We start from the raw sequence: 61,705 nt of genomic DNA, 5'->3' as shown, positions 1-61,705 counted from the left end.
TGAAATTCACCTATGATAGAATCGTTCAAGGGTTTACCCCTTCTTCTCCCTTCTCCCCACAGCTACACTCTATTCCAGATGTGATTAGGACATTGTAATGATGACGATGGAGGTTGAATGGAGCTCATCAAGATGGAGGAGATTCAATGTGCCAACGATCGCAAAGATACACCTTGAGGATGCACATATGAGCAGCTCCACATGACTCGCACAAGGATCGAAGGAACCACAGATGTGATCCTTGCCTAGGTTATTCGTTTTATGTTTCGCTGATGCCTTTGCAATTCTATTTTAAGTCAAAAATATAATTACCCATATATACGACGAGTTTGGTGTCTCAAGTATAAGAACTACCAATATAACTATGATGGGAATCAACCTGATTGACATTTTGGAATAATAACATTCAGGGATTCATACAATAAATTATTGTACTCCTTCTCTATAGAGCACCTACTATATATCCTTAGTATCTCTACATTAATGGCTACAGGATGAATGGTACTCATATTTTTAGTGAGACTAGATTGTGATAGCTATCCAGATCTTTCAATGTCTCTCTCCACTACCCTTTGAATAGGATGATTTGGAACATATTTTTAAAGACTAGATATCTACATTTTATTATCCCATCATAATTCACTTTTTGTGGATTATTTAATTAAATTTAATTGCATAACTACTTACTAAATCGTATAACTTGTAATAAGAAATGTGGAATAAATTTTCATCAATATGAATACTAAAATTAAAAATAAATTATTAAAATAATAATGATGTGTCCAAATTAAAGAGTGCAGTGTTGATAAACCTTTATATGTGGAGCCCAAAAACCTGATTCTCATTGGTTGTTTAAATTTATAAGTGGTTAAAATTTTTAAACTACAATTTATGCCAGAAACAATACAATCAAAGGTGAAACTATTGATTTTAGGTTACTTTGGTTTACTCCGAGATGGAGATTGAAATCAGGTGACATTCTCTTTTTTACAAATGTAGCAAGTGTGTTCTGATTTTTACAAAGATTTGTGCTTCAATTTACTAATAAAATGTCATGGATAGAAAGAGATAATTAAGAAAAAGGTACCATCAAGCTTTCTTCGCAATAAAGGTTATATAATTAAGGGTAGTTAAAAGTCATTAAAGGTATGTTAAATTAATATTTAACGTGCGGAATGGCAACATATCTCTACACACCACATCGTAATTTTTTTTATTTTTGCTAAATGGCACGCTGATGCATGTCATTAACTTGAAAATAAAATAAAGCTTTCAATAACTACATGGCAGTGACACAATTTTTTTTCCAAACTCATGATTAGTCAACATTAGATCAAATGAAATGGCGACATAGGTGGTGTGGACTTAAGACCAGAAAACATTAAATAAAGTGTAAGTCATGAATTTATATAAAATGTAGATTCTTACTTAGAGAAATTAATATCTTGATAGAATTTCAAAAAAATGCATAAAGATATTCCTACTCAGAAAACGTGAGCTTTTAAGATCATGGCGTCAAAAAATCATTAAAATATCAATAAATCCAAACAACTAGAATATACCTTAAAATATGTTTGTCATTTTATGCCGGATTGTACACATAATATAATTATTTTCATGCAGAAGAATATAATTTCATGTTATCAACCTAATGATTCGAAGGTTATCATGTAGATTCACATGTCATGAGGTGTGGATGATGGTCTTAAAGCACTTTGCGCATAGAGTGTCACTTTACCATAGAACTTAACATTTAAGATCCTGGACAATGTTGTGGTAACTGGAACCAGCACCTTCATCAACAATTTACCATGGAATATGTACAATTTACCATCAGCATGGATGAGGTCACCCCTGACATTGTTCTATTATGGTACATCACTTCAGGGAGATATAGTTCCACTTGAAATTTGTTACCCTTATCATAGGAATGGGAGAGCAAGCTCACATGTATATTGGAAAAAAACTTATCGTACCGTGAACTAAGTACTAGTGAGAAATACTAATGTTCCATGTAAATTAAATTGCCATTGATTAGCAGCTGGGCACAAAGATAGACAAACTGTGAAACCAGCTAGGCTGGTTTCATTGGCTTGATGATTATCCTAAAAGCATGATAAAATTCAGATTCCAGTACATAATAATACGAGCGTAATCAATGAAGCCCAATGTATCCTTATGTCAGTTCCTAATATTAATGAGCAAGAAGTCGACAATTTCACAAATTTATTGATTACCTTAATACTCATTGAGCATGAGATGACCAGCTTCATGCAATAATGTAGTGCATTCATCTGTGTTTTCATTAGGGTCTCTACATCTGAAACCATAATCTTTCCATAACATTATTGACTTGTCTTTCATTGGATCTAATGCTTGAGTTTTCTGAATACCAGATTTTTTGTTTTTAGATGTTTCAAATATTATAGAGTCTGGTAATAACAAAGGCCTAGAAACTAATCCATTATTTATAAAAACTATTAATCGAGTTAGAAATATCAAAATAATAATATGATAAGTACATGAGTTTTAAATAAAATATCATATTAAATATAAATCGAGTTAGAAATTTCAAAATAATAATATGATATGTGCACGAGTTTTAAATAAAATCTCACAAAGACAGACAACATATGACTCAACCTTTATTATAAATATTACAGAATTGGTGCTTAATAAGTCATGATCTAATATTTTTAAAGTTTACAGATTACCTCATGCTATCATAGGTTGACATTTAAATTAATGGAATGAGTGTATGATTGGAACATATTATGCAACAAATGATACCTAAGAATATAATTTTCCACTCAGGTGTTCTTTAAAATATGAAAAAATTAGTAATTAATTGTACATGACTTAGTATCTTAAACTTAACAGCATTACCCAGGCATTCATAGATTGGAAATTAAGTAAAATAGAATGAGTGCATGTTATGACTATGTTTCGTAGCGAATTGACTCCTATGGATATAATTCATAACTCAACTTATATTTAGATTTTAAAAAATACATTTAAAAATACATGGCCTATAATCTTGAAATCTTACGGCACTATCTCATGTATCGATTGGTTGATATTTAAATTAGAAGAGTGAGAGCATTATCTCATATATCCCTTGGTTGATATTTCAACTAGAAGAATGAGTCAACGTTCGAAAAATATTATGCAACAAACAATTCATAAGGATATGACTTTTGGCTCAACCATTCTTTAAATTATTTCAAATTTGGTAATTTATAATACATGACTTAATACTTTGAAAAATTGCTGCAGCCTCAATCCGTAGGTTGCTACTTAAATTAATTCAGCGAGAGGAACATATCATGAAGCACGATTCATATCAATATAATCTTATTAGAGAATAGTACATGAATTACTATTTCCAAGTTTTACAGAGTTGAATAAAGCATCCATCACTTGATTTTTAAAATAAGGGTAAGATAAGAGTTTACTATGTAACAATGGCTCTTAAGGATATAATTAATGACTCTACCATTGTTTAAAAGTTTTCTCATTAGCTTATACTGATGATTATTGACTCCTAATTGTTGAATATAATAGAGCCAGTTCATGATAGGAACATATTATGAAAGACTGATTCTTATCAATATAAATTTATTAGAAAGTCGCTATAAAATAATACATAAATTGCTATTTCCAAATTTTACAGCACTGACTCGTTCATCCATTGGTTGGTTTTTAAAATAAGGGTAAGATAAAAGTATACTATGTAACAATGACTCCTATGGATATAATGTATGACTCTACCACTCTTTCAAAGTTTTCTCTTTAGCTCATACTGATGATTCTTGACCCCTAATTGTTGAAAACAATTACAACTATTTAATCACATTTCCTGATTCGCATTGGAGTGTATGACAATGGACTTCACGTAGACCAATTCAGTTTGTAAAAAATCAAATAAAGCTGTTATATTCAAAATAAGTAATAAAATGTATTATCTATACTACTAAATCTAAAATATCCTGTAGCAAATATGATTATCTTAAGTACTCCAATTTATCACATTCTATTCAAGTTTAAATTCACCACATTTTTATGTAAGATTCTAGGTTTTTGGTATTTGCACAAAATTATTAATACGTAAAAAAGAGGCAGCCCATAAAAAGAAATCAAATTTGAAACTCACTGAAATCTAACATTTGTAATGTCCAAACAACAGAAAAAGAGTGATCCGAAATCAAGAAAAAGTATATATCATATAACTTTATGAAGTGATCAAAGCGTCGTCAACTCACCAGACCAAAAGACAACTAAAAACGGAGATCAAATACAGTTAAAAAGATGAAAAAATAATCGTCTTCAGGACCCATTTTCATCGACGTGCGTCAGAATAATTATGAGTGAAAATAAATAACACGAAAAATCTTTGATCTGCACCAAGAAATTAGAACTAAACAAAGAAATGCTTATCAGAACAGGGGTTTCATACCTGTTTCTTCTGCTGGATGGCAACCTTCCTCTGCTTCTTTTTCCATTCAGGCATTCGGCCCGGGAACGCGTATCTCAAGAGGCCCTCCCAAGCATAGCAGCCCAAGAACATGAGCCCCGCCCACAGAAGCAGTTTATCTCTCATCCCCTCCGGCAAAGGCACGAGCTTCAACCAATCATTGAGACCCCTTACGACGTCCGACGTTATGACGGTGAAGAAGACGACCGCCGAAAGCAAGGCAATCTTGAACGGCCTGTTCTCAGATATACTCTGGTTGAAAGGATGCCCCATGTAATTCACAGCGAAAGTCGCCACTTGGATCATCATGTTGACCATGTACGACACGGTGTTGACCAGGTTCGGGTGGAACTCGGAGTCCGGTTCTATGCACTCCTCGGGCATGAACTTGGCCGCTTCGTTGACTGCCGAGACGAGGAAGAGCAAGTGCATGGCGAACTGACCGAGGAGGGAGAGGAAGACGTACGAGCAGAAGATGTGTGGGTGGGGCCGCTCGGCCGAGAGGGCAGTCAAAGGGCGGGCGTGGGAGATGAAGAGGAAGAAAGCGGCGGTGAAGACGCCGCTGATCGTGGCCTGGACGTCGCCGAGCTTGACGCCGTCGAGGTACATGACACTAAGGACGTAAGCGGTGGCGAGGCAGTTGAGACCGAGGATTTTGAACATCTGGAGGGTGGTGACCAGGGTGCTCCTGCCTTGCCGGATGATGTCTACGGTGGGTTTGACCGAGGCATGCTTCGCCGTGAATGGCGATGCCATCGAGGCGTCGCCAAGCTTGACGATTGGCGGGGCCCGGCTGTCGTCCTCGTTGTTCATTTCCTCTAACATTTTCTTCAGCTTTTGACGCTGTTTCTCAGCCGGTGTGAGATGGTGGGAGGCTGCTGGAGTTGGGTTATTGTTTGAAGTTGAAACCTCAGATGTGGATCTCTGCTTCTTTGGCTTCACGGCCTTCTGATCGGGCTTTGATGGCGAGGATTTGTCTGTTTGATCAGGCGGGATGGCATTCAAGAGCGCAACTCCGACGTGGGCCTATACAGTAATAACCGATAAGTTTGAACTTATTAACCTAGTGTGCTCATAGAATACTTGTATTTTGTGTCCATCTTTTGAGGAGATTATTTAACTTGATGAATGAACAAATTCAAAATGAGAAAAGAAAGATGGCGCCAACACGTTTCCAAAATGATCTCAACGAATAATAAATGTTTCAAACCAGGACATTCAAAATAAATTACATAATCAGAGATGACCAAGTTTTAGACTGCCGCCAAAATTGTTTTCGGTATGTAAAGAAAATTTAGAAATCTCGCAAATTCTGTCAATATATTGCAAAAGAAATATCAAATTTAATTTCCTAATTGAATTCTTGATCACACTTCTGACTCTCTAATTTCAGAAGCCTAAGACTTTAACATGTTTTCCTAATCAAATGAACTTCAGACCCTTTTAATATTTGTTTAAACAAACTTTGTATGACACTAAATATGTCCATGGACTTTCAGCCAAAAGATCTTTCTCTACAATTATCAATTAATCTTTTAATCAGAGGGTTGAGTTCACTAATTTGGTAACGAATCTCCATTGATCCACAAAACTTTCTTCAGAAAAAAATCCAAACAACACAGTTAAAAGAATCATAGTTTATTATCCTAGTGCACCTAATTAGACGAGCCATTGTTTATCTTCCAAATCAGAGGTAAGAATACAGTTTCTTATATTTACGTTTATTGATTAAAGTTGACGAAAGAAGAAACCAAAATTTTAAAATGAAAGATGATGGGGAACGCAGAGAGAGAATTACCTGTTTTAAAGCCCCAACGTCATTAGTTCCATCACCACACATTAGAGTCATTCTTCCCACCGTTTTCAAGGTAGTCAGAATAAGCTCCTTTTGGTCAGGGGTGACCCGGGCAAATACCTGATGCCAAATAATCTTATACATATCTTCGAGAAATAGAAGATTTAATAAAAGATTATCAACGTAAACCTACCTTAACATAAGGTATGACTTGGAGAACAGCACCTGTCCTAAGCAACATTTCAAAGCAATCCCCCCCTATGCAAAGGTCATGGGACTCGGAAAGAAAGTCTACTTGCTCATCACTGCCCAAAAAATAAGACAAATCGATTGCAAAATAATTCTAACTTTCTGTTTAATTAAATGGAAGTAAGTTTCTTGACTATTTTTGCCCTCCTTGAAATGTCATTATGGAACGGACCTGTAAGGAATCCTTTCAGTTTCATCAGGAGAATTCCACTCAAAAGAACCCGTACTTTTCACCGGAACAAGGATCAACGCCGGCTTCGAGATTATATGAACTTGACTAGCAACATGGCATGCTGTCAGGGCTTGATCTCCAGTGATCATCACCTGAGGTGAGATTCCATCAAAAATCCACAGCTTATGAATACATTCCGTATAAAAACACGAGCAAGAATATACAGACTTTCAGAGGGTAAACTCAGATACAGGTAAAAATTAAAAAAATTAAAGAAACGTACATTCCTCTCAAACGAAACAATACTAAATATAGTATTCGGCAACCAAGATAACAATAAGTCATCATAGACTTCATCATTTGTCTGCACTAGGATGACAAGTATAATTCAAAGAATATTTTTCTCGAAATGCGACTCTCTTTCACCTCTCTCTCAGCATCCAGCAACAGTGATAATGGTTTGACATCGCCACATGTTATCTCTAGGGTGATGATGACTTGTCATTGTCTGCAGCTATGGATGACAATCATGCGTCGTCATCATCATTGCCATTTGCCTTCCCCAGGGTGACGATGGTGACTCTCATCGTCATTGGTGGCTATGGATGACAATGACGACTTATCATCATCATCATCACTGCGGAGAAATGATGATAACTATGAAAGATAGCCATCTGATACGAACCTGTCCAGTTCGTATCGGGGAGAAGATAAGAGGGGAGGGTGAAGTCGCCGGAATGGACGTCGGCGTGCCGGGATGGACTATGGCAGGAGGAGGGAGGCGGAATGGGCGTCGCCTACGAGAGGGGTCCGGCGGAATGGACATCGCCGGAGGGAGCCAAACACAACTTTGTGATACTTCTTGGCTACCCTCCTCAAGGGAGGGTTGCTCTATTTAGAGGGATTACAAAAGGTCCAAATGACCTAAATGCCCCTATTGGACTAAATGGCGAAAGAGGCCTAGATACGACGGGGTCGTAGCACCATCATCAAGAGAATCTATGAAAAAAGTAACTGTACCATATTTGCAATTTTATTTGATAAAAAGTGCTCTATTTACTTTCCACATGAACCCTGAGTTCCTTATTTCTAAGAAAACAACACAATGCTTGGAAAATATTAGAAAAAGCCAAATAAGACAAATTAATCTAGAGAAAACAAGTCAAAGCTACCTACCAAATCATGTGACGATCCTTTCAGCTCAGACAAAACAGAAGCGGAATCTAACCTTATGGGGCAGTTAAAAACCTGAAAAAGCACCCCCAAATTAAAGACTCAAGGTTAACCTCATGATGAATACATGCATGAAAAATAGAAATTATGGGGAATAGAATCTTTATTCCCGCCCATGACTAAAGAACTCAATTTACAGAAAAAATCACAGGAGATTTCGGTAGACAGGTGAAGGCAGCTTACTGCAAATCCAGCAAAAGTTAAACCACTTTCCACGACATCTCTATCCAAATTTCTTGCTTCATTCACCTGTTTACATAAAAAAACAGGTTATCCAACATGTAAATGATGATAAAAATATGTATTAGTGGCAGGGAAATATTTTCTATTTTTTTATGATGCACCCGTGAACAGCCATTAATTTTATGTAGGACGATCATCCAGAGAACCTTTATCAAATGAGATTTTTCAAGATAGAACGCAAGAAACAGGTTTAAAGGGTTACATATCATTAAGATAGAAATAATGGAATCCAGGGTGCAGAGAAAGGGTAGAAAAATCGGCCCTACATAAAAGGATATTAGAAAACCTGTTACTGTAAATGATCTTCCATGAAACCCTTCTCATTGTTGAAGACAAGATCAAATATACGTTTGGAACACATGCAAATTTTCAAGCGCAAGAACAGGAGATGAAGACTGCTGACCATGAGATTCGCCAGTCATCTAGGCCCTCTGTTCTCTTACAGATCGGCAAGTAAAATGAATCAAGGCACTCAAAAAGATTTCACTGATTAAAAGAAAGTGGGGGAGGCCCACTTGTACAAAAGGATGCCGGATCTATAGATAATGGGCCCATTTAGTAAAAAGAATTAATATCTCCCTACATGGCCTTATATACGACTTATGGGATGTGAGGGTTCGGGCTGACAAATACAATGTCACACATGGTTAATAAATTACAAATAAACCCTTCTTCTATGTTTTTATCTTTGTAGAATAATTTAAACGAGCATTAAACTAAAAAATATAAAAGCTGAAAAGTAATAAAAGAGCAAGCTTATTCATGGAGTCAAGGCATGGTGGCCCTCTTACAGCCATTTCGGGGAGAGCCTTGTAAGCAAGGGACAACACTCGGGACCCCTGACGAGTATATTTCTTGTACGTTTCCACATAGGACGGAGGCAAGTCATTAAGTCTTTCTTGAATAGTTTCAGGAGCTCCCTGCATAGAAGGAAGAAAGGAGATCAGCGATCAACATTTGTCAAATTGCAATTTCTTGAAAGCACTCAAATTTGAATACAAAAAACTTCCTCAAAATCGAAATTAGCAAAGACGAGAGAAAATACGGAAGAACAGGCTACCAATCTTAAGGCCACGGCTTCAGGACTAGATTTCAGCATTCAGCGTTTAGAGTTAAGGTTTAGTAATCCAGAGTGGTACTACAAGCTTTACAATGTTCAGAGGATGAAAGTAGAACCATAAGAAAGAAGCAGAAAGATACTGAAACGCCAATAACAAGAATATCCGGTTATTTCAAATATTTCATGGCTTAATCTTGATTCTAACATCATTTGATGATAGTTTCAGGGGCATGATAATACCTTGACAAAGGCAAAGAAGTCATCCTGAATACGCACAACAACAGCCATTCTCTTCAGGTGTGAAGCAAAGTGGTGCCTCTGGACAATCTGCACTGAATTACTGCCAGACCTGGTGCAGTAAATGAAAATCAGCTTTTGATACTCTATTTTCAAACATTAATGTCATCATTGTCAACATGAATAAAAATTTATGTACTAGAGAGATTTACCGTCCTGCGTGTCACAATCCAGGATGTATTCAAAGGAAATCATTTTTTAAGGATTCAACGGAAATCATAAGAGGACACGCTATATAAAATTTGAAAGATCCGACTCACAGTGTCAAACAAAGAGACCACCACAATAATCACCCCGGTAGTTATCCACTAAATATCAAATGATTGTAATAAACCTGATCTACCATGGTAACCAAAAACTAAGAACAAACTGAAAAAAGAGTAGAGCAGCAAAGCTCTAATCCTACCTTCTGGGCGTGGCCTTCTCATCAGACGTGTAAAGCCAGTCGACTCCTTTCAGTGCTGCCTTTTCAAGAGGATCCCCGACCTTAAACCAATGGATATAGAATGCAAAATCAAAGGAAAGGCATTATAATTCTCGAATTGAAAAAGGTAAAATAATAACTCAGTTACCAACCAGTTTGTTTTCTACAAAGACCAGAGCATGGCAGGAAGCAAGAATCTCTACGGCTCGAGATGGAACAGTTTTCATGTCAGTCTCTAAACTATCACTGCCGTTCAAACCTGAAACTCCTCTAAATTCCTGACAGAGGTGTGAAAATTTAGAGAACGAAAAGAAACACACTCTATAAAAGGAAAATATTTAACTAGTTGTTGGTTTTTTTAAAAAAATAATAATTAATTCCTGTTCATTTTACCATATCATCAGATGTAAGGGTTCCTGTCTTGTCAAAGCAACAGATGTCAACCTGGAAAAGAAAAGCCAACAAACGAAGTCAGACAGAATAGCGTGACAAAATATCTTTTTCATTATAGTTTGACCGACCTTCCCAGCAAATGGAATTCGAAAAGGTTCAGTACAGAATATTCCACGGCGAGCTAGGGCAATTAAAGATGTGTTAACAGCAATGGACAGCTCCATTGGCAGCTCAGGGGGGATCACAGATGTAATAATCAGCGAACAACTCAGGAAAAGTTTGTATCTGCTCCTTGTCGGATCCTCCAGGCCCTGAACAGAGACCAACAAAATATCATTAGTTTGAAAAAAGGAAAAACTATGGTTAACGCCAATAAAATCCGACTTTACCTTTTTAAGCACATAACCGGCTGCAATCAACGCAAAGACAACTAAAAAAAGAATAAACAGCCCACTTTCCCAGCTATTTGCAGTAACCTGAGATCGTAAATGAGATTCAATGGACATTCCCAGCCAATTAAACAAGCAAAGAGTTTAACTTAGACAAACACGACCGCACCCTTTCAGTAGAAAACAAGATGGTACGCATTAATTTTCCTTGGCTAGTTTCAAATCCAGTGCGTAGAACCACGGCCAAACAACCTCCATCAGGTGTCTTAATATGTCCAGACTGAAAGAGAAAAAAAAGTTCCTCAAAAAGATTACATGAAAGAGCCAAATTATCGTCACCAATGGATATACCTTGTCCGCAGTATGCTGTAGGATTTTGGTCCCTCCAAAAAGAACGTGGGTTTTATCCCTTCTGGCAGAAAATTTCTCTCCCAGAGTCCTCCCCATTATTGAAACCTGATGCCAAGGTACGTTTTGAATCAGCTTATCAATTATATTTGCAGTTCAGCGTGAGCTTATATTTAAGTTCTTTGAGAACTTCTTTTGTTTTCATGCTTTGCTTTTTATGTTGGAATTTATAAATGCCGAGTATAACAAAAAACATTTGAATCCCTATCTTATACCCTTTTTAAGGGTTCCCCACAGTCTTATGCAGTGCAAGGCTGTAAATAAGGGTGTCAAGAGAAATAAAGACCTGACTTAGAGATAAGAGTGCTTCCTCAATAAATCGTAAGAATGAAATATCTGGATGTTATATTCCCGTCGACTTGAGAGATGTGGAAGATAGCAGACAAAAAAACCTTACTAGAGTCTCCGAAGCATTTGATAGAAAGATGTGTCAGGAGTTTTTTTGACTTCTCATGCGAAATATAACCGTCAAAATTTTCAATTTAATCCAGGAACATTCGGAGAAGGCGTGTTCATTTGACAAACACAACAGAAGGTTTCAACATTATCACAGAGTGTTAGAAACTTCGGATATCTCTTGTCAACCAGACACTCAAAATTCATCTATTTTATCCATTTACAGAAGCAAACTAATCCGTTACAATAGAACATAGGTGCAAGATTTTGTTGTTCATCATTCAAAATATTGATGTGTTCAGGTTAATATTTAAATGATATTAGTATGCATTCATATTTCTGGGAACTAATGATAAAAGAAGAAAAGGGTTTCCTTCAGAATTCTCTCAAATATTTAAGTCTACATTACAGCATTGGCTTTGTCCACAATGATGATTGAGAAACAACATATTAGCGAGACCTCATGGAACATGCAGTCTATAGTAGATCTTTCAAATAGAAAAGGTTCTGAAATAACACTGATTAAGTTTCAAAGCTCTGGACCACCTTCCATTGAGGAGTAGACTCCCCGGTGAGAATCGCTTCATTGACAATAGCGCTGCCAGCTAAAATAAGCATATCTGCAGGAACAGTCTTCTCGTCTCCGCCCTGACCTGAGCCCCGGCCAATCGAAACGACATCTCCAGGAAGGAGATCCGTTCCAGGAACCCTTACCCATCTTCAATAAATAGACAATATAAAATGATGAACCACTAAGATAAATTTAGAAAATGTAAACTATAATGGTATCAAACGAAATTGAATACTGACTTCCCACAACGGTAGACCATTAGTGTTTGAGAATCCATGTTCACACGTCTCAGCTCTGTAAGGGTCTTTAACCTACTCTTCGCCATTGTTGATTCAAACATGAACAACATGAACAGAGTGAACAGACTATAATACCAGTACTCATCCATGCACCACAAACCCACACAGAAGACCTGCGGATCCAGATTGGTGTTAAACCAAATAAATACAGAATTAAGAGAACCAGGTTAATAGAAAATTCAAATTTTGCCTAACCTGGAAGACGAAGAATGGCTCCATGCATTGCTCTTTCATCAGTTTTTGAAATGTGGGTCGTGGATATTCAAACCTATGTGGTATAGAATGATAATATGAGCTCTTACGGTTATTCCTTTCAGAAATTTGTCCAACTACAAATAACTAAAAACAATATAATAGTGCTAGAGATAACTGCCAGTCAAAATACAACCTAAGAATAGTAAAAGCAGAAGACTGGTGCTCATCAATTTATATGCGTTATTTTCAAGAACGTATTGCAGAAGACTCAAAAGATGAGCCTGACAGCTGGAAGCACGTGAAGAGAACCTCACACGTGTGGACGTCCTTCAAATATAGGGAACGCAGGGAAAAGGGGATCATTGAAATTTAATTTCAAGAAGTGTCCGATTGGAGCGGTTACAGGAGCACCAGCATCCAGAGACGGGAAAATTCTGTAAGAATTCTCCCTTTCATTTCAGTATCTTGTGGTGACATTCTTTGTACGAATCTCACAGGATCTTGAATTGGGTTTGGATTTATATGTTCGATAAGTGGATTTTCTCTACTTAGATGTTAGCAACATATTGTTTTTCCTTTTCGTTTGCATTTAAACCCAGAAAGATGTAATATTAGATTATAATAAGGCTCGAGGACTGCTGACAGCAGCAGCTATGGGACAAACAGGAAGAGACTGTAGAGACATTTGTTCTGTCATCTGTCTAGGACCAGAACCAAACTGTCTCAAATGGCTCCCGTCTCTTTTCGGATCCGATCCTAAAAGATCTCATTGGTTATGGTTATCGACTGGGGACTGGTTCCGGTTTCCACCATCCACCGTCCACGGTCATGGACGAAATCAGATGCAGGTTTGGAGCCGATGGACTACAGTCTGATTAACTGGGCAATGCGTTAAGTGGAAAACCATATTAATTCAAGATGTGGTCAGGGACCGATTCTTAATGGACGGGAAAGCACTGAAATCAGTCCCTGATTGGTTCCGCCACCGAATTGGTTCTGTCCCATCAGGGACCGTTTGTAATCCGGACTGGCTACTGACCATGACCATATACGGAGAAAAAAAAATATAGTCCGCCATCCATCCACGAACCCTAGGCTTTAGTTCCAGAGGGACCAACTTCTGCTAACAGTCAAAGGGGCCATCAAGGTCCATGGGAAATAGAGCAATTTATCCTTTTTTCCTCTCATTTCTATCTACTGAACCATAGACATTCTCTTCCTTCTCTGATAGACTTTATTCCAAGAAATACCAGAGGACAAGACACAGATCTGGTCAACAGACTGTTGACCAGACAAGTTAACTAAGGCGGGAAAGGTGGCAACTAATCCCTATAAATAAGGGCGACTCATTCAGGTATGTCAGATCATTTTCTTGAAATCAAGGCTTGACGGTGAGAGGTCAAGGAGGCTGGAGCAGTAGGAGGGGAATTCGCCTGGAGGAAGAACCGCCCCGAGGTCGAGAAGGAGCTTCTCCTGAAGGAGGAGCCGTCTAGATCTACTTCTGATTCCCATCTTATCTTCACATGACACTGTATTCCCAGATTTCTTCTGGATTTCTATATTCAAATATCCCGAATTTACCATTGATACCCTGGGAGTGTATCATTCTCTCTGAGATCTAGGTAAATTAAGCCACCACATTGCCAAATGCACATAAATTATCATTCAATCAAAAGACGATAAGACAAGTATCATCAATCAAACAATTAAGGATAGTAAGAAACAATATAACTGACATAATGAGGTATATCTTATTTCATAGTTTTCTTTAATTGTGAAAATATTACACAGATAAGATGCAAGAAAAATTAATGACCATTGCTCAACTAAATTATTAAAATCATTCATTTTGCGAAAAAGATGGTTCCGGAAAAAAACACGAGAATGATCTGCCAATAACGAGTGACCTGCATCAATTTTTACTCAATCGATACAATTCGAGCTCAAATACATCAACGGAAGAAAAAAGCTCAACTTTGAGCTCCAATCTCTGTAATTATCTGCTAATTTTGGAATAAACATAATACATCCATAGCATGCCTCAATCAAACGAAGGAAAATAAGCCCACATGTTTCATCTTAAATAAGTACGAATTAACCCTGATACATGAACTGACACAGCCGGGAATAAAAGAAATATCCAAGTGCTTACACGTTTCTACCCCATTTCTCAGTCGAAGTTTTGACTTTTGCTTCAGTTCCATGACCTGTGCTCTTCAGGTAATATCCAAATGTTTCTTTCGTGGGGTAAGGAAGCTTAGAGAAGGCCCCGTCCTCCGAAAAAATAAATATCTGCTTTCTGAAATCAAAAAAGACTTCTTCCACATTTCCTGTCGATGAACCTGCTAGCTAGACAAGAAAATACCCCAACCGAGGTTAATTACCGTTTACAAGGAAACATAACAGAAAAGCACACGTCTTAATTAGCAGACGATCATCTTCATTAAAAACATAAGTAGTTTTTTACCGCAGAACAGTAGAAGTTGATGTAACTACATTGTTTATTCAGTGGCTATTCTCTCACATTTTAATTAGATGACAGAAAAAGACGTAATAAAAACGCCTAGTAGCTATCACTTCAACATATCTTATAAGATCAAAATATGTCCTTCCTACCTAAGTGAACATCTGAAAAACAATGTAGTTTTTCGGCATCCAATATTTCCTTCCCCCTATCACTTTTACATATATTATGCTTAATCTCTGAGTTCTGAAATCAAAGGAGATTTATTAGGCATCTAGTAACAATCCCCATGTAGATCCAACATTAGTCAAGGAAAAGATGATGAAGCAAGAAGGAAAATAAATGAAGATGATGAAAAGTTAGAAAGTCCTAGGCCTCAAGAACTTCTGAATCAGATGTTCTTGCGCTCGTGACAGCCGGATACAGCTACTCGTGCCAAGAAACCAAAAGATTTTTTTTCTGAAAAGTGATTTAAGGCAGTCAACCGACAAAGCGGTAACCACCCAAAGTTACATGTGAAGATAGCTAAACTCTTCTTTTATACGGCCAACCCCTCCTTTATCTGAATACCCCTCGAGGGAACCATGATGCCATGAGGCCCTCGATCTCATGAGCAAGCCCATCCTTGGTCACCTTACGTCCCCTAAATATTTCCTCATTGCAGTGTAGCCATATTTCCCAGAGCTCTGTCATCGCTCTGCCCCCCTCCTCCCTCCTCCTAGGGCTTCCTCGCCTTAAAAACTCCCAAAATACCTCCTCCGACGTCGTTTCCAGCTGCGCTTGAGTGGCCCAGATCGAGCAGACAAAGGGGCACTCAAAACCAAAAGATGACCACTCATCATTTCTGATTCATCCACCCCCACTCCAGCGCAGGCGACCCCCCCCACCCCCCCCCCCCCCGGGCAGACTCCCTGCTGCAGGCGCCTGATCAACCCCCCCACCCCCGCAGACCCCCTTGCCGCGGGCGCCTGATCACCCAACCCGGCAGACTCCCTGCCATGGGCGACGTGCATGCTTGCCAGCAGACCTCCCTGACACTCTGGCGAAGACCCCCCTGTGACTTGTAAAAGAAATGAATAGAGCCTTAAATGGCGACCACTGGAGTCGCCATCACATAGGGGGAAGCACTCTGTCGTCAGTCCATAAAGTTCACCAAAGTGGGGAGACTCAATTCCCATGGACTGGCGGGAGGAGAGGAACAGCAAGTACCCAACATGAATATACTACAGAGCCAACTTCTCTCCTTCACCCATGGCCAAACCAAGATCACCAAGCCCTCAGGGAATTTCCACCTTAGGGCATCCCATCACAACAAGCAGACACACAAGGGGCCTCCCAAGTAAAAGTCGGTCAGAGTAGAGAAAGACAAGTCACGGAGATGAATTACTATGCAAGACTCACCAACCGAGAGTCTGAGAGGCAGCTGCTGAATTGAGGCTATGTTGGAAACAGTAGCTCCAGTACTTGACAATTTGAGAAGTTTCCTTTCGGCCCTTCCCAGGTCGACCCAAGGGGAAAAGCACTAATGACAAACCGAGCGACTCGAGAAGGCAAAAACAAAGAGTGAGAATTATGGCGGGCCAAATTGCTTCAATGAGGGAGATTCCAAGAGTCAAAGCGCAAGGGAGAGACTTACGGACCCCACTGGAAGGGACTGAGCCGAAGGCGAGGGCGAATGCCCACAAACAGTCTTTCCAAGAATGTCTTCTCGGAAAAGTGGTGAAAGGACCCAAGGATTATGAAGAGGTCAAAAGCGAGCTCTGGAGATTGGACACAGGAGATCTCTTCTTACGGAGGTGTCTATGGCAGCTCACGTGTTGGTGTGCGGTTGGACACAACCAGCCTCAGTGAATGGATTGATAAGATGGCATCAACTGCTTCCCCGTGATGAGACTCTCTACAATGAAACTCAGAGGATCATTTTTGAGCTTCGTGGGACACCAATGGGGTATCGTGTTCATACTGTACTAATGGCCCTAGTCAGACCCTTTGGTCGACTACGTCATATTATATCAACAGGTTTGGACTATGGTGACCCAAATGCTGCAACACTAGAAGTTGATGTGGACGGCAGTCTCTCATTTCCACCTCGGCTTATGCTACGACTGCCAGAAGGTACATGTAGGGTGAGCGTGTCAATGTGCCATCCCCCATCAGCACCACCACTCTAGCTACGAGGGACGGAGACAAGGAGCTGCCCAAGAAAGGCAATCTTATTGATGGAGACACAACATGAGCATCCCACAACTGTTGGAGGGTCTGCTGATGGCAGTAAATCAAGAATCCAACAGGACAACAACCATGAACAGAGAGGACCTCGAGGAGACCATGGCATCTCAGGCCTCTTCGACATCACAAACCCCACTAGCAGATACCACACAACTGAAGGATAGCATGCCAAACACCCAGTAGAAGACTAGACGAAAGCATATAGATTTACAAGATGAGAGGGTCATCCCGGAGGGCAAGCATCCTGCTGGCGTGACCGAACGAGAGAGAGTAAAAATGGTGGGAGGAACCAAGCTCAGAGCAACAAGATTATTGCACATAGGCTGGTCAATCATGAAGCGGGATATATTTGGCAAACTCATCGACAATAGAAGAAAACGATGGTTTGTATGGGATGAGACATGCGCGAAGGTGTGTGTTGAGACCCACTGATACTCGTAATGAAAACTCCAAAATGTTGTCCTCAACCAAGTTCGAACACAGAACAAATGGGAAAAGATGGAAAAAGATAGAGGGAAACGGAAAGGAATGGACGGAGCAAGCTTGCTCCCCTTGTCGCCAGGAGGCTTGGTGGCAGGGTTGAAGGTCGCTGTAGGAACAGGAAAGGAGAGGAGTTAGGGTCGGGGGAAAAGGGTGAGAGAGAGAGAAGGGAGAGGACTCACGATAGGATTTTCTTCATGCCTCCCAGCTCCCTGGTCTCCTCTCTTAAATAGAGGGTTGGTCGGGAGCCGAAACGTCCCCCGGGGAAGTCGAAGCGTCCCCCGGGGAAGTTGAAACGCCAGGGGGCCTTTTCGACTTCCGTCTCTGGTAAACCCTTAGCAGGGAAGTCGAAGCGTCCCCCGGGGAAGTTGAAACGTCAGGGGGCCTTTTCAACTTCCGTCTCTGGTAAACCCTTAGCGGGGTCTTAATAATGTGGCTGGTTTCTGGGAAAGGAGTTTGCCTTCATTTTGCGGAAGCAGGCAAGGCAGGTCAATTATTGGAGCAGTGGGGAACCTGAGAGGAGCAGCCCACTGTTGAGAAAAAATAAAGGAACAGAATGAGAGGAGTATGAACAGAGCAGAGGTCGAAAAGGCAAGAAGCCCATACATGGAAAGTATGATCGAAAAAGCAAGAAGCCCATGTACGAGACGAACATTGAGACAGATGACCATATAGCTGTGGATGAGCTGCTAGTCGGATGCCAGGGGAAAGAAGACATGGAGTCCAGCTCTTGGATCCAAACAGTATCAGATTGATCAGGATAGCGGCGGAGAAAAGCAAGGAAGGGGCTGGTCTAATATGCCCATGAAATGCATATCATGGAATGTGCGAGGACTCCGTGATGAGCGGAGAAGAGGTATAGTGGGGAGATACCTACGCAAACGGGGAGCCAATGTGGTGTGCTTGCAGGACACCATTTTGGAAAAGTGTGAGGTGCCGGATTGGAGAATTGCGGGTGGGAAATTCCTCATTGGGTATTTGCTTGTGAACTCTCTAGAGGATTGATGGTGGCATGTAATGAGACAATGTTTTCCAAAGAAGACCGTAGGAGGGGACTTTTAATGTAACGGTACAATTGAAGAGAAGGGACGACTTTCAGCTGGTGGTCATCTCAGTCAATTGGCCAATGAACCCAGTTCTTAGGGCATCCCTCTGGGGAAAGATGGCGGAGTTGGTCTCAAAATACCAAGGTTTACCACTAATGTTCAGGGGTGAGTTTTATGTGAAGCTTGAGGCAGAAGACAGACATAATGGAGCGGGAGGACAGGACTCAGGATTTGAAGAATTACGGGCACTCATCGCAGAGGCGTCTCTCAAGAAAATGGGGCTGGGGGATTGCACATACAAATGGGGGAGCTTGGCAGGCCCTACAACTCTTTCGCAGCTGGATCGATTTCTATGCTCGGTGGAGCTCCTCGAACAATTCCCGCTAGCAGACGTGCGGTCGCTTCCTTGACCTTTGTCAAACCACACTACAATAATTTGGCATTCACAAGAGAGAACCTCATGTTCTACATATTCTAAAATCGACAGATCTTGGCTTCAAGAGGCGGGCTTCAAGGAAGAGATCGCAAGATGGTGGACAAAAGGTCTATAACAGCAGTCAGCCACTGTAAGCCTGTCCAACAAAATTGGAGGCCTACACAACCACCTCTTGGAATTGAGAAAACATATAAGGGAGAAGCATAATAGAAGGAGATTCGAAGCTCTAGCCAAAATCATGGTCTTGAATGACCTAGAAGATAATAGACGTTTAGAACTGGAGGAAGCAAAAGAGCATTGTAAACATAGAGAGACAATAGCAGAGGATAAGGAAGTGGCGATGGATTGGTGGCAGAGGTTGAGACAATGGTGGTTAAAGGAGGGAGATGCCAATACAAGATTCTTCCATCTCATGGCAAATGGGAGGAAGCGAACAAATCAGATATTGAGGGTACACGCAGGAAACCAAGAGTACGTGGGTACCAAGCTGTTGGCAGAGCATTGACAAATCACTTTAGGAGCTTCTCACGACGAGAGGATAGACACCAATGAAGGTGGAGCGTTGGAGGAGCAAATAGACTGAATGAGGTACAACAGGGAGAGCTGGTGAGTCCTGTCTCAGAGACAGAAGTCCTAGCCGCAATCAAGGGACTAAACGGTGGGAGGAGCTCCCAAGCCTGATGGCCTCCCAGTCTTTTTCTACAATGTCTTTTGGGAGACAATAAAGGTAATGGCTACCATGGAGGAATTTTGACAAGGAATTTCGGGCTGGAAAAATCACCCGTGCTTATTTGGTACGTCTTCCAAAATGTTGAGAAGCCACAAGAGTGGGAGATTTTCTGCCTATCGCACTATCCAACTCCATATATCTTATCATAATTAAGGTTTTCGCTAACCGAATCAGGGAGGTGATTTGAGACTTGATAGGTCCTTCCCAATCCACCTTTATTCCAGGATAGCAAGTGACTGATGGTGCAATTGGCACATCAGAAATCTTGACTGCGTGAAAAAGATTGAAAGTAAGAGGGTTCATGAACAAAGAGTATTTAGCAAAGGTATGCGACTGCCTTGACTAGGATTTCTTATGGGCCTTTTCACGGCGCCAAGGTTATCCAGCAAAATGGATGGGGTTGCCAAAAAGATGTATTACATCCCACTCTTTCGCAACGCTGATGAACAGACGCCCTGAAGGAGGCTGGATTCAACTAGAACGAGGGGTTAGACAAGGATGCCCTTTAGCCCTGCTACTCTTTGTCTTGGCCGTGGATGCCCTTGCTATCAGCCCAACAGCCGCTTGTTCAAACAGGCTACTGAAAGGTTTTCAGACATCCAGTTTTCCAGCAGGTATTCCTCTTCTAAAATATGCGGAAAATACCACTTTTATTCATAGAAGGGGCTGAGGAAGAGGCTAAGAACTTATCAAACCTGCTAGACCTTTTTGGGGACCGTTCGGGACTAAAGATTAACCGCACCAAATCAGCCTCTGTTGGTTTCAAATTATGGCAAGCGGAGGAAGCCCTCTGTTTTAGAGCCTTGGGGACACCTAGTGGTTCACTTCCCATGAAATATCTGGGTCCCCATTGGAGGGATGGCAAACCAGAGTGTTGTTGAGACGGGGACGATCGGTGCCATGCGTTGTCAGTGATTCCCATTTTCTACCTCTTAGTGTTGAAACTGTCAGTGGTGACCAAGAATTGTTTTGAAGGTATGATCAGAAGATTTTTATGGAAAAGTTCAGGATCAGAGGAAAGGGAGGGGGATGGGCCTCGTATCGTGGGATATAGTGAGCAGACCGGCTGGAGTACTGAATTACAAGACCTCAACCTAGCATTACTGGCCAAGAGGGTGTAAAGACTTATGGGACAGGATACTGCAATGGCTACGCGAGTTTTGAAAGACATATGGCTCGAGCTTGGACTGGGACATTTATGGATATCCAGTCCAAGCAGCCTCTGCATTCTAGCAAGGCTGAGGCATGTGTTTCCCCAAGTGCGTGATTTCTTCGATGCCAAGCTAGGAGATGGCACAGCATTCCAGTTTTGGCTAGACGCATGGTCCCCCCTGGGCACATTGAAGACAGAATTCTTATGCAAAGCTCAGCTGCAGACAGACACAGGAGGAACCGATGATCCTCAATGAGTGTCGCATCACATGGCAACAACAGTTCCCCCTTAAGTTGAAAATTTTCTGTTGGCTGCTCCTTCGACGAAGATTAGTAAGTTCCCCCTTAAGTCTAATAACCTTACAAGGAGGTATTTGCAGATTTTAAAGAATCGATTATTTTCTCAGTTAAAGCTCAGTCATTAACTGAGCCTTGTTGACCAGGACTCTAACACATCTCTTCCCAAAAAAAGCAGCCAACTAGACAAGAAAATACACCAAAAAAAGGCCATTCCACAAAAAAGGCAAAAAGGACAAAATGTTGGAACAAGAACAAAAAGGACAGAAAATCTTCTGCGACAATCATCAACAGAAAAGAAACGTGTAAATTTGAATAAGAGAGTCACTACAAAACACAGTCATTATTTCTTCAAAAACAATGGCATTAGAAAAAAGCATTTCTAGAAAACAGAGTCACTATTTCTCACTTCAGACTTGTAAAAGTAGGTCTATGTAACGCCATTTTATGCCGTTACATAGACAGTTTTTAATAAGAGGTTAAAACAATGCATTCCAAAAATGACAAATAACTTATCACTTAGTCAATTCTACCTGTTTCCCCCACTTGCTATGTCTCACATTTCATGCTTTCTATATTTAACTGATACCTTTGAATAATTGTAATGGTTTCCTTATGAGATCCGATCAATTTATATGCAGACTTTTATAAGGGGCAAGGCCCAGTGTGGCATTATGGTGCAACCGCATGAAAAGAAGATCCCTTTTCAGTGAGAGCCTCCTATAGCGCGACATACGGCTCTGACACTTTAATCTTATGAGACGATGATTTCTTACCAACATTTGTACAAGTGCATGTCAACAGAGGTATGACATTTATTTAATATTGGCATGTTGATGTACAGATCCTCAAAAAGAAAAATGTACCCTCAAAATTAAACCTCAGCCCATGTGTGTAACTGCTGGGAGGGAGCGTGGAACCCGATCATACATGGGGCCTTATCTGACCAGCATGTGTCCGAGCTCATCGATATGCAGCAATCCCTATTACAGTTAAGACCAGAGGATGGAGAAAAGGACAGGTGGGAGTGGACAAATGGCCCCTTTTCGGTTCGAAAGGCTTATACGATGATCTGACAGGGGCAAGAGGATGACAGGGTACTAGTCAGTGCATGCAGGTTCATAAGGCGACAAAGAGTCCCATTGAAGACAAGATTTTTTGGATGGCTGCTAGCAAGGAAAAAATTAATGACCAGAGTCTTTCGCAAAAGAATATACCCAGATACTTCGCCACAATGCGTGCTATGTATGAACCGGGAGGAAGATTGCAACCATCTCTTCTTTGAATGCTCCTTTGCTCGCACGGTTTGGGCCAGCCAGCCACTTCTAAGGTTGAAGGTGACATCTGAAGTGGCTTTTTGGGACTCGGCACAGAATTGCGCCGGTAGAGGAAACAAGGACGAGAGCCGAGCTCTAGCGGTGTTGTGGGCCATTTGGTTACATAGAAACGAGGTGGTGTTCCGAGGAAGAAGGGCTTCTACAGATGGAGCAATACATGAAGCAGAAGGAATTATGGCCGCATGGTCATCCCATGCGACGGGAGGTGTAGGGAGATATTGAAGATGACTGAAAGGAGTGTATAGGGCCTCTATGGTCCAAATGGGAGGTTCACCGATTCATCGGGTGTTCATCCCTAGTTATAGTTCAAAAAAAAAAAAAATTTAAACCTCAGCCACACTAATTACAGTCATGTCTGACCTTTGCACTCCCATTCAGGTGACAATTTTGAATATTTAAAACTGACATAGGTTAGAAAAGGTGAGCATAGTAAAGGAAACAATCCCTAAGTTCAGATCTTCGAAAGAAGTTGATAAAATCCATCCCTGCCTAAATTTCATTATCCATAACGAACATCAATTATTAATAAACTAAAAAATGGAAGCAAAGAACATTTGAACAACAAAGTGAGAGATACAATCTTACATGCTTGCGGAAGTGCAGGGGAACAATTTCTTTAGATCCAGAAAATTTTGCAGGTGTTACTTTGCATGTATCTGCAAGATGTACAGCTTCAACCTAACAATGCAACGGTAGTCAATGAGAAGACTAGCATCCCTAATCTCGTAGAATAATTTTTTACAAAAAGCAGGTTGACAGACTTTTGCACATTACATATTTAACCAAGATGAAAAAGTCATTCATGGGGACCAAATCGTGTAACTCTTTTTTTATAAAGAAAATGATTTAAGGCGGTCACCCAGACAAAGTGGTAACCACCTAAAGGTACAGGTGAAGAGAGCTAAAGCTCTCCTCTTACATGGTCTACCCCTCCCTTATCTGTTTACACCTCGAGGGAACCAAGATGCCATGAGGCCCTCAACTTGTTACTCTTTGATTGAGAAAACTGTCGATCAGTAGAATCATCAAAAGCAAGAAATATATTAACGTATCAAACCAGCAACAGTTTCAAAGAATTTTACACCAGTCACCTGTTTGACTTCTTAGAAGCTTTATCAATATTCAATGCCAATAGAAAGACTAGTTTGGAGGCATTGAAGTACACTTGATTTTCTCAGAGGAAGAAAATTTGGTCAAAAATAAATTTCCAATAATTTTTATCAGCCAAACTAAACAATAGTATGTGATATTTAATGTCATAAAATACATCAGATACAACGGTGAATGATAAATAAGCAAACTGGAATTTCCTATAATTGTACCTTATTGAATTGGACAAGGCACTTAAAATCCACGGACCAAGCAGTAAAAAGCAGCACCAGAATATGAGAAAGCACAAGTCCCCCCAGCACGATAAGAGAATCAGTTGAATCGATGCTCGGAACCACTATGAACAGCCAGGCAATGTATATAAGAGCAAATGGCCACACGTCCAGCCGCCATGCCCAATGTCTTCTCTTCAGCAAGTCAATTCCTTCGACAGTTTTCCCACCAAAATGAAACTTCGGCATTTAATCCAGGAACGAGTTCACAACTGTTATCACTTAGAAAAGGAACACTCTCAAGAATCAAATGCTAGCATTGCCCTGCAAAATCAACATCATTTTACTCATCTTTAAAAATATTGCAGCTAAAAGAGGGGCATATTTAAGACACCAAATAAAGAAATGAATAAATAAATTTAGTCAGAGGCTACCACAAATGCAATTTGAATAAAATAGGAGGCCCAGAATGCAGAAAATAACAGAATGCAATAGATTTTCTGTTGATTCAAGGTGTTTATCTTTTTTATTATTTTCATTTCAATCAATTTCCATAAATGGGCCATGTACTATAAGTGGTCCATGATCCTTTTATTATATTAGCGTTAAACTGATGTATGTGGCCCACGCTTTTAGTGGCACACGTTTAAGTGCGTCATGTGACTTAGTCTCAGAATAAGTGACGTAAGCGAGAGGGGCCCACTTGCCGTTTTTATTCGCTCGTATTTTGATAAGCATCTTCCAAGGACGTACCAGAGAAGACGAAGAGGCACCCGTTGACAAGCGCCCCGAAGAAGATGAAGCATCACACGTATGGATCGCCATAAATACGTGGAACATTTTTGAATAACTGGCGGGAGGGGAGGCTACAAATAAAGAAACGAAAATAAAGAGGAAGGGCATTGAGCTATCTTCTTGGTCGCCTGAACGCGGTCTGGTGGGAGATCCTCTGCACCAGAAGGGGCGAGGCCGATTCGGCCACAACCCTCCACATATCCCTTTTGAGTGTACTCTTCCCATCCTCACTTCTTCCTTCACGATACTTCTTCCTAGTATTGTCCCGTTCCCCTTTTGCAAGACTTCACTTTGGGTTTACCAGGCATTCTACCTCCCTTCTTGAGATATTATCGTCCTTCAGAGGAGTCTACTGGAGATTCTTAAGGGTCGACCAGGGGAGTCTTAACATATTTAACCAGCCCAGTGAATGAGAAAATGTGCCCTTTTTGGATCTGTTCAACCCTAGGTGCCAGCCCTTCCCAGAAGAGGGCCGGAGAGAAAAGCATTCTTAGGAGATCAAAGGAGCATCCAATGAATTTCAACATTATCTCATGACCACCACCCATAATACAAATGTATCCAGGGAGACACATGGATCAGCCAACACCAAATCATTAAATTTTAATTGTTAATGTTTAAAAAAGGCTTCGTAACTATAAGCCCTTTTCATTTTTTTTATCATCATTAACAGAAAAACAGTCTAAGCCAAGCATCATCATTGGCTAGGACCTGACTCAACAATTTTATTTCCTTTATTTGAAATAGATTTAAGTAAAAGAGAGTTGTTTTATATTGTCCAGCCATCTTCTTCAAGCTGTCCCAAATACTCAGGCTTCTGCAGTGTACAATACATACCATCGCCAAAACATTTCCAGTGTCTTATGTACAGGGCATTTCATTATTGCTGAATCTTTTGCCAGCATGAAACCATCAGAAATCCTGCTTTTTGAATGCTGTTTGTTTTTTCTCAAGGGAAAGAGCAAACGGAGTGGGAGAAAACAAATATTTCTCGAAAAGATTCTGACGCAAGAAATAGAAACTGAGATTTGCATAAAAAGGACATTGAGAGAAATCGCAAAATCCAGTCTGAAACTCCAAAAAGCTCCGAGCAGTCCAATAGCAGCTCATAACCTATGATGACTGGAAATCAATGGGTAAAATTTTAAAACAGGTGGAGACCAGGCATAACTTTACTCAGGAAACTTAATTTGGTTGACAAGATAAGTTCAGAGAAATCAGCTTATGAAAACAACCCCTCAATTTGCCATGAGTTCTCCGGATCCAGATCAGCGTCCTTCCTATATTAATGAATAAGAGATAGTTCTCAACTGTACATGACAGATTTGACAGTTACTGTGGTGGTTGATCGCCAAGCAACTTTTTTAATAGAAAAGGAAGAATGGCTAAATCCATAAGAACAATTCAAATATGGGCACTGATACCGATGAGTAGGGATCATCAAACGTCATCCGTCACGTCACACGTCACCGTGACGGACGTGTGACGGATGACGTGACGGTGACAGTGATGAATTGGATGAGGCGTGACGGTGACGGTGACGCGTGACGGGTTGTCCGTGATGGTGACGTGATGGTGACGGGGTAGTCCGGACACGTGACGTGACGAAATGTCCGTCACGGACGACGACCGTGACGTAATTTTAATACACCTTTATTTTTGTATTAAAGAGATGTTAATAATTAATTTGTTCCCGAGATATGTGTAAAAAATGAACGATTTTTTGACGTATGGTTTAATATGTAATGATAATCAAATTATTGACTTAAAATTTGGAATGTAGATAATTTATTAAGTAAGTTCGTGATTGAAAAATTGAAGAATATAATAATTAATTTGTTGGAAGAAAAGTGAACAAAATTATCATTAAAAGTACATTTATCCGACGATATTAACTTCGCAAATAATATTATATTCCTAAGCATCTGCAGCATAAAACAGATTTATAATAAGGGGAATCGGTAGAACGGGAAAAAGGGTTCCCTTCCGAGGATCTCGAGAAGGAGAGGGAGCGGCGATGGCGGTTCTCGGCGAAGATTGAGAGCTGGACAAGGAGATATCGCAAACTAGAGATGTCGGAAAGAGAATGTCGCTTGTCGATTCGGCAATTTCGTGAGGAACAGGATACAGATCTACGGAGAAGAGAGTAGAGTCTCAATTGAGGGAGAAGGAATTCAGATCGCAGAGGAAGGCGTGGAGGAGGATCGGTGCAGAGACAACCTACGGCTGATGAAAACTGTGTCGAGAAGCTGCGTATTGGCCACCAGGACGACACCATCCCAGATGCTTTCCGGCTGAAGTATCCAAATCCGTAGGCATTAACATTATTTCCATCACCGGTGACGGGGATGGCGTCACGGTGACGGTGACGGTGACGGGGATGGCGTCACAGTGACGGTGACGTGACAGAAGGAGGAACATGTGATGCGTGACGGGAACGTGACGAAATTTTAAACATCCTCGGACGCGTGACGAGACGGTGACGTGACGAATAGTTCGCCATGTCACCGTTCGTCACGTGTCATCATCCATCCCGTCACGTCACGGGCGTCACGTCCCGGACGTGCTGTTCCCTACCGATGAGGTACGGATTGGAATTCCGAGAAAAAGTTACTCGAAAAATATTTCCCAAAATAGAAATTTAGCAATAACTGAGAGAAAGGAATAGTCAGAATTATAGAATTTCAAATCCAGTAGCAGATCCGAGGAGGTAAAGTCTCTGATACTGATGAGAGAAGAAGAAGATAGGAGAAAGACATTGAGAAAGGACGGACAGTCCCTCTCCTTTGCAGCAGCAGGTGCCTCTGCTTTCCAGCCTTCAGCCATGGCCGACTAATAGAGAAATCCCTTCATGAAAAATTTCCCCCAGTCTCCTCTCTCTCTCTTGCTTATATATAGATCCCCCTCGCAGGGAGAGGGGTTCCCACGCCCAACTTGGCATAATCGATTTACCGGCCTCCTTTGAGGGCAAGTAGACGGTATGTTCTTGAAAAGCTCAAATCAAGTAGTAGCTAAAAATCGTTGATTTAGTCAAATAAGGGAAGGCAACCACATTTGCTCAAGGAACAGTGTCAATGCAGGATTTTCTTTTTGAAAGAAAAATGTCTTTGCAAGATTAATGGAAATTAACAGGAATATTGACAGTTGTTTACTACCTTGTCTGACTGATGTGGCCCAAGGGAAAAATTTATAGGGTAAAATTATAACAGTGGTGGTCAGGCATGTACTAAAGTCTGGTGAGACTGCCAGCAGAATAATCATCAGCGCGGCTCAGTTCATTTTAACCTGCGTCGTAAGGAAAATACCCAAATCGAAACCCTAATTGACATGCTCTTTTGAAAAAAAGAGGACACGCCAAAGAAAATTTCCGACATTACACGGTGAGTCTAAGTTGCATCATGTAGGGAAAAGACAAAATAGTGAGTTTAAGAAGAAACGTATGAACAGAAATGCATCATCTACGGCAGACACCCTAGAAAGAACGAATCACCGGGGGAAGACATCTTAGATAATTATAGTATCTAACACATTGTTTAGGGTTTCTCTAAGTTACATCACCTAGGGAAGACAAAATAGCAAGATTAAAGAGAAACATGTGAACAGAATTGCACACCCAGATAGAACTACACCACGAGATTCAAATCTCGAGAACAATAAGCAGCAACCGCAACCCTCATTGAATAAATCGCCTCGGGCAATTAAAACAACACTAATTCAACACTCCCCCCGAATTTTTTTTCAATCAGCGACCACGATAATAACTGAATTGATCTCCTCGGCCAATTTGAACACCAGTAAGTCATCAGACAGTAAAAAAAAGATTTTTTTTAAAACCAAGGCGCCTAGAATCCAAAATAAGTGGAGAACAAGAGATCTTCCTTGAATGATTTCTTCGTATTACTCGTGTATAGGTAAAAGAGATTACAGAGACGAACAGAAAAATTATACCTCTCTACTACGCGGGCGACGGGCGGCGGCGATTGGAAGAAGAATCGTAGAATGAAAGTATTAATACAAAAACTACACAGAAAGTCAATAAAAGAAGCATTTTAGAGAGAGAATAAAGTGGGGCCCACTTCCATAATCAACATATGAAGAAATTTAAATGATGAATAAAAATGTCTACTATGTCTTTCTTTGGACATTATACTCATCTAGCACATTATTTGTGGTTACAGCTCAAATGACGAGTTAGATGATGATTGCGGGTGTTTGCATGCAAATGTATCGATTTAGTGGTAAGTTGGGGTTTTTTTAATGTTATTATTTTATTTTTTTGGCAAAAACACGGTGTCGGGTGCGACCAACCCAAAGATTGTGCTCTAAGACCGATCCAGCCGTGCTCTGGACGTCAGCCGGAGGGTTTTATATATTTAAGGTGGAGTGTTTATAAGAGTATATAGGCATTGAGTGAGTGTAAATGTCCACATAAGTTGGGCTTGGGGATTGTGTAAATTACAGTCTTGATTAAATATTTGGTTGATTGAATTACTCATAAGCACGGTAAATGAATTGATTATTTTGAAAGAATTGGAATAAACAAAGAGAATGATATTCCTTGATCCCATCCTGCACAATGCAAGAACATCAAATCTCAAAACATCGGACTGCCTATACAAGGAGGACAAACAGCCTTTTCCAAATATTTGATTGGTATTTGTGCTGCATAGATCAAAACTTGTCATTATTACTGTTAGTGAGTTTTTAAAACTGAATGCAATAAAACTAGATCATAGAGTGCCTTATCGGATTTTGGGGAAAAAGTAGGACAGCTCGTCCTTGGCCATGAGATAATTTAGTGGATATTTTAGTTTGTCCAAGGAAATGTATATACTGTTGATAACATGTGATAAATGAGTCATAAATTTATATAAGTGTGTCTGAAAAATCATTATCATATAGTATAATATCTCATGTTGTATACGTTAATCCGAGAGAATGAAGCTTGATTGTTGGTTATGGACCAATCATATGAAAAGTTTGAATTAATTAATTGATTATTTACTCTCCAAATTCGTTTTTAAAAAATTCATTGATAGCCTACTTAAGGACATTCCTGGTATAGCCAAAATGTTTCAGAATGTACTATTAAAGCCTGGTTTTAATTCCCAAATGGAATTAATGATGCCTAAATCCTTTCCGCCTTGTTAGTAACTCCTTAATTTTCAAACTATGTAGCACACTCCGAGTCTGCCCCACCATTTTATATTTAGGAAGGAAGTAAATGGGGTGGTCTTGCATAGTTATTATCATAATTTATTTTACAGTAATATTTGAAATACCTTTCGGTTGTGGGTTTTTCCACCAAGTTATGGTGTCCTTAAATTGGGTTATGTGTGCTTAATTGACCATCTAAAATCATATTCTATACAATGTAATGAGAAAATCAATTCAGAATTGAGTAATATATCACGGGATGGTGATATTGCTTTCTATAGAACTACTTATCAAAGTACCTTCAAGCCAGTCACATGTTTAGCCTCTAGAAGTATTCAGGTGGTAACTGGAATGATTGATTTTCACATGAACTTTTTCAATCCTCTTGGATCTAGTTTATCTTCTCACTCCATCCCTTCATACTTGAGATGTTTTGAGAGTGGAAGAAGACAACGGCTGTTGTGGATACCTATAATGGGTGCTCCCTATTTATTCCTATTCTGTTTATTTTCGTAAAAAAATATTTACGACTTAACTATATCTACCAACATCCATAGACCTTATGTGTGTGACCGTCTATGTCCATGTATCAAATAGTTTCTAACTTTAATATATGAGTAATATTTATTGAACAACCTATTTAATTAATTTTATCAGGACACATGAATTAAAAAATGGCTGACTTAACTTAATTGACAGTTTTACTTTTGCAACTTGTAGGTGTACCAAGCTAATCATCCTTCTTTATAAGATGTATATCATTATATTAATCTCTCGTGGAATATTTAGAACCATCAATTATGATATACATATAATACTTCATTCATCTTATACTCCTAAGTGAGCGGGGAACTGCCATTCCAGTATCTATGATTAAAGAGACCATTGGAGAACCTCTTCTCATATATCTCCTTTTTTTTCTGGGGACTTTAATATATTTTCTTCCTTGAGTTAATCTCCTACGCCTCTTATATTCGGTTCTTGTTGCATAAATTATCCCCTGTAGAGTAAATTCCAATGAGAAGACCCAATATCTTTATTGAAAGTCCACACATTAAAAAACCATGTACATTGAACATGTTTAAGAATGCAAAGCATGGGAATCAGGAAGCAGACATAGTTACTAGAGTACCATTGTAAAATATATTCAAAACGGAAATCAAAGGAACAAGGAAACACAATAAATATAGATTTAGAGTAAATAGATAAAGAATATCTAAGGGAAATACTATGTGTATTTAAGGGGATATATATATAGAGAGAGAGAAAGCCCACGAGGGAGATGAAGAGGGAGATAGATAGAGTATATTCAAATGAAAATATACCTGCCATATTTTTTCCATATTTGCATGGTGGATTTCCATGCTGGAGACTAGACCTGGCTATAAATGACAAATGAAGAGATACCAGTGATACACAATGAAAACCTAAAACATATACAAAAGAGAAACTTTTTAGTTTTATTTTCATAATAATATATGCAAGATACAGTAACTGCTTGAAATTTATGTCTAAACCAATGCATGAATTTTGGCACGTCCTGTTGTTTTTAAAATCATGTCATTTGATTAATGTAGCCCCCGCAATGATCCAAGTTCAAGGATGTGATTACATGACTAAGAAATAGAGAATCACACACTAAATTACCAAAATTGGTAAACCTCAACATGATTTAACAGCCTCTTCCATCACATTTGATGGTTTCAATATTTGATTATCTTTTTACTTATGGTTATTAAAGTTTTTAGATATTTGTATACCTTTTAATTTTATTTTACCATTTAATCATTTTCATACAGCGGATTTATTCTTGCATTTTTAATTTATTTCTTCGGGGTTAATATAAAATAGGGAACGCCACGTCTGGGACGTGACTCCTCGGACGTGACGGAACGGATGACGAAACGTGACGGACGATGATGTGATGAAACTTTTGTCACGTCACCGTCCCGTCACGCATCCCAGCATATGCAAAAAACCATCATGTTCCCGACACCGTCCCTCCATAGGGCGTCCCGTCACGTCCTCTTCACCGTGATGATGTCACCATCACCGGTGACGTGAATAAAACCCTACTTGAACGGAGGGGTATATCTCTATTTTTTATAGGCGGCGTCAGTTTGTGTGCACAAAATAAAACAGGAACTTCTATGCGAAATGCCAGGATATCAAAATGGCCACGTCACGTGGCGAAATCTCAGCCGTCGGAAAGATTAAAAATAATGATTTTGATATGTATTTTCTGTCCATTTTAAATTTTCAAAAATTCCATCATGGCCATCATCCGTGACAGTCGTTTCGTCACATCACGCGTCCAGGGCACGCCGTCACCGTCGCGTTCCTGTCACGACCACTTCGTCATCCATCATCGTCACCATCACGGACCCCTATAACTGTCAACGTCACCATCACATCATCCGTCACGTGTCCCTCACGATGACATGTGACATGACAGATGACACATGCTGATCCCTAATATAAATGACCAATGCATGATTAGAGTGAGAAAAAGGTAATATGATCTAGAATGGAGCTCATGGTACGAAGATAAGACAAATGAAACACATTCATTGATATAGATTGAGACACTCGAGAATAAATATAACATACATCTGGTGGTGGATACCCAAATATCTGCAATGATTGTTTAAATCAGAGATGAAGATGTCAAATTGTCGCTTGTACCCCATGTTGCTTGTTAGTGAGATTTGCGAACTTCATTAAAGTATATCTGGATTTGAATGAAATAGGGTGAGAGAGAAAGAGAGATATTTAGAGAGAGATAGAGAGATACACAGAGAGAGAGAGGGAGAGAGAGAAAGAGAGAGAGGGAGAGAGAGGAAGAGAGGAGAGAGAGAGGAGAGAGATAGAGAGAGAGGGAGAGAGAGATACATAGAGAGATACACAGAGGGAGAGAGATAGAGAGAGAGGGAGGAGAGAGAGGAGAGAGAGGAGAGAGAGATACAGAGAGAGATACACAGAGGGAGAGAGATAGAGAGAGAGGGAGGAGAGAGAGGAGAGAGAGGAGAGAGATAGAGAGAGAGGGAGAGAGAGAAATAGAGAGATAGAGAGAGAGATAGAGAGAGAGAGATAGAGAGGGAGAGAGAGAGAGGGGGAGAGAGAGAGAGGGGGAGAGAGAGACAGAGAGGTGACGAGTGAGACAGATGCGACGGATCTTCTCAAAACCCAAATACCCAATGATGTGTGATGGGAGGTGAGATACACGAAGAACTATACACATCACAGTTTAGTCGGTTTCCGACTTGGAGTTGGAGCAGTACTCTGTCAAGGCGCTGAATTATACTGTCCATTACTGCAGTCTGCTACGTTCGAAGCCTAATCCTTGATCTGAGAAGCAGAGAACAGGAGAAAGAATCAATCTTTTCTGCCCATTCCTTCGATTCCACTTTGAATCGGACCGTCGGTAGAACAACATGATAGTCTGGTCCGGATCTGCCACGGCGGCGAGCCCATTTATCAATCTACGCCGCTCGTTCAATGCCGAGAGCTTGTCTTCCTCGCCGAAGAAGAACTTCGTCTTCGTCGTCAATCCAATGGGTACCCATCTCCTTCCCCTACCCTGTTTTTTAGGGTTTGTTGTGTTGCTCTAATGGATTGGCGCAGGCGCTAATGGGAAAACCGGGCAAGATTGGAAGAAGCTCCAGCCGTATTTAAGGCTCAAGCTCGGAAATGATTACGATGTGAGCCCCCTTTCCTTGGTTTAGATGATCTTCAGTTTAATTGGAAATTGTTCGGTAATCTTTGAATTTCTCTCGTTGGGGTTTCCCCATTTTTAGATTTTTTCGTCATGGTAAACATGGCCTTATGCTATAATTGTATTTGTCGTGGTTTAATTATTTTTTGTTTGGCATACTTGGTTGCAGGCTGCTAATCTTTAAATTCTGTTTCGACCTTCTATTTTTTGGGTTTCAATTGTATATGCATGTGGCTTCTACTTTGCTTCCGTTCCTTTTGTAGTTTTCAAGGCTGAGGACGAATTTTTCAGTGTCATTATCATCCGCACTGGTCATCATCATCATCATCAGCGTCGTCATCGTTCTCATCATCAATTGTTCATAGTTGCGATGACAATGGCCAGTCTTCATCGTCATCATCATCTATAACTGTGGACGAATGACACATGCGATTAAGACTTGACATTGTCATCATATCATCTTAGCATGGGCAAATGACGAAGAGTAAAACAAGTTCATCACCGTCATCGTCATCCACACAGATCGTCACTGTCGCTCTTTTGCTGCCAGGATGACCAATGAGGAGTCATCATCACCATTATCATCAATATCCCTGATGAATGATGAGAATAGTGGGGCCAAATGATGATGACAATAACAAAAGAGTCCTTGTATGCAAATTAATTAAATTCTGTTTATTTAAAAAAAAAACAAAAGAGTCCTTGTCATCCAGACAGATATTTGTCAATCGTCTACGACTAGGATATCATTGTCGAGTCATCATCATCATTGTCATTCCTACCTGCAGAGAAATGATGAAGACGATCATAACTCATTTTTTATCATCATCATCATCTTAGAGCAGAAGAATGGTATTTTCGAAGAGAAAAACTGACAAATGATGGAGACAGTAAGGAATTCATCATCATTTGTCATCTGCACAGATCATCAGCGTAATCGCCTCTCATCTGAGCTGATGACTGGTCATCATCTACATCCATAGCCGCACAAGAATAACAAAGATGACAATGATCAGTCATTGTCATCATCCTCTCCTCGTGGTCATCGAGGTCGCCAAACCCTATCCATAAGCATATCATTACTGTATCCTTGAGGGGTTTTCCTTTGGTTTTTACTTGAACTTTGATGCTTATATTTTGATTTGGTTGAAAATTTTATCAACTCCCGTCAGACCCTATTTTTTAACAAACTTACCATCCTAGGTAGTCGAGTAAATTTTGATTAGAGTTTTCTTTTGCGGAATGGCTTCAGTGTCTCTGGAGTTCAACGCTCTGATAGATTCATTGAAGGAAATGAGATGTAGTGGCATAGATGACTTGCAGTTTCTTTGCACTTGGTGAACGTTTGATCATGATGTGATTCTGGCAGATCACAATTTCAATGAATCTGATGACATTGGCCATATATTTTTTTTAAATCATAATATTGGGAACCTCATTGACCGAAAACAACTCTATAATGAACATAGTTGCAATAATTATAACATCTCATAAAATAGTTTTACCATATTCTGTTTTAAAAATAAGAAACGGGCTACTGGCTCCTCAAAAGCCAGGGACGACAAAATATTATTTTCACAATTTTTCATTTTATTGCTGGGCTGGATAATCGCATCATTTCATATTCCGAGACCACCCACCGTTTAAGAATCAGCGAAATTAGTTATTCCCAGACAATCTACCATTTCTGGTCTTTTGTCATGAAACTAATATTTAGACGCGATCTGGAAGAATATTATTTCGAGAATCAGTCTGAAACCTTATTTACCCCTTGTGATTGTTTTCTTCTGTTATCTCCCGTTTCTGGATTGGCTGAGTTCATCATATTTTCCCTTGCTTCGCAGTTATCTGAATTTTTCACGACAGGGCCTTGTCAGGCTTCTGAGATAACAAGGAAGGCAAGTGACATATTCTATTTCTTAACAATTTTTATCGACCTCAATTTATTATAATGTGACTCCCTCAGTGTTTAGATTCTTAAAGTCTTTATAATTTCAAAAATTTAATTGGATATAGCTCAGGCAATTAGAGATGGAGCAGATGCTGTGATTGCTGTTGGGGGCGATGGAACCCTCAATGAGGTGAAACCATTTTCTTTGTCTTCGATTATATTGGTGCACTTTTTTTCCCTCTTTATGCTAGCCAAGATTGTCGGCTTACGAACCATTGTTTTTTTCCTTAAATGATTTAAGGCGATCACCCGAGTAAACGGTAACCACCCAAAGGTACAGGTGAAGAGAGCTAAAGCTCCCCTCTTACATGGTCAAACCCCTCCCTTATCTGTTTACACCTCGAGGGAACCATGATGCCATGAGGCTAATAGAGTTCCAACTAACTCAAGAAACGAATTCTTGAAAAAGAAAGAATTTACTCACAACGAGAGTTGCAGAAATGACAACTCTTCAGACGGAGAGGAAAATCTTCAGACCTGTAGCGCCGTCTTGAACTCTCCAGCCGGATGCAGCTTGAGCTCAGCAACGCCTCCCGATTTTTAAGCTCTTCCCCAAATGACCAATCTCCCCTCCCTTCCTGAGGGGTCTTCTTCACATAGGAGCAAGCAGTCCTTGCTCCTAACCCGGCAGTTAGCTCCTAACTTGGGTAGTTACGATCTTGGACTATATTGACTCCACACGTGTGGACCCAAGTGCAGTCCCACATGCAGATTCATTCACATTATCTTCTCTCTGTCCTCCTCCTTTCTTCTTCCTTTTATACGTAATCCAAGGTATCTGTTAGAGGTTGCCGTTGTAGAAGAAGAATTTCGAAAGGGAGAAACAACAATCCAACGCAAAAGAAAAAAACACCAAGTTCACGCAAGACGGACTGCGATTCCAGGTCCTCCCTCTCCAGAGGGGTCCTCCTTACAAAATACTTTTTCCGTGTCCTAACTCAGGGTTTCCCCTCCTTTATATTAGGTGCACCCCCTTGTCGCTTCAGCTTCCTACGCGAGTAGTGAAGCGACACGGGGTTTCCTAACAGTATCGTAACAGAGGCCCATTGTAATTTATTAGTTGTCAGCTAAGTATTTTGGTTTATACTTTAATGGTGCACCTCAAATATAATTTTGTCCATTTGTAATTTTAAGGCGGTGGAGCTGCATCATGGAAGAAAAAATGAATCACCTATTTCTTTGTAGGATTTATGTCTTAAGGACAGCTGGAAAATACCTCTTATCTGTTCGACATTTCCGTTTTATTTTATTTTCTAGACTACATTGATATCTTTTAATAGCGCCTCTGAAATCTTTTTGTACATCTCACCAACTCAGCCTCAATAACTCATCTAAATAACATTACCTACTATCTATTAGATGTCCGACGTGTTAAGGAATTTCTTTATTTCAAAAAGAAATTTCAAGTATTTCTTACGGCATAATTTCCTGTACTTTTATATTATCCTTGCCATTTTTTATCTACTATTTATCTTCCGTTTGGATTATTTATATGAAATATTCAGGTAATCCCTCGGTATAACTCACCTTGTCTTCTATAGCACTAGCTAATATCTAACTTAAAAGGCAGGTACTGAACGGCTTTTTTGAAGAAGGGAAGCCTGTCTCTGCGTATGGCCCAGAAACCGGTTGTTCAACTGCACTTGGTGTCAGTAATTATAATCTCTCAATTCCATGTTTATAAGTTATCTTTTTTTCTTTGAGAAAATTGTACGTTCGCTATCTAATTGACTACCGATGTTGCTTTTGTTCAGCTTGTTCCTATGGGTACGGGCTCTGATTTCATTCGAACTTTTGGCTGGTAAGTAAATAATTTCTTTTGAAATTTCGGATTATCCATCTTTATTTTATAACCAAATTTTCTTGGTTGTCCATCTCAGGGGCAGTGACCCATGTGAAGCTGTGGACAGGATTGCCAGAGGTACATAATTAGCTTTTTGTACGTCGCAACTCTATGATTTTCTTGCTTTTCTTTGGAATTAGGTGCAGCTTTTTTGAATATGGATTTAAGACCCTTTTAAATCGGGGAAACGATCACAACCATTAATTGGACCTATAAGGTTATATTTACACCTGAACTCATCAGTGCGTACATTGAGTGAAGGTTTTATTTGTTTCCTGAGAGCTTGATTCCTTTACGCTGGTGGTTCTCCATCATTTTACTCTCTTCCTATCTCCGACTGTAGCATCTCTCGAGTCCTCTGCAATTTTGGTATATCTCCATCAAGGATCGTAGAGAAAACATAGTCCGCATGCAAAGATGGATAATCGTTAATATTTTTGAGGATGCTATATCAATCTGGAAGCTCTTTATTGTGTTACTTTAGCTTAGGCTGTGCTATGTAATGGGTTAGAAAAGGGTATAACGGATGATAGAATCCCTCGAAGGACTTTTCAAGGGATGCTCAAAGAGGCATCTGACAGGCCCATTTTGCTCTCAGAGTGGGAAGCAGTTATTTCCCTTGATTTCATGATAGCATAATAATACAGCCCCATGAGATCAAAGGTTATTTTGCTTATTCTATCCTTTATCTTGGTTTTTCCCTCTAAATTGATGTAGCCCTCCCTTGGGGAGGACAGACAAGAAGTTATTGCTTTGAAGTTGTTCCCGTCTCCCCCCCTCTTGGTGATGGTTCTTCCTGCTGCTTACCTCCTAGAGCTAACGTCCATCCTGGCTGCCCCTACCTCCGTCGATTATCTTTCTAGCAATCTCCCCCTTCCGCTGAGGTCATTATAACAATCTTATGATAAGAACCTTGATGTTGGTTCATATCAAGGAAGAGGAGATAGAGGGGAAGGGTAGATATTCTCAAGGTGGATGAGTAGAATGGGAAAGATGGGAAGAGAGGTTGAATCGAGGAGACAGGGGTGGACTGGGGATGAGCTGCCTGAAGACATGGTGAAGGATTGACAAGCACATGGACAGGGATTTTAGAAGTCTAGGAGAGAACTGATCTGCGTGGGGGGTAGGGATCAGACTGGAGGGAAGCTAACTATAAATCCGGTGAGGCAATTGTGGGCCTGGGGATCCCTAGATGGCCGAGGGGGCAGGACTACGACAGAGAGGATCTAGGCAGTAAGCCAAGCGGCTGATCTTACTTTGATTCTTGACTGCCACCCGAAAGGTAGGGCCACAATTATTTACAGAGAAAGACAGCAATCTAACCTGAAACACCAAATGACTAAAATGCCCCTAATGGGACAAAATGCCAAAGATACCCTTGGCGGTATAGGATCGTATCATCTTACCACCATTCCTCGCCTTCTCGACCTTCCCAAAAAAGAACCCAGGTTCTTCTCACATAATACTCATTGATGTACCTAAACTGATGAGGGAGGATGTTATTGGCTCCACGTTCTCTCTTGCCTCTTTTGTTCCTTTCTTTCCTCTTCCTTCTTGTTCTCTGATAGATTCCCCCTTGGGAACCAATCAGCAAGATTAGCTTTCCGTAGTAGGCATTGTGATACGGGCCAACCTCAGACTTACCAGAGGACCAAGCATCGTCGGGCAACCAAGAACTAATTGGTGGACGGAATAGGCTATAAATAACTCACCGGGGGAAGCCGGAAGGGTATCTTGAAATTCCGTTGCAGAAGCTGCGGCCTGGAGAGCAGGAGCTGCCCGATCCAGAGGGAGGGATTGTCGCATCGGACTTTCCCTAGTTCGATCTTTCTTTCCATTTCCATCTAGCCGCTCTTAATTCTACTATTTCTCTTCCTTCTCTTGAATTCTACAACTGGATGCTGATTTCTCTGAAGTTGATTGTTGAAATCCTTGAGCATTTCGCTATCATACGACTTGTCGAGGGTTGGAGTCGTATCACTGGTATCAGAGCCAGGTTCTGCAACAGTTGTATGATAGTGAAATGCTCAAGGATTTGAACAATCAACTTCTGAGAAATCAGCATCCAGTTGTAGAATTCAAGAGAAGGAAGAGAAATAGTAGAATTAAGAGCGGCTAGATGGAAATGGAAAGAAAGATCGAACTAGGGAAAATCCGATGCGACAATCCCCCCTCTGGATCGGGCAGCTCCTGCTCTCCAGGCCGCAGCTTCTGCAACGGAATTTCAAGATACCCTTCCGGCTTCCCCCGGTGAGTTATTTATAGCCTATTCCGTCCACCAATTAGTTCTTGGTTGCCCGACGATGCTTGGTCCTCTGGTAAGTCTGAGGTAGACCCGTGTCTCATTGCTTTTTCAGGGTGTATGTATTTATTGGTTTTATTCAGTAGGCTACTTGAGATCTATTACTCACATATTTTTGTCCCTATACATTTGAACGTGTCAGAGTTTGTCATTATAACTCACATATTTTAGTATTGGCCCAAATAGGTTTTAGTTTATTTAAATCTTAATCTTCTATTTTCAGTATCTGATCTGGTATCTAATTAAAAACGAGGGCGAAAGCCGTAAACTCTTAACTCTATACCCTTAAAACCTAATCCCTGGACCCTCATCCTTGAGCACATCAGTCGAGCCATTTTTACTTGCTTCATTATTTCATCATTGCTGATCGCAAGAACTAAGTTCATGGGACCGTTTCATACTGATATAACCTTTGTAATCTTATTGGAATTCGCAAATTGATAATAGACATATCCCAAAAAAGGTAAGTCTTCAGAGGTAATGTATTCTATTTCTAATAAGCTACCAAGCTGTACTGTCGACTATACACTACCCTGCTACAATTTTACTTCTGTTCAATATTATTTTAACGCAGCTCCAGAGGAAATTTTCAAATTTTTATTCAGGGAAAAGATCAAAAATTGATGTTGGCGTTGTAACTGGGTGTAGTGGAGGTCCTCGTTATTTCGTAAATGTTTCTGCTATTCACCTGTATGTTTCTTTCGAATACCCAAAACCATTGATCTTGGAATCATCTTTTCTCAGAAAAAAATTATGATGTATTTTCGTCATAAAAATCTGTAGGAGCGCAAAGTCTACATTTTATTCATCAAAATACAAAAGATTGGGGAGTCTATGTTATGTTTTTGGGGCCTTTCAAGCTTTTATTGGTCACAAAAATCTTACCTTCAGGATCAAGGTCAGCTTGCGGAGACTACCCTGCACAAGGGGATAATAGAAAGAATCGATAATTTTCTACTTTTATTTATATTTTCAGGTTGATGATGATGATTGGGAAATTCTTGAGAAAACCACCACAATATGCATCGGAAATGCTAAATATTATGGTGGAGGTATAAAGATTACACCAAACGCTAGTCCTATGAGTGGAGATCTTCAGGTGAATTCGTCTTTTAGTAATATTAGCAGATAAGAGTTTTCCTTCCAAGTGTAGCATTCTTTCCCTTAATGGGCCAGAAGAAAGAGCAAAACTGATTAAGAAAAAAGGAACAAAAATATATGTCATCCAATACTTTAAATTAAAGGAAAATAAATTTATTCAACGCCTGTTTCATAAAATATCGTTAAAATAATTTTTTTGCTGAATGAGACAGGTTGTAATCTTTCAAAACTTTGAATGGTATGATTTCGTTGCAAAGTTGCCCAAGCTCTACGTTGGATCTCATCTTTCTGAAAAAGGTGTATCCGTAAAGAGGTAATTCTTATTTTCTAATATATTTTCCCTGCTCCGAGCGTTCTAGTACATTTCTGTCTGCTATGACCGTTCTGATAGATTTGTCCCCTCGTGTTAAAATTTTGCATGCTTTTGCTTGGAACGGCAAGAAAATCAAATAACAGATATTCACCCCGGAGTTTGGCTGTAATTGATAGTATTTCCCCATCTTTGGCGGTTCTGAATTTTCGATTTTAACATACGATTATTTTGTTCTCTGAAGGATCCAGAGCTTCACTAGAGAAATATTTATATTTACAATTTACTAGAAATCTACCCTCAAAATTCTTGGAGTTTACCATTTCCTTGTATTATGATATAAATTTATATATTCAATTTTTTTTCTGCTTTTAGTCCAAATCATACGCTCTTACTTCCGGTGGGAAGAAATATTAAAGAACTGAAATTTACTTACCCCCGATTCCTGCTTCGATCGACTAATTACCTCGTCCTTTCCTTTTTTCCTTTAATTTTCAAGTTTTAGGTACCCTCTGTTCATTGAAATATGACTCTTTTTTTCATTAGAAAAAGGTTTTCTATTATTAATTTATTGAAACATACCTTCTAATATTTTGACATTTTTACACATTTCCTTTCCGATCAGTGTCCAGAGCATAGAAATTGAAACTATGGACCAGAGCGATGAAATCTACGTCGAATGCGACGGGGACTGCATCGGCTTCCTGCCCAGGAAATTCTCCCTCCTTCCCAGATCTGTAGAGATGTTTCTATGATCCAGCTTATATTTTTATTTACTAATTTTGAGCTCGCATTTTTTCACCTGACCCTGAATTCATGTTAGTCAACGCTTCTTGGAGTTTCAATTGTTCACTCCGCACTGATTTTGTGTTAAAATCAATGAAGAGAGCAGGCAAAGATCATAGCTTTCATGACAAGTTGATGGAATGAAACAAAATTTACTTTTAATTTTTTTCATTTTCACCTGACCCTGAATTTATGTTAGTCAACGCTTCTTGGAGTTTCAATTGTTCACTCCACTTAATGATTTTGTGTTAAAATCAATGAAGAGAGCAGGCAAAGATCATAGCTTTCATGGCAAGTTGATGGAATGAAACAAAATTTACTTTTAATTTTTTCATTTTTAGCGGCCGAAAGTCCGAGTCTGCCGGCGCGGCTGGCTTTCCTCTTCGGTGAGCTTGATGATGGTGTAGGCGGCGGCGCCGACGACGGCGCCGGCAGGCGGGGCGAGAAGGTAAATCCACAGATGGTCGAAATTGCCGGTGGCGATGGCAGGGCCCAAAGTCCTTACTGGGTTCATCGATGCTCCGGTTGATGGCCTATATAGTTTTTTTGGGGGGGTTTAATTGCATTATTGACAGGTTGTGTTGACTGAGAAAAGCCAACATGAGAGAGATAAGAGAGAGGGATAGAGAGAGAAAGTAGAGAGAGATGCAGTGAGAGGGGAGAGAGATGCAGGGAGAGGGAGGGAGGGAGGGAGAGGGAGATGCAGAGAGAGACATATGCAGGGAGAGGGAGAGATAGAGATGCAGCGAGAGGGAGGGAGAGAGAGAGAGTGGGGAGAGAGAGAGAGGATGGGAGAGAGAGAGAGGGTGGGAGAGACGGGGGGGGGGAGGGAGAGGGAGAGAGGGAGAGAGGGAGAGAGAGGAAGGGAGGGAGGGAGAGAGAGACAGAGAGGGAGAGAGAGAGGAGGGAGAGAGGGAGAGAGAGGAAAGAGAGAGAGAGAGAGAGAGAGAGAGAGAGAGAGAGAGGAGAGAGAGAGGAGGAGAGGGAGAGAGAGAGGAAGAGAGGGGAGAGAGAGAGGGAGAGAGAGAGGGAGAGAGGGAGAGAGAGAGGGAGAGAGAGAGGAAGAGAGGGAGAGAGGGAGAGAGGGAGAGAGGGAGAGAGAAAGAGGGAGAGAGAGAGGGAGAGAGGGAGAGAGAGAGATTACCCGGCCACTAGAACGTCTAATGCAACGGTTCCGCCGATGGCTATGCCTGCCAGTTCTCCCACCTGGCAGCAGGAGCATCATGACAATACTTTTGGTAGTGAGAGATTGTATTCATAGATAGACAGGTAGATAGAGAGATAGATAGATAGATAGATTGATAGATAGATAGACAGATTGATAGATAGATATATAGATAGATAGAGAACCTTTGGGAGATGATGGGAGCGATTAGATCAGTCGATGAGTGTAAGATACTGTGAGTGTCACAAAAAGGGTAGAGAGAGAAGATAGCGAAGGAGAGAGCTGAGCAATAGAGATGAAGAAGTCAGAATGCGGAGAATAACAACATGTTAAAGAGGAGCGACAGGCAAAGAGATAAGTGAAAGCAAAATCGAAGGTAGAGCATATTACTTAGAACTAGATAATTCTATATAGATGAATTATATCTATGGAGACCGAGAGAGGGAGAGATCAGGGGAGAGAGATCATGAGATAGAGTAAGATGAGGAGTGAGAGAGAAAGATCAGGAGAGAGAGATCATGAGATAGAGAAAGATGAGGAGTGAGAGAGAAAGATCAGGAGAGAGAGATCATGAGATAGAGAAAGATCAGGAGAGAGAGATCATGAGATAGAGAAAGATGAGGAGAGAGATCAGAATGGGGAGAGAAAGATCAGGAGAGAGAGATCAGGAGAGAGACAGAGAGAAATATGAGGACAGAGAGAAGTATGAGGAGAGAGAGATCAAGAGAAAGACAGAGAAAGATGAGGAAAGAGAAGTATGAGGAGAGAGAGACAGAGAGAAGAGGAGAGAGAGATCAAGAGAAAGACAGAAAGATGAGGAGAGAGAAGTATGAGGAGAGAGAGAGATATCAGGAGAAAGACAGAGAGAAAGATGAGGAAAGAGAAGTATGAGGAGAGAGAGACAGAGAGAAGAGGAGAGAGAGATCAAGAGAAAGACAGAAAGATGAGGAGAGAGAAGTATGAGGAGAGAGAGAGATATCAGGAGAAAGACAGAGAGAAAGATGAGGAAAAAAATATCTGGAGAAGGATAGAGAAAAATATGAGGAGAGAGAGATATCAGGAGAGAGACAGAGAGAAATATGAGGAGAGAAATATCAGGAGAAGGATAGAGAGAAATATGAGGAGAGAGACATTGAGAAGAGAGCGAGAGATGAGGAGAGAGATCAGGAGAGAGAAAGATGAAGAGAGAGAGATCACGAGAGCGAGATCATGAGAGAGAAAGATGAGGAGAGAGAGATCAGGAGAGAGAAAGATGAAGAGAGAGGGATCATGAGACAGAAAGAGGAGGAGAGAGAGATCAGGAAAGAGAAAGATGAGAAGAGAGAGATCATGAGAGAGAAAGATGAGAAGAGAGAGATCATGAGAGAGAGAGAGACCGCTCTGGTGTCGGTGGCAACAGCAGTGATCACAAACATAAGGAAGAAGGTGACTAAAAACTCCAGCAAGAACGCGTCCGCACTGTCGATACTCGGCGTGGTCACCCCCCCCGATTGAAAAGGCTGAAACACACGCTTCAGCGCAAACGCCGCGCTGATTGCACCGCTCACTTGAGCGGCGAGGTAAACAGGAACCTTGCACAACCAAACAACCACACGATAAATCATCAAACCAAAGTTTTCGCTACATTTTTATCAAGTTTTCTTCCTGGGTCCATGGAAAATATGGCGTCGAAACCATGAACCTCGCACAACCAAAAGACCAGACAATAAATCATCGGACCAAAGTTTTCGCTACATTTTTATCAAGTCTTCTTTCTGGGTCCAAAGAAAAAACGGCGACGAAAGCAGAAACCTCGCACAACCAAAACAACAAGACAAGAAATCGCCAAACCAAAGTTTTCGCTACATTTTTATTAAAATTATCTTACCTGGGTCCAAAGAAAAAATGGCGATGAAAGCAGGAACCTCGCACAACCAAAACAGACAATAAATCATCAGACCAAAGTTTTCCCTACATCTTTATTAAAATTATCTACCTGGGCCCAAAGAAAAAATGGCGATGAAAGCAGGAACCTCTCACAACCAAAAAAACAGACAATAAATCATCAGACCAAAGTTTTCCCTACATCTTTATTTAAAATTATCTACCTGGGCCCAAAGAAAAAATGGCGACAAAAGCAAGAACCTCGCACAACCAAAACAACAAGGGAAAAAATCACCAAACAAACTTTTCGCTACATTTTTATTAAAATTATTTACCTCGGTCCTAAAAAAAAATGGCGATGAAAGCAAGAACCTCGCACAACCAAAACAACAAGGCAAAAAATCACCAAACCAAAACTTTCGCTACATTTTTATCAAGTTTTCTTCCTGGGTCCTAAGAAAAAATGGAGATGAAAGCATGAACCTCGCACAACAGACAACCAGACAATAAATCATCAAACCAAAATTTTCGCTACATTTATATCAAATCTTCTTCCTGGGTCCAAAGAAAATATGGCGACGACAGCAGGAACCTCGCACAACCAAAACAACAAGGCAGAAAATCACCAAACCAAAGTTTTTGCTACATTTTTATTCAAAATTATTTACCTGGATCCAAGGAAAATGCCGAAAGATAGCGAAGGCAAGCGTCACAGAAGGGTTCAAGTGCGCGCCAGAGATGTGCCCAGTGGAGAGGACGGCTATCATAACGGCGAGCCCCGCCGCTGCAGCACTGCCGAGAAGGCCTTCGACCCCTTCGTACTTCTGGTTGACGATCGGCGCTGCTGCTCCGCCGAAGACGATGATGAACGTTCCCACCAGCTCTGCCGTAAACTGGAAATGCAAATTAATCTTGATAAAATTAAGCTGCATGATTCATGCTCGTCTCTCGCTCGTTCTTGTAAAAACTATTGCTGAAGCAGAGAGGAAAGCAGGAATGATGATGGGTTTGTAAACATCAGTTAATAAATGGGTTTTTATGATTAAACGGATGGGTTTGTAAATATCAGTAAACAAATGGATTTGTAGAATTGAACAGATGGGTTTGCAAATAGAAGTAGAGAAATGGGTTTGTAGAATGGAACATATTGGTCTGTAAATATAAGTAAATAAACGTGCCTGTAGAATTAAATAGCGGTAAATTGATGGATCTGTACAATTTGAAAGATGGGTTTGTAAATATGAGTAAATTGATGGGTTTGTAGAATTGAACCGATGGGTTTGTAAATATCAGTTAACAAATACGTTTGTAGAATTAAACAAATGGGTTTGTAAATATCAGTAAATAAATGCGTTTGTAGAATTAAAGAGATGGGTTTGTAAATATCAGTAGATAAATGCGTTTGTAGAATTAAACAGATGGGTTTGTAAATGTCGGTGAATCGGTGGGTTTGTATAATTAAAGAGATGGAAAGATACACAAGTAGTTGTACGGTCAGATGTATAGGAAGGTGGGGGTTAGCTAGTGTGATAAACATTTTTTTGTGGAGATAAAGATATATTGGTACCCAGTTTGAAATCTAGATGGAGGAATTCGATCAAAAACATGATAGATAGATAAACAAAAACTAAACTCATATGAAATAGGTTGATAAATTCGAGCTTATATATAGACAAATAAAAAAGATGGATGGATGAACGAACAGATATCTAGATAGATGATAGATACTTAGATATACATCTTGATAGACAGATATATAAATCGATAGATGATAATATATACATCTGATGGATGGGTAGAGAGGCAGGAAGAAAGATAAATAGATAGTTAAATTGATAGATAGATAGGCAGAGGGATAATAGATAGATAGAGAGAAAGATTGATGGATAAACGGAGGGCGAATTAGAGTTCCAAAAAGAGGTTTTGCATGGTTACCTTCTTTCTTAATGAAATATCAACTATTTTGAAGTCTGAGAATTTGGAGTTGAAACTAAATGAAGGGTTGATCCTGCCCGGAGCAGAGATCTGCAGGTTGAGATTTCCTTCTCTTTCCGGGGAGTGAGTCACCATGCCTGTAACAAAGCTATGGGCGTGAGGCGTTCCCTCTCTACTCTTTTCCTCCGATCTCTCTCTTTCTTCGTTAGTCATACCTACTGTCGAGGGCGTGAAGGGAGCAAAACGTGATCTAGCTTCAAGCAATGAAGGCTCAAGACAAAGAATATACTAGGAATATTCTACCGTTGACCTTATCCATCGAAGCCGATGAGAGCTACATTTCTTAAGAGAGAAAAAATATTTCCAGAAGATGAAGAAACCCATCTATAAAAACTTTGGATTTGAAGATCATTGTTTGAAAATGACGGAGATGATGTCCAGGGCTGCCCCTTCGGCGCCGTAAAGAACGTTCAGATAAGATCAAAGCTGGAGTTGGGTTAACGTCTTCACTGAAATGTTATCGAGATTATCCACTATCCATGCATGCAGCCGGATTCATTCAGATGAATAATTAGGGGCAATCCACTATCCATGCATGCAGCCGGATTCATTCAGATGAATAATTAGGGGCCTTAATTATCAATAAATTTATCCACAAAACTTGGTTTTAATGAAGTATTCAGGAAATAATACGTCTGATCATTCAAACATGTGGATGGGTTTGTGGTGAAATCTTTTAACTTGTCCATTTGCCAAAAATCTGCTGTTGAACATGACAGAAATATTTTTTGTCGGTGAGAGCGACAAGTCAAATGGAATTAAATTAGCGACAGAATGAGGTGATTGTTTCGTGTATTGGGACATTTTAATCTCTGGGGAGAGATATTTTCTGATTTTTTGCTATTCTTTTTGTCCATGTGCCAAGAATCTGCGGTGGTTTCTACATAACGGAAATGATTGTTTTTGGTGAGAATGACAAGTCAACTGCAATTAAATAAGCGGCACAATGAGGTGATTATTTCGCGTATTGGGACAGCGTTATAACTGGGGAGAGATTTTTTCTTATTCTTATTCTAAACAACTAAAATACGAATCTTATGATCTGTCTTAGTTTGATAATATAATAATTTGAGAGGATCAGATAATATATGTCACTTCCGAATTACTGACATAGCTAGCATGACGAAACATATCTTAACCAGCGTGAATATCGATGAAGAGACAAGAATGAAGGCATATACCAAGGTCAGGGAGGACATCATTTTCTAGAGTTAAATAATGAGCTAACGCAACTTTGATGATGTAGGAAGTGATCAATTTATAAAGTTCACTCAACCAATGCAAAACTTTAGTCGATGTTTGATAGAGTTCCCTGTTTGGGAAATGGAGGCCTAATATTAAGAGAATATGCATGGGCGGAATACATATTTGTCTACCCTTTGTCTACTTGTTCTAACTTAGATGAAATACAAATTTATCAGGATGAGAAGCAGAGGTAGGGTATACTAAAACCTTTCCTCCTCAAGGCTTTGAATTCTGTGTTTATCAAATTTTTGGTCTAATATCCATACGGTGAATGCATCACAATCTTATTAACGTAACAAAACATCCATGAGTTTGTACTCAACAAGCAAAGCTCGAGTTATTCATCTATCACTGAATAAAACATGCAAGAAAAGTCAATTTTCTGGTACGGGACGTGAGGTGGAAGCTTTAGTCGTTTTATTAAATGCTAGATTGACAATAATTCAACTAATATATGAAAATATGATATTCACATAACATCATTGGTTAAATATTAACCTAATGCCCCAAATCTTCTTTCAAATCTAGATCAAGTTGATCTATGACGTATAATGGTTTAAATAAGGCAAAATAGCTAATCTATTCCATCATATCATGTTTTATATTTCAGATATAACATTTACCATCAAATCTTTTGATTGCATTAGTTTCAGCCGCAATCTTCCATACATGGCATCCTGGAAGTTACCATCAAACTTATGAAGGAGCTGCCATAAAGCTACCAACAAACTCTAACATCAGTCCACATGTTGAACACATCATGTATGCATGCCATGCATGGCATCTTCAACTACTAAATAATCTAATCTTCACACTCCAATCTTCGAAAAGACTTTCGATCTGAAACACAATTCAATAATTTGCGAAACTAGTATCCTGATATTGCCTAAAATTATTGTCAATTCACAAAGCTCTGCATGGTCTTATCTTAGTAGCAAGAACACACTGTTTATAATTTTAAAACTGTATTTTAAAAACTCATATTTTTCATTTTCTCAGTAATAATATGCCAAATTTCTTTCATTGAATTCTCAAAAAATGGTAAATAGTTTTGGAATCTCAATATAATTTTAAATTTTTTTTTCTGAGACTTCATAAAATTTTGTGTTTCCCTTTACCATAATAACCAAAAAGTTAGATTGAAAATGAATCAAGTCATCCAAAATTTGTCTTTACCGTCTGATTGAATAAAATTTTGAGTCTGTCACTCATAGAGTGTAACTTTAGTATTTATAAAATTATATAATCTATCCAAATGAATCACATTTATATAAAAAATTGAAGTAAATTTAAAATATTCGAGTTCAAATCAACAATAAAGAAACATTTTTTTAAACTTGAACATTCAATTTAACTGTTGACAAAGAAATGAATAATCCCAAATTCTGCATAATTTGAGCTTATGATAGTACCATAGTTTTCTAAAAATAAAAATATAACTATCTTAATTATTGGGGGGTTGAGGTCAAAATCAAAATAAATAAAACTATAGACATTACCGTTAATCAGGAAAAAAATACAAAGACAGATGTCAACGTTAAATTGGATATGGTTGCAATTTGATTAAAAATTGAATTATATTTCATCCCAACACTGTATATTGTAAAACACTAAAAAAAAGACAGATGAATCGAAGATTTTGGGAAATGAGGAAATGCAGAGTGAATGGCCCTCGAAAATCATAAATATAGGCCAAAATGTTTTTGCAACATTTTTTCATTGTAATTTGTAGGATTAAAGCATGTGATTAATCTAGAATAACATTTAAGCCCGTTCTTGATTAATGGTTCACTCACTCTATACGAGCGAAAAAAGATTGTGATAACATTACAACTGAGATAAAATTTTGACAGTGTATTGTCTCAATGAGTGTGTTAGTTTCTCACCAAGAGTTATTATTGATATTGCAATGAATGCTAATGAACCGGTAAGAACTCTAATTCGTCATTTTCTTGAATAAGTTTGTATTATGATGTGTATATCACTTATTCAGTATGAGGAGATAGAAAATGATCATGTCCTAATGAATTAGTTTCTTTCTGACTGAGGTTTGTTTATGCATTTCACTAAGATTCAGATTAGGGGGATAAAGAAATAATAAAATTTAGTTTCAACATTGAGAAATGTAACTTGAAAACGAGTGTAGCCTGATGCATATGATGAACACCAATTCTTTTTGGTATAAGAATCATATTTTCTGCATATATAGATGGGGTAATGGATGGAACAACAACTATTAAGATAAAGCTAGAAATAGTTTTTATACTACTATTCTGTGATTATATTTAAATTTTTATGATTTTGATAGGCTCCAAATTAAAAACCATTGTTACCTATAAGGAGAGTCTTAGGCCCATGGTTTTTAAAGATAAGTTTAAAAGAAAGAAATATCTGGATTCCAAAATTTACCCTTTGGTGCTTTATTTTGTTTAATTTTGACACATATCAAATAGTTTGGTTCACCACTTCGCCTTACTTTTGAATTTATGTTTTTAAAGGTTGAGTGTTGGCTCCTATAAATTTTAATTTTTTCTCATATTTTCCTTGACTGAATACAACTGTATTGAAAAGTATACTAGTTCCTTTTGAGAAAGAAGAAAAATAATCAAATCAAGTCAGTAATTATGAGGATTTAAAAATTCATTTCGTGGTTATACAAACCGGCAATAAACTAATCACAACACAAATTAATGCCATACAATCGTATTGAATTCTTATGATTTTTAGACCTATAAAAGGTCCAAATTGACTGTGAATTTGGTATCACCATATTATGTTACTAGTTAAAAAGTTCTAATAAAAATAAATATAGGTTTATCTAACATCATTTACATGCATGTAGGTATTATTTTGGATTGTTTTTTTCCTTTTTATAAATTTATTTGGGTTTCTGGTTTTCCATGATAAAAAATCCAAAGACAATTCACACATCATAAATGCAGAAAAGTTCTAAGAGGTATTCGATATTACAAATGAAAACCATCGATGATTGAAGCATCTTGTCTAGAATTGAATATGCAATCCTTTTGGTTCCTCAATGACTCATCATGAGCCACACAAGTGTCTGCCTATATTTCTATCTATGCAATCCTTGACACAACCATAGCTCTTTGATGATAATCTCACGCTTATGGTCACACTACGGGGCGAAACACCGATGGCAGAAGGCCATATAACCACATCAAGGTTTCATGTGCATGTTTTTTTGGGGCTTCCTTCATTTTATACCTAACATGAGTTTTTTCATAAATACTTGTATTTAAAATATATCATCTGATGTCCAATAAGCCTTACACATGTGACCCACTAGCCCCATGTATTAATCTAGTTAGTACCTCCATAAGCCTAATAAATCCATGTACTCGTCTATCTAATATAACTAATGATTAAGCTTTAAGGAAAATGCTTCAATATGTGTTTTGATGAATGTTCAAAGTAATGCATGCCTCAATAGGGGTTGTGATAAAGTACAATAGGTCTATCAAAAGGCTACTTAGTTTGACCATATTGTGAACAAATCAAGTCATATATTGAGGAATTTTATTTTCTATGATGTGAAGATAAACATATTCTCTAACACAGCTCAAATATTTTTCTGAATTTTGACTTCATTATATTGATTTAATAACTTCTTATGTAACACGATGAGCGCTGGGATCAGACGGCTCGTCTTACAGCACATGAATGAATGAGTGTGCACAATGATGCGAGAATAATGTGATGCAATCTTTTAATTTCAATGACAAGTAACATAAAAGACTGTTCAACTCGTACGATCAATTACTTTGACGAAGTTTGATTGGATCATAATCGGACTTCTCAACGTCCCTTTGGATCAATTATACGCCTAAAAAATGAGGGGTAAAGTTAATTACCCAACGACGTCCAATCCTTCGTGGCAGTTGACTAGCGACTTAACAAGAAGAAAATCCTATCTCTCACAATTGATGGCTATCTTCTAATCAATAACAATACTCTCAGAGGCAATGGTAAAGCACTTCAAAAATACTGTGGAAAGTAAACGAACTTCGAACGTTGGGGAAGAGGTAGAACCTGAGGGCGAAGCCCATCGTTCAGAGAGTCGATGACGATGGCGGCATTGGTGGCGGCGGTGGCGGCAGCGGTGGCGGCAGCAACGAGGGAACTCATAAGATCTAGCCAAGAAGTTGCTTCTTGGCGCGTTCTTGGCCTCAAACAACCCAAGAAGATGGTTTCTTGAAGATCGGCTTCAAGAAAGCGGCGGCGATGGTGGCAGCAGTGGCAACAAGGGAACTTACAAGATCTGGCCAAGAAGTTGCTTTCTTGGCGCGTTCTTGGACTCAAACAACCCAAGAAGAGGGTTTCTTGAAGATCGGCTTCAGGAAAGCGGCGTTATCGGCGGCGGTGGTGGCGGCGGTGGTGGCGGCGGCGGCGGCGGTAACGGCAGCGGCGGCGGCGGTGACGCTTGAGTCACAGGAATGACTCCAAGAAGAGGATTCTTGGAGCTTTCTTGAACTCAAAAAAACCCAAGAATGGGTTTCTTCAAGAACGACTTCAAGAACGCCTAAGGGGCGTCGGCGATGGTTTCTTCATGGAGATTTGGCATGGCTTGGATGTGCAGCAGACGTACTCCACGATCTACTCTAGGAAAGTGATAATATCTCCCAAAGGGAGGAAAGGTGGGAGCCAAAAATGAAGAAACCTTTCAAATCCAAATTCAACTCCAAAGTGTCCTCTTGGGCATGCCGGCCTTTATATAGGGTCGAAGGCATGCCTAATCAGCCATAATGGGAAGGAATCGTCTCTTGATGAATGACCTTCCCAAAACAACAAAATGATGAACGGTTCAAAAGGACGAGGCCCAGAACACAGATAGGCCTGTCCATAATTTGAAAATAAATTATTCAAAATAAATGAGAAAATAAAAGATGCTCGTTGACGTGTCCTTAAGCAGAATACTTAAACGACATGTCGCGAGCATCGGCTCATGTTGATCGATGAGGTTGCTGACATTTTTTCGTGTCGGTGGCGAGATGGTCCCCCATCACTTCTTTAAATTCCTAATTACTGCCTTCAGGTATTTAAGCCTGACTCTATTTATGATGTAGTAAAAATTAATTGCATTAATATATTACTATCCAATATTGATATCTGGATTAAAATGTCACAGTAAACACATATGAAATTACATATTATTTTAAAGTTGAATTCCTTGGCATAACGGCTAGTTTTTACAATTGACACTTGGGAGGTATTTTGAACTTATGGCAAAATAGTAAATATAAAAATTCAAAATTAAAATGATTACTGTTTTATATTGTCTAATCATAATTGATAGTTATGACAGTTGGACTCTTGAGAAATTATCATTATGCCTTTTCGGATTTTTAAATCCATATATACAGTTTTTGAGTCCTATTTTCAAACTATCTTCTCATTGCTATTTGAAAATCACTGTCCATAAGCTAGAAAGATCTCTCAATCCCTGAAGTAATTTTGAAGTTATTTTTGAGCATTCTTTCAAGATGATGTTTGTTTTGTACATAAACACAAGTCCATAGAACTTGAAATCATGGTTTTTGGTGAAGGGTGATTCAAAATTCAAAGGAAAGAAGGTTGGACTCTGAAGTTTGATTTTATTAAACTTATGAATCTATATCATTAAGATAAGTTTGACTCTATAACATAATTTTTATTTAGGTTTTGAGATTTCATTAAACTTATAATTAGTGGGTAACATCCACACAAATCCATAGACTTTGGAATCACATCTTTTCATTGAGTTTTAAAAGAGTTAAAGGAGCTTGAACTTGGACACGGAGGAACAAGGCGGTCGATTTAGAACGTTGAAAGATTGAACTCTGGAGATTTATTTGATTCAATTTTGAATGTTTTGTGGGAGATAATAGTTGTGTAGAAATGTGTTACAAAACTGATCTAGGTGGAGTTGTCTTATTTGGTGTAAGAATGAAAAAGATATTTGAGTTTTATGCAGCAAAGGTCAAACATGAATCAATGAATTTTATCCAAACAGAAACATGGAGGAGAAGAGTACTTGAGGAAAGAATGATCACAAAAAGGAGGTATTAATGCAAGGAAGTCATAATTACATTTATGAATTTTTTCTTAAAGTAATAAATGTCTGATCTAAAACTGTGCCTGTTGAAATACATGAAATTGGCCTTGTCCTGAATACTACTTAAGGAGTGGTTATACTATGTGTTGTTGAGGAGAAGATATTGTTTACAAAATATATTGTTCTTGCTAGATCTTTTTGATCAGCCAGGTGAAGGCTTTGGGGGCCAAGTTGAAGTAGGTCAAGCAACATCATTCTATGGAAGATTTTGAGGGTTGGGGACAATGGAGCTTCATCAATTTATCTTTTTTTGGTATCCTTGTTCAGCCCTATCTCCAAGTGCTTTGCTTTGGGGGATTCACACAAATATGGTTAGGGCAAATCATCACCTTGGGACACATATCCCTGAACAACATAAAGGATTAGCCTAAATCGTAGGTTAATTAAAGAGAAAAAATTTGTGTCTCCCATTTCCTTTACCTCATTTCCTAGGTAGCAAAATCTTAGGTTAATTAAAGAATAATATAAAGAATATATAGCTTAATCACCTAATTCACCCCCCTCTTAGGTTATTCTTTATCCACTTAAACTAACCATAACTATATCCAATGTAAATATAATTTAATTTTTTACCAATTTAAATAAGTCTATTGTTTGAGTTTTGGACACATAGGATGCCGAGCTACACCTTTTGTTCTAGAAGGTACAAGGGGTTCATCATTCCTTTCATTGAGCCTTTCTGCCATTAGTTACTTTGTTCATTTAATGCCTCATCCATGTATACAAAGGGTTTATCATTATTAGAAAGGTTTAGGTTATGGTCATTTTTCAAACTGTAATCTATCATCCTATTTAGACATGATGCATCAAAAAATTAGTGGGCAAATATTTCTTAATTGAGGACTTCAATGCAATATTTTCCTTGATTTAGTGTCATATTATATTGAGGGTAAAAAATCCAATCTTGGCCATTCAATCACCTTTGGTAAAATTTTTCTGAATACAAGGTAAGCATATTTGAATCACATGACTAGGCACTCATGGTTCATTGTCAAAACAGAGCCATCCATCCATAAGACATCTTTGGTATCCCAAGTTTAATAATAACATATACAATTAGTGCAGTTAAAAAATTTGGTATAATATGATCCAGTGATTCACACTGGTTAAGTTTTTATTTTTATTTTGTGAAGAGCGTCAACAATCTATTATTAATTTCTCCACATTTATGGTTACATGATCAACTATATTCATCATATAATCAGTCCCCATTAGTGATATTCTATTAAGATATTTTGATATCATTCTCTGATATCCTATTGCATGTAAATGCTTTGATGATATGTTTAAAAAAAAGTTATCCTTATTTTATGATATCATCACAATTTGCTAATCATTGTAAATATTATTGGGCTCAATTGTAAACATCCCAAATCCATTTGTCTTATTAAATACTGAATCAGAGTGTAATGAGTGACTGATTTGTGGGTCATATAAAACTCCATCGGATTGGTCTTACATTCCCATAATTTTCTTGCCAAGAATTAAAGTCCATTATTTGAATATGATAAATCATTCAGGAAAATGTTTCTTGTTCTCTCATAATGAATAATCACAAATGTATTTTGTTGTATACCATTGAATGGGGACATTCAAAACTTCCCTCAATCATTCATGTTTATAACTGAATGTGAACAAGTTTTTGTATAGTTGAAACTACTAGAGGCACAAGTGGATAAATATTAGCAAATGTGATAGGGTAGGATGGGGAGCCCTATCACCCTAGAGGATAATTCTTCCAATGAAAACCTAGGAGAGAGGAATGGTATACAAACACTTAAGGATATTATATTGATTAGGAAGGGGGAGATCATATGCTCTTACACATCTTTCAATGGTATACGAACCAAGAACACTCTTGATGGATCTCAAAACTCACTATCTTTCAATGAGCCTACACACATAGGAATCAAGTTCAAGATGAATTTTACAATGATCCAGGGACCTATTTGTAGGTCAGTATGGATAGAAAGAGGAGGAGGAGACGAAGCAACACTGAAAATTTCAGCTCAATTGGAGTTGTAGATCAAAAGTTATGGCCAATTGAAGTTGGAGAAATCCTAGCCCTTGAAATTTTCTTTCTCCTCATCATCATCGTCGTTTTCCACGCACGTTGAGAAGTTAAAGTGGAGCGGATTCTATGCTTTCGTATTCTGTGTGGCGCTCTTCATTTTCCGCACCACGTGCACCTAGGAGAAAGAAAATGACAAAGACAGAAAAAACTTAAAAAAGAGATTTTTTCGAGGCTAACGTGGCCGCGCATCAGTTCACGCCACATCATCCTCTCTCTCTCTCTCTCTCTCTCTCTCTCTTTCTCTCCTTTCTTCTTCTTTTCTTTTAATTTTGTTTTAAACATGTGGACGTGATCTCGCCACGTCACCCCTTCGCCAACCAAGTAAAGACAAATGAGTTTGTAATGACATCAATCATCTCTTCGCGATTCGCGAAGTGATGATTGCCTCATTAATGATTGGCTGATGCCAATCATTAATTCAACTAATGATTGGCTGGTGCCAATCATCATAAAATGCCCTGATTCGTTGCCGTTTGACAAGTTGAACGGCGACATGAGGCGGCGCAAATAGAAGGGCTTAAAATAAATATAAAATATTTAAAAATTCATATTAATTAAAACTAAAGCCCAAAAAATAAATATAACTATATATTTCGACTCAGAAAAATCAGATATTTCCAAATTAATGTTGAAAATTCCAGACAAATCATATTCTGTCTCACAAATTATATTTTTTTAGAATATGTGGCTAGAAAAAATTCCAAAAAATGCAGAAAAATCAGAAATGCATTCTTAAAATAGATTAATCATTTTAAGCTTGATAACATGCAAATATGAGCAATTTAGTGATGATAAACATGTAAATATGATCATATAAGTTAATAAAAATGCATGTTATCAATGGCACAGTTAAAAATTTTGAACCATCATTTGTGCGGCACATGAAGCATCCAAGCAGCATGCTGTGCATGATGTGAGGTAAATAAAATTTGTGGTTCTAGGTTGGGGAAGACTTTGAAGAAGATCAAATTGGTTCTAGCGTGCTTCCACCTTTGTAATTTCACCCTGTTCTATCCCTCCCATTCTGCTATGCTACACCCTATTAAACCTTGTTCCAGACCTTCCACCACTTCCCATTCCTTCCGCCCTGTTCCAACCCATTCCACCCATTCTATCGTTATGATCCTTCTACTCCATAGGGTCCCTTACCTTCCACCATTTTCTATGCACCCTTTCCATCCATTCCATCCTGTTGGACCCCATCCATTCTGCCTTATTCCATCCCTTACCCCTTACAACACCTTTTCACCCCTTCTATTCAACTTCCACCTTTTCCCACTCATTAACCCCGTCCATTTGTACCACTTACTCCATTCCTATATAAACCACATCCATCCTTTTGACCATTCCATGTTATTCCACTTGTTCTACCCCTTACACGCCTGATCAAATCACAGTGATTATAATAAAAAATAACATGTATATGACTTTAAACTAATATATTCAAGATATTATGCTTTTAATTACTATTTTAATTTAATTATGGTGAATTTGGGCTGTTTTGAGTGGTGAGTGGTTCAGATTTGAGCCCCAGATCTGCCCTACTACCTCTCAAAGGGTTTGGGGTGGTAGGAAACTCGCCCTCTTGGGATAAAAATATCACGCACCAAATCGTGGGACCATCCCTAGGAAATAGAGATCCTTAGAGATAAGGATATATAAGCCCATGAACTTATTTGGATTATTAGGCTTTCTCACATGTATTATTTGAAAACGTTTTATAGTGCCATGTACCATCGCGCAAAAGAGTATCTCATGAGTTTATTAAATATATATTTTTTTGAAAAAAAGAGACATTCTTTGATTTAATGCACTAAATTATCATTCAATTTGGATAATTACTGGTATGCATTATGATTTATTTTTGCATCTTCATGTGTAAATACATCACATTTTGTTTTTATAAAAATTAATTTTAGTAAGTTAATCAACAAATTCTTCATTTTTATTATTGAAATTTTTTTAGAAACCAATTTCAAAATTATGTTAGAATACATCATAAGAATAACTAGTGATGGGTAAATATGTTTCTTTTTTTGGTGAAAAAACACTACAGGAAATGGATAAGGTTATTTTGAACAATGATCATGAAACAATTCTAAGATGATGAAAATTTTGCAAACAAGAGACGAGCATTTCCCATAGGAACAGTGATGTAGAAATGTTATGATAATTCTATGTTTTGGATAATGTTTCTTCATTCAAAATTGTGTTTTTTCTTGGTGAAGAAGCTTCTTCTCCTTGGTGATTATTTATCTTCCTCTGTCATATTTTAGCATGTTCCCTCTTCTTATATCTTAAGTTATTTCTTGCACGTTCATGTACTGTAGTATTAGGTTTTCTATTCCTGTTCATTGTTAAAAACATCTTAAAAATTCATGAATTCCTGCAAAATACTCATGATTGCGCAATCCAGGGACTTGAAGTGACATTTTTTGAGTTATGAGTAGGGGAAAGACAGATAGAGAACCATCTCTGATATTGTCACTTTTCTTTCTGAATAGATGAAAGGGAGATACCGATGAATGATAAGAGAGTTTCTAAGTGGAAAATTAAAAAAAAAGTGTTGTCGATTCACTAGAAGTCACTATAATACAGGAGATTTTTGGGAACCAATCAATAGGCTACCAGCTTCTGAGATTGTTATCACTTCATCCCTGATCCCCTTATTGCTTGGAACCCCACGAGCTGGAGACTAAACCTTTTTGATTGGGTTAAATTTATATGCCATTAATTAATCTATATGATGATATAGTTAATTAATTTGGAAGGTTAATAAATGTTATTGGGCCATTATAGTCGTTAACTAGTTTAATAGATGGGCCTATAGGGTAACACACAAATGGTCTTTTGGACGTTAAAAGATACACTTTTAGGGCTTTTAATGAAAAAATCTCTATTAATATAAGTAGGGAAAGGCCCTAAACAAAATTCAACCATGAATGAATTGTTCAGGGCTCTTCCCCTTATTCTACCTTCTCCCCATTAGTTCTCTTCATTCCTGGTATGATTGACATAGTGTGACGAAAACAATGGAGCCTGGACAAAGCTAATCAAGGTGAAGGAAGAGATTCAATGTGCCAAGGACTGCTAATACATGTCTATAAACAGCACACTTGAGCAGTTCAACATGTTTCATTAGAGGATGTGAGAAATCATGGACACAATCCATAGTTTTTTTATCAATAGTATTTTTGATACTATTTAAATTATGTTTCAAGTTTTTCACTACAGGAATCAATTTGTTACATCCAAGAGATATATTTTGAAAGATAAAGACGGAAAAAGAAGAAAATATGAACATATGTATAAATAGAGAGAGAACACAATAGAGACAAATGTCTACATCTGATTAGAGTTGGAGCATATAAGAGTGAAACTTTGATCAGGTTGAATTTTTAATAAACTAAGTCATTATTAATCAGGTATCAAACATCTTAGATATCTTATTTCTGTTTTATAAATAAACTTTAACTTATGTGGAATTTCTCAAATTACTAGAGTAGGCCATCAAACAATGGTTAACAACATGAAAAAATTTAATGACCACTCAAGAAGGTTAAACTCACATCAATTCAAACCAAATGGAGAAAACTAGAAAAATTGAGAGGACACATATACACGAATTGGGATATGGATGCATAGACAGAACCGAGACCTGCATGGACATGAAAATTCAAGGAACCTCACACATAGAGAAGATCATATGGTGTGGTGCAAATATTCACACCACTTGTGCAAAATTTTGGCTGCACCAAACCCCTCTGCAGTTTTGGGTGCAAATTTTTAGAAAGATTGCCAATTTGGACTTTCAAATGAGACATAGAGAGGGAGAAGGAGAATATATATATATATAGAAAGAGAGAGAGAAAAAGAGAGGGGGGTGGAGGGATACACAAAGAGAGAGGAGAGAGAGAGAGGGAGAGAGAGGGAGAGAGGGAGAGAGAGAGAGGGAGAGAGAGGGAGAGAGGGAGAGAGAGAGAGGGAGAGAGAGGGAGAGAGAGGGAGAGAGGGAGAGAGAGAGAGGGAGAGAGAGGGGGAGAGGGAGAGAGAGAGAGGGAGAGAGAGAGAGGGAGAGAGGGAGAGAGAGAGAGGGAGAGAGGGAGAGAGGGAGAGAGAGAATGAGAGGAAGAGAGGAGAGAGAGAGTGAGACAGAAGGAGAGAGATAAAGAGAGAGGGGGAGAGAGGGAGGGACGAATGGAGGGAGGGAGAAGAGGCAATACTAGGTCAAAATAACCTATTGTCTATGTTCCTTAAAATATTTGTAAAGTCAAACAACAGGTAAGTTCAGTAGTCGAAGGTAGGAATTGAGTTTTTGGGTCCAAGTTGACTAAAATGATTTCATAATGTTCCATCTGGTAATCAGAATGGCTTTCAGGAAAAGATCTACACGACAACCATCCTAAACCATATCCAAAATGCGCAGATAATTTTCATAGATTTTTTATTTTTTTATCTGCATAGGTTAATGTGTTTTAAGGGTAAGCTTGTGGGTTTAATTATAAAAATACTCATTTCTCAATTTAATATTATTATCTTTACTGTTTTAACCTTGAAAGAAGTAGCCATTTCCATAAGAAATGCAAGGGCATTTTAGGCAGAAGGTCAGAACGGTCGAAATAAGTGGGAACATGAAATGGTGGCCAAAACCCTCTCCCTCTCAATCTAATTTTGTGTGTCATAAACAAAGTATGAACATCATTCTGTTGAGTAGAAGAAAAGGGAGATCCATGTTGCACGATTAGAAAATAAGGAAGATATTAGTCAAGAACAATCATTGAGCTAACCCATCGACATTGCTAACTGAGACCTAGATCATCAAGAAAGTCTGGTATAGGTAAATATGTTTGGCTGCGTGTTGTGCTTCTTGGTTGCAGATCATCCAAGGAATTTCAGATAATGTGCTAGGCGAAAGAGCAGTCTCCAAAATTCAGCAGTCTGCTTCCTGTTAAGAGTTCAAATAGTTGTGAATTACATGTAAGTTAAATTATTTTCCAGATTTGAATCAAACATATTTATAATCAGGGTGCAAGTTACTTTTTTTTTGTGACGTAAAAAATAACTCTAAATGTCCAACTTGATTATTAAACCTTGAATGAAATTATCAAAATTAATTCACTGGTTAAGCCAATACGTCCATTACAATAGTGAAATCACTAGAGGGCTGTGTCAATCTAAGGTGTTCTTGATCTGGTAG

At 39.0% G+C, this 61,705-nt stretch overlaps 3 protein-coding genes across 4 annotated transcripts; 1 reads left to right on the top strand and 2 right to left on the bottom strand.

Moving 5' to 3' along the window:
* Positions 1-4,309: 4,309 nt before the first annotated feature.
* On the bottom strand, positions 4,310-28,897 carry PDR2 (phosphate deficiency response 2). 2 transcript variants are annotated; one of them, XM_078581586.1, is made up of 22 exons: positions 28,835-28,897; positions 24,092-24,415; positions 23,355-23,447; positions 14,751-14,947; positions 12,599-12,671; positions 12,344-12,516; positions 12,080-12,251; positions 11,081-11,185; positions 10,899-11,009; positions 10,730-10,816; positions 10,469-10,651; positions 10,341-10,391; positions 10,100-10,225; positions 9,930-10,009; positions 9,467-9,575; positions 8,958-9,086; positions 8,107-8,172; positions 7,867-7,938; positions 6,691-6,842; positions 6,463-6,574; positions 6,273-6,389; positions 4,310-5,500 (listed from the first exon to the last, which is right to left on the bottom strand). In XM_078581586.1, exons 2-22 carry the CDS (start codon positions 24,338-24,340, stop codon positions 4,451-4,453), a joined length of 3,507 nt encoding a protein of 1,168 aa, XP_078437712.1. In that variant the 5' UTR covers positions 24,341-24,415; positions 28,835-28,897; the 3' UTR covers positions 4,310-4,450. The 2 variants fall into 2 exon arrangements, with proteins under 2 accessions (XP_078437712.1, XP_078437713.1); XM_078581587.1 differs by lacking the exon at positions 28,835-28,897 and adding an exon at positions 28,042-28,063.
* A 4,298-nt stretch (positions 28,898-33,195) lies between these two features.
* On the top strand, positions 33,196-42,125 carry LCBK2 (Diacylglycerol kinase family protein). The gene is made up of 12 exons (XM_078581728.1): positions 33,196-33,601; positions 33,668-33,744; positions 35,603-35,656; positions 35,780-35,839; positions 37,280-37,357; positions 37,464-37,510; positions 37,590-37,630; positions 40,460-40,544; positions 40,638-40,752; positions 40,831-40,953; positions 41,168-41,268; positions 41,891-42,125. Exons 1-12 carry the CDS (start codon positions 33,478-33,480, stop codon positions 42,018-42,020), a joined length of 1,035 nt encoding a protein of 344 aa, XP_078437854.1. The 5' UTR covers positions 33,196-33,477; the 3' UTR covers positions 42,021-42,125.
* Positions 42,126-42,240: 115 nt separating this feature from the next.
* On the bottom strand, positions 42,241-47,259 carry LOC144708418 (putative aquaporin NIP5-1). The gene is made up of 5 exons (XM_078581729.1): positions 47,015-47,259; positions 45,748-45,972; positions 44,593-44,787; positions 43,196-43,257; positions 42,241-42,584 (listed from the first exon to the last, which is right to left on the bottom strand). Exons 1-5 carry the CDS (start codon positions 47,225-47,227, stop codon positions 42,389-42,391), a joined length of 891 nt encoding a protein of 296 aa, XP_078437855.1. The 5' UTR covers positions 47,228-47,259; the 3' UTR covers positions 42,241-42,388.
* Positions 47,260-61,705: the final 14,446 nt, after the last annotated feature.

The sequence above is a fragment of the Wolffia australiana genome, chromosome 10 (assembly GCF_029677425.1).
Source record: "Wolffia australiana isolate 7733 chromosome 10, ASM2967742v1".
In the NCBI taxonomy this organism is placed as follows: Eukaryota; Viridiplantae; Streptophyta; class Magnoliopsida; order Alismatales; family Araceae; genus Wolffia; species Wolffia australiana.
The sequence above is the reverse complement of the archived record's forward strand: the minus strand, read 5'-3'. Positions and strand labels throughout refer to the sequence as shown.

Bases quoted from the DNA above. Each gene is read 5' to 3' on its own strand.
- PDR2 (XM_078581586.1), bottom strand. From the start codon at position 24,340: ATGCCGAAGTTTCATTTTGGTGGGAAAACTGTCGAAGGAATTGACTTG. The intron at 11,010-11,080 runs GTATATCCATTG...TTTCTCTTTCAG, and splicing joins TACAGCATACTGCGGACAAG to TCTGGACATATTAAGACACC. The intron at 6,843-7,866 runs GTAGGTAGCTTT...ATCTCACCTCAG, and splicing joins AAGGATCGTCACATGATTTG to GTGATGATCACTGGAGATCA.
- LCBK2 (XM_078581728.1), top strand. From the start codon at position 33,478: ATGATAGTCTGGTCCGGATCTGCCACGGCGGCGAGCCCATTTATCAAT. The intron at 37,358-37,463 runs GTCAGTAATTAT...GCTTTTGTTCAG, and splicing joins GTTGTTCAACTGCACTTGGT to CTTGTTCCTATGGGTACGGG. The intron at 40,954-41,167 runs GTGAATTCGTCT...TGAATGAGACAG, and splicing joins CTATGAGTGGAGATCTTCAG to GTTGTAATCTTTCAAAACTT.
- LOC144708418 (XM_078581729.1), bottom strand. From the start codon at position 47,227: ATGACTAACGAAGAAAGAGAGAGATCGGAGGAAAAGAGTAGAGAGGGA. The intron at 45,973-47,014 runs GTAACCATGCAA...TTGCATTTCCAG, and splicing joins ATATTTCATTAAGAAAGAAG to TTTACGGCAGAGCTGGTGGG. The intron at 43,258-44,592 runs GTCTCTCTCTCT...TCCTGCTGCCAG, and splicing joins TTGCCACCGACACCAGAGCG to GTGGGAGAACTGGCAGGCAT.